The sequence below is a fragment of the Capsicum annuum genome, unplaced genomic scaffold (assembly GCF_002878395.1).
Source record: "Capsicum annuum cultivar UCD-10X-F1 unplaced genomic scaffold, UCD10Xv1.1 ctg996, whole genome shotgun sequence".
Taxonomy (NCBI): domain Eukaryota; kingdom Viridiplantae; phylum Streptophyta; class Magnoliopsida; order Solanales; family Solanaceae; genus Capsicum; species Capsicum annuum.
Window position 1 is genome coordinate 3,196,456 of NW_025896054.1, and position 72,089 is coordinate 3,268,544.

General features: G+C 34.4%; 1 long non-coding RNA gene across 1 annotated transcript; it reads left to right on the forward strand.

Annotated features, from left to right (window-relative positions):
* The first annotated feature begins 28,544 nt into the window (after positions 1-28,544).
* LOC124895782 lies at positions 28,545-50,540 on the forward strand. Its single transcript, XR_007051875.1, has 4 exons — positions 28,545-28,894; positions 29,458-29,553; positions 43,888-43,975; positions 44,070-50,540. It is a non-coding gene; the product is annotated as an uncharacterized LOC124895782 (long non-coding RNA).
* Positions 50,541-72,089: the final 21,549 nt, after the last annotated feature.

The window sequence follows — 72,089 nt, forward strand, 5'->3', positions numbered from 1 at the left end:
CCTATTCTAGTAATCAAATCAGTAACTCAGTTCAGTTCCAGGTTTACTTGACAATAGCGTACAGTTATCAGTTATTCAGATATCAGTATTTTAGCACCCCAGTTTGTAGGACATTTTAGAACCATGTTATACACTTGGTCTTGTACTTTCAAATAATACATTCCTCCATAAATTTATATGCTCAGTTGTGTGATATTATTCAGTCAGTCTTTACCTCATATGCTTAATACTCTATGGTTTTAGTCTAGTTATTATTTTTAGACTAAGAGCAGTTCGATCTTGTATGACCAGCATTTAGCTATTATCCGTTAGTTAATCAGATAAGACAATATGTTCATGAATTTGTGCTTATACCCCATGTGAATATTTTCAGTAGTCTCAGGTGAAGTGCCGTGCTAAGGTGGAAAGTATAGTTGAGAGGGTATCCAAGAGATATGTGTAAGTTTAAAAATCTTAGTTGCAGTGTATGAGGCTTAGTCACTCTATCTTAGATGAGGTTTCATAGGCCTCACCACATATTACATAAATTTATCTAGAATGTGACTTCTTATTCAGACGCTTCATTCAGTCTAGGCAAAGATTCTTTGCTCCCTAAAGTCACTAGAAACTCTATAGAAAGAGTGTCAAGGACTAGAAACTCTATAGAAAGAGTGTCAAGGAAGTGCTCCAGTTGAGCACGGGTTTTCATCATAAGTCAGTTTGTAAAGCCAGAAATTTAGTTTAGCAGTTGGGTGGACAAATTTGTATGGATTGGTTTCCCAACTTTCCCCACTAGTTGCACTATCCGAAGTCTTATGAATGTAACTGTTCCAAGATGGGGCAACTAGGTAGTTGCATGATCAGCTCAATTCATGTATCATCTCTCAGTTTTGGATCCCAGATACTCAATCACGACTCAGTTCATAGGTGCCCGGTGCACATCTTAGCTTTTCCTCAGTATCTCAATCAAGTCAGTATTCTTCGAGGGACATAATGTCCTAAGGGTGAGATGCACTATAACCCCCAAGTTTTCATACCCTAAACCTCCTAGCTTTTCCATACGTAATGAATTCAATTAGTATAGTGGGTACTCATTGGTTGACCCTTAAGGTCCAATATCAACCGTAAGCCATATATTCAGGGGCTTAGTTTAGCCTAAGATACTCAGTCCATGTATACATTTTAGGCTCAGTATGTTCTCATGTTCCCATTTATACGTGTACAGTAAATGATCTCGAGTTAGAGAACAGTGATTTTGTGTATCTAAAATTTCTCCCATAAAAGGAGTGAAGAGGTTTGCCAAGAAGGGGAAACTCAGTCCCCAATATATCAGCCCTTACCGAATTCTCAGCCATTTCAGAATGGTAGCTTACGAGCTTGAGTTGCCTTCAGATCTATCTTCAGTTCATCCAGTGTTCCAAGTCTCTTTGCTAAAGAATTGCATATGTGACCCAGTAGTCATAGTACCTATAGAGGGCATAGATTATTAGAATAGTCTCTCTTATGAAGAGATTCCAGTTGAAATCCTTAACTATCATATTCGTAGCTATAGGAACAAAGAAACCCCTCTAGTCACAGTTCTTGGGTGGAATCAGTCCATTGAAGGGTCTACTTGGAAAGCAAAAGCAAATGTGCGGACCAAGTATCCTCATCTCTTCTCCACTAATTCAGACCCAGCTCAAGGTAATAATTTTCCTTAAGCTTATTCAATTTCATGCTCAGATTTTTAGTACAAACTTGGTATCAGTTACCATTACATGTTCAGTCATATATTCACAAGTCAGTTTAGTTATGTATTCATGCATCAGATGTGCATGTTTAGTATGAGAAACTCAGCTTATCAGTAATCTCAGTCATGCATTCATGAATCCACTCAGTCATGTACTCATGCATCAGACATGCATATTTAGTATGATAATTCAGTATATCAGGAACATTAGTCATGAAATCATGCTTCAATTTTGTGTGTTCGGTGTCTAAATCCAGTCTCTTAGTATTCTCAGTTTAACCAGTCTAATTCGAGGAAAAATATTTCCAAGGGGGAGATATTGTAAGACCCTACAAAATTCTAGCCTAATTTAGTCCTTTAAGCTTGTTAAGGGGTCCCACACTTAGAATATATTAGCTAAGTATCAAGACTTAGAATCATTTTAGCCTTCCAAATTTGGAGGGGTTTATTTTCGACCTTTCCAGACTTAGTTTGTCAATTTTTAAATTGATTCATGATTATGGTCACTTGTAGGTCATCACAGGCGAGTTTTGGATTTTTTGGACTGGCGTAAGGGAGAGTTTAGATGCCTAAAATAGTGAAGGGCCACGACATCCCCACGTCGCGAGGGCCAGTCAACCCAAGTAAGGGTCGCACTACGATGGTTACTTGACCCAAGTAGGGGTCGCATCATGATGGCTATATGACCCAAGTAGAGGTCGCGTCGCGATGGCTATTTGACCCAAGCAGGGCTCGTGACACGAGGACAGCCCTATTCAGCACTATTTTAATATGGGTTGTGGGGGAAAATGGGTCATTTTTTGCACCCTTATTCAGCCTTAACGCGAAATTAATCAGCCTATAAGGTAAAATATCATTCTTGACTCATATAACTCTCTCAAGAGCAAGCCCTAGCCTCATCAAGTTCAAGAATTCAAGTCTCAAGAACTCACTTCGATCTTCTTGAAAGTAGTTATCAAGGTATGTGAAGTGTTCATCCAAAGGTCCCTTCCACCCTTGGAGTTCAAGAAACTATTTTTAAATATCAAGTATATGAATTTCATGAATTCCATGTTGGTTTTGATAATATTCTTGTTGATAATGATTAATTGAGTTTCAAATCTATGTTTCATGATAAATATTATATGGGTTTAGATGATTTAAATGTGTTATCATCTGAGATCATGCTAAAGCCTTCAAATTGTGAATTTGATAACTGGAATTATGTGCTCATATGTTGATTAGTATTGTGTGCCTATTTTATGCTTTTCAAGTGATTGATGAATTATGCATGTGAGTTGAATAGTGGACTTATATCATATTAGCATGTATTGAAGTTCATGCTATACAAGTGTTTGTTAAAATGCCCCAATGAATGAATGATGATCAAGTACTTAGTTTACATGTTTCAAGTTTGTGCCATGTTTCATAATTTATGCTATTGAGTCCTGGGGGTACTTGTACCCAATAATTTAGCTATTTACCTAGAGCCATGGTCAGTCATAGAACAATATCAGTCACGTCTTGATCAGTAGTACTCTTAGTCAGTTACAGATATAAGGAAAACTTAGTAGGTTTAGTATTAGTCCAGTCTAACTCAGTATTCAGTTCTTAACTCAGTAAACTTAGTTAGCTAACAGAATTCAGTAGTTTTCTGCCAGTCAATGAAACTTAGTGAATCCAGTTTAGTTCAGTTAAAATGTAATATTAGTAGCAGTTTATTCTAGCCTAGTACAAACTAGAAATCAATTCTGTGTCTATTCAGTTGGGAGTAGGATTCAGCACCGAGCGAACCCAGGGATGGAACATTCCTGCTAGTAGAGGGTTTGACCCTTAGTAGCAATCCCTGCGTTACAAAACTATGTAACCAGAGTAGGTTAAGATATCTTCCTGCCAGATATTATGAGGGTTGATATATCTCATTCAAGTTATATTGCCAACGAGGGTTGATGAAAGAGCTTTCTATCAGAGAGGGTTAACTCACAACTTGTTCTTACTCGTGGAACGATATTGACACCGTTCCAACTGGGGTGACAGTTTGGACCCCAATTAGATTAGAGAGGGCCATGTCATTTATATGATTACCTCCCAATGTCTCAGTTCCAGTCTCAGTCTCAGAATAGAACTAAGTTCAACTTTATAAATTTAGGACTATCAACTATAGTCACTAAGCTCGGTACGAAACTCAGTATAGTTTCACAGAATTCAGGAATATCAGATACAATCATTCAAATAATCAGTAATACAATATCAGTAAACTCTGATATCAGTTATCTGTATTCATACTCAGTACTCAGTATTACCATGATCTCAGTTACAGTCTTTGTATTCATGCATGTACTCTTATTCAGTCATACTTATGTTATTCAGCTAGTATAATTCATGCATATAAACCCATGCATTTCAGCCTACCTCACTAAGCATACCATTACATTCAAAGTACTGACACATGTTTCTCTTTGATCTATGATATCTTATATCATAGGTTCAGACGCACTGGCTCCAGAGCGCCCTTAGCAGTTCAAATCTTTAGCTTTCAGAGTAGTGGTGAGTCCTCATAGTTCGAGGATATTCTTGTGATTTTTAGTATTACAGTATTATTTTTAGTATTCGGAGTTAGTTGGGGACTTATCTCATCAACTCCATAGTTCAGACAGTTTACAGGCCTTTCAGACTAGAGTATTTCTAGATAGTTGTTCAGTACTTATATTCAATTTTGGTATTTTGATACCACATTTAGATTTATTTACATATTTGAACCTTATGACATATGTTTTCATTGTTTTTTGCAACAATTACAGTATTTATTACAGAGTTATTGTAGCACGTACCAGTTATGGGTTAGCCTGTAGTCCTTCGAGATTATGAGCACTGTGTAGCATCCAGGGTACAGACTCGGAGCGTTATAATAGTAGTATTCACCATTGGAATAAATGATTGCGTGGGGTTGAAAATAAATGTCAATGCAAGCATGGATACATATCTAGAGTGGTTCCAGCGTCATGGATGATTGCTATTATACAACCACTCACAGAGATTCTGGCTATGTGTAGATGGTACCTTCTCACTTGGCAATGCCTATAGGGCTCTAAAATTTATATCATAGGGTGTTAAAGTGGATGTTGGACCCAACGCACCATGTGTATGGTATTTATATTAGCTGGTATATTGTAGGTATTTTGACCAGCCTATCGGTCCCTTGAGGGGCACATTGTTTCTGACGTTGAGCATCTCCACTAACCTATGGTCAGGGACGAGGAGGGGGAGGAGGAGGATATGGACGCAAAGATGATACACCAATACATAAGGGTAGACAATGATAGAGTCATCTTCTTGTGCCATTATTTTCACCTGTTCAGCCAGAGCCTCAGATACATCTAATTGCTGACCTAGAGCCCTACCCAACAAAAGAGTCTGAGCCAATTCTAGATGTAGATACATCTTAGATGTCATTGTTTGATCCATTTCCATCTACACTAGCTTGTTCATCCATGCCACAGTCGCATCACTTTTTCATATATGTTGCAAACTCTTGGGTTGATGAAGAGATTAAGCAACCATATGATGACATGCATTATCAAGATTTTCTACTTCTTTACATTTGTGTTTTGACTTGACAAAGTTTGGAGATATGTAGGTTATTATTAAAAATTACTTATTTATTTTTTGTGCTAGTTTTTATTTCTTATAATATATTATTATATCAGTATCAAGAGCTATTAGGCCTATCTTCGTCCTTACCAGTTGGGACCCCTGAGCAACTATCCACTTTCCACCACATGTAGAGGCTGAGAAAATGAGAGGCTAGTTAAATATTAACTACATACAGTTATATATTTTTGGAGATATTTATTAAATGTAGGTACTTATTTTACTACTCTTTAGATACCCCATTCGAGTCTTTGTTTCATCCCCGAGTACACATCTGAGTCAGTGAGGCCTTATACATCTCAGCCGATTACGGATCACTCCATTGACGTGCAGGTCAATAATTACAACATTATAAATAAAATGACTTATCGCATTTATAACTGGCTAACATTTGTTCTTTATGTATTTTCTTAGATTTTTTATTCAACACCTTCTGTTATGCTGGATATATCTTATGTTCCAACTTATGTTAAGAAGGAGACATAAGTTATTATTAAAACAGCTCATGCACTAACTAATAATAGAAATTGTTATTATAATTTACTTAACATCATGTACTTGTTTCTAATTATTTTTAAAGGATCCGACATGTAAGAATATTCATAAAAAAGCGTTGTGGTAATTCGATTGCTGCTATTACGAGGAGGCACCATGATGATGGGGATGATGCTACTCATAGGGGGATTAGGCCATATACATCAACAAAACATAGAGCTTATGGAGTATAGTAATGTTATTCGTTTAATTTTTAAATTAATATTTATTGTTAAATACTTCTTTGTAAATATATTATCTTTGTAAATATATTTTTTCTAAATGCACATAATATATACACTTCCTAATTCGTATATTTGTTGTGACTTACTGATGTCTTTGATAGAGAACTCAATACATTTTTCACCTACAAGCTACATAGTACATATAATATATGTGCTTTCTAACTGTACGTCTATTTGACTGATTAAAGTCTTTGATAGACAATCTAACTTTATACAACACATTCTGCACCTACAAGCTATATAACATACATAATATATGCACTTTCTAGTTTGTACGTCCATTTTTGACTGACAACTCAACTTTATATGACATATTCTGCACCTACAAGCTACATAGCGCACATAATATATGTTCTTTCTAGTTTGTACATCTGTTGTGACTACATTAGTGCAATTTCTTTAACTTACCTTTTCTTTACATTATAAATAATACATTGAAAATATGAAGAAAATATTTCATTACAGTATAATGAATCACAAAGCTCCAACAAAATTTGATTTGATATTAGATAAAACAAACTCAGGGTGGGGGTGGGGTTTCAAAGAATGCTAAAAAGGTATTTGGGTGCTACACTGATTTATCAGAAAAATGATATCATTTTATTCGTCCACTAAAAAAATTAATTTCTATTTATCATAATTTAAATTGTTGGACACATCATTGTTAGAGAAGCATACTCCTATAAAGCTTAAGATTTTATTATTTGGGGTGAAATACTTTAGTGATCTCAGCTATATTTTAAATATTGTGATTATGAGGTGTTATGTCGATGACATGATTTGATCGTTTCATAGGCAATTTCTACTACTTTTCAGGCATGTAAGTTTAGGGATGAAGCATAATATATTGAATACCTGAATAAGAAAATATTAAAAATGAAAATAACATTGGATCTGGTTCATGCATTAGACGATCTTGACTATTAAAGAGTAGATGAAGAGGAGCATTATAAACTACTCAAAGATCAGAGACTATATAGAGATTCTACCTATCTGGTATACCAGATAGTTGACAAATGGATAAGACCTTAAAAAAATTTATTCCAAACATTATATTTTAAAATACTTCTTTGTAAATGTATTATCTTTGTAAATATATTTTTCTAAATGCACATAATATATATATATATATTTTTCTAAATGCACATAATATATACACTTCTTAATTTGTATATTTGTTGTGACTCACTGATGTCTTTGATAGATAAATCAATACATTTTGCTCCTACAAGCTACATAGTACATATAATAAATGTGCTTTCTAACTTGTACGTCTATTTGACTGGTTGACGTCTTTGATTGGTAATCTAACTTTATACAACACATTTTACACCTACAAGCTATATAGCGTACATAATATATGCACTTTCTAGTTTGTATGTCTATTTTTGACTGACATCTTTGATTGACAACTTAACTTTATATGATACATTCTGCACCTACAAGCTACATAGCACATATAATATATGTGCTTTATAGTTTGTACGTCTGTTGTGACTACACTAGTGCAATTTCTGTTAGCTTACCTTTTCTTTACATTATAAATAACACATTGAAAATATGAAGAAAATATTTCATTACAGTATAATGAATCATAAAGCTCCAACAAAAAGTTGGTTTGATATTAGATAAAACAAACACGGGGTGGGGTGGGGTTTCAAAGAACACTGAAAAGGTATTTGGGTGCTACACTGATTTATAAAAAAAATGATATCATCGTATTCGTCGACTAAAAAAATCAATTTCTATTTATCATAATTTAAATTGCTGGACACATGTTAGAGAAGCATACTCCTATAAAGCTTAAGATTTTATTATTTGGGGTGAAATACTTTAGTGATCTCAGCTATATTTTAAATATTGTGATTATGAGGTGTCATGTCGATGACATGGTTTGATCGTTCCATAGGTAGTTTCTGCTACTTTTCAAACATGTAAGTTTAGGGATGAATCATAAGTTATTGAATAACTGAATAAGAAAATATTAAAAATGAAAATAACATTAGATCTCTTTCATGCATTAGACGATCTTAACTATCAAAGAGCAGATGAAGAGGAACATTATGAACTACTCAAAGATCAGAGACTATATAAAGATTCAACCTATCTGTTACACCCGATAGTTGACAAATGGACAGGACTTTAAAAATATTTATTCCAAACATTAGATTTTGACGTTCCCTATAATTGTATAAATCAATTGAATTTAGTTGAACCAATACAATAAACTGGTTCAAATTGGGGTCTAGATTATATTGATAAAGAGAAAGACTATGTAGTTCATGAAGCTGATAAAGAAGATATGAAATTTTTTATGTTGTGTGTTATTTGTACTCTGATGTTATAAAAATAAAAAATTTCATCTCCCAATAAAATACTTAAAATATTTATTAACATGAAACTACGTAATACAATAACATGCAAAGCAAATCACAATAAGACATATAATTGTCATCATCTCCTAGAAGTGCTAGCACCTCCAAAGCTATTTGCTGCTCCATATGCATTAGCATTATACTCTCTCGATAGACAATTGTGCTTATCATGTCCTAGTTGTTTGCAAGTACATTATTTTTGAGAAAAAATACTTTGTGAAAGATCCATTTTATAGGAAATATGTGTGTTTGACATGATCTTTATTTTGAGCAAAAAGGATTATTTGCAATCATGGAGAACAGACTTTCTGGCGAACAATCCTTGTCACTCAGTGGATTCAACTTCCTAGAGTAAGTCCGTTTGTAGCACACCACCAATAATTATAATGCAATATAATCACCCAATGCAAAATTACAAACAAACTTGAACACCCTAATTGCATGAGAACATGCGAAGTAATTTGATTACGATTTACTACAGGTACATATTTTTTGCATCTTATTAACAATTTTCTTATTAACACCTTTTTAGTGGTGGAAATTGAATGTCCTGACTTCAAATATATTATCTATCATAAGATAACTTTGGATAGTGTGCATCGATGACTTTTTCCTATAATCCTTCATTTTTTTGGAATGTTTGGCATCTATTTTTGTTTACCAACCAATAGTTCTTTTGCCTACTTTGATGTCTAAACAAAACAATCCATGATCACACTATAAGACATTTCAATTATTGCAGTCATTGGTTACCCCCTAGCGTACTTTATCATGCCATTGAATGACTCATAGTGATTTGTTGTGAGCATGTTCTATATCCTATTGTCATCCTTATGCAAGTTCTATTTTTCTATGTCAGTATTCCTCTACCACTCATATGCTGGAAAGTGTATCTCTCTTATCAACTCTATTTGTAACAAGAATTTTTTCTTTTGGATAGCAATTGCTGTAGTCCATGATATGTTATTTAGTTAAAAATTTTTGAATGCTCTCTGATAAGTCGCTTTTAAGTGACTTAAATAGTAGTAGTGATAGGAAAATGGATCTTGCCAATTATGGTCTATAGTAATACTTCCAAGTATTTCATGATATCTGTTAGATATTAAGGTAATATCTTGACGATCATACAAAACATGCTGATGCAAATCTCTCAAGAACTTGGTCCATGTATCAAGCTCTTAGTTGTTGCTATTGCAAAAGTTAAGGAAAATCTGAATCCATTACCATTCGTGCCTACCACAATCAATAATTTGATATCATACTTGCCATATACATGTGTTTCGTCTATTAATATTACTAGTTGAAAGTAACAAAAATCATTGACATATAGCTTAAAAGTCTAAAAACATAGTTGAAAATATGTTCATCAACTTCTCCACATCGTTCGAATCGTCATTCATCAATGAGGCCTGGATTGAAATGTTTCATAGAAGTCATGAACCTTGTCAATTCATGAAAGGAGACATTTCAATTTCCACCAATATAAGCCTTCGATGACTTATTATTTTGCGGTACTTATTGAGAATAGACGTTTGAAAATGTTTGATAGGTTACCTATGAACAATCAGGCTTAAAAATTATAAACCAAAAAAAAAACTATTGATTTGTATAGTTAGATAAACCCCAAAAAATTGGACCTCAATGTATTTTCAATACACGACACAAGAATAATTGCAATCATATTTATATCCAAATTTAAGTGTCATCTATGACAGTCCATATTACAGTTGTGCTCGTCGATGTATTTTTGATTTTTCATATGTTATTACTGTTATTCTTAGTAGCACAAAGGTTGAATAAACAACCTTGATCTTCACGCTTGCAACAAATTTAAAGACTTCTTTTCTCCAAATTAATAACAAAGAAATCCCTTCTTTCTTTAATATGATAAAGCCTAGCTGCTCTTTGTAGGTCTTTTTTAATTTCAATAAAATCTTGCTAGCAAGATAAAAATTATCATTTCAAAAATCTACTGCTTCACAACACACACCTATAGAAATAAAATTATTTTCATACTTATCCGCAAACAAATCTGGCCCTTCATAAAAATGAAATTTCATTAGAAAAAAATGAGGCCTGCTGAATGACTGGTAGTGGCATTGGCGCCAACTGTGGAATTGATTCTCGTTTAGGAAAAGGTTCATGGACATGGATCTTTGTTCAAAATTGGACCTCACACCATTATCACTCGATGATGAGTCCTAGGGGCATTCATCTTCCTTAGCATTACAAGGCTCGCTATCATCACCTGTGACAATTCATCATAGTTTGGGTGATCACTATTTTCAATATCTTCTGGGAGAAGATGCTCATCTCATGTGATATTATCCCTACATTTCAAAGAATAGAATATTTATATACATTCCACATACATAAATAAAAAATAAATACATGAAATTAAACAACATAACTTAATACTATGTCTTAGACCCACCAATAATAGTTAGCAACATACAAACTCTATGAGAGAGGAACATTTGTAGATGTTCTATCATTGTCCATCCATCCAAGATGCGATGATTGACCATAATTATAATATTTTCCAAAAAATTCATCATTATTAGTCTTACCTAGAGTTAAGCCTCTAAATGAACTATAACATATGACATAAGAAATAGACACAAATAAGAGAAAATATATAATAACACAAATTAATAGACATTACCAATCACGTTCATTCAAAATTTCATTTAAATAAGGTATTGAGGATTGTGTTGACATGTTACCCAACATGATGTATTGTGTAATGCCCCGCACTTACCTAAACTAGAAAATGAATCATTGTTTGTATATGTGAAAACCCCAATTTTACAAGCCATATTTGGGCACCTAAATTACCAAGAGTAACCTAGTTATAAGAGAGATTATGATGTATTAAGTGTGGTTATATGAGTCACTTAAGGTAGTACAAGCTAAGAGTTTTGAAATCCATCAAGTTTTAGTGTTTGAATTCGCAAGGGTCATCTTTGAATGAGAATAACTTGATAAATATATGGTATTTCTGTATATTTCTACCCACAAAATTATAGAGAATCTAATTAGCTTTCCAACGATACCAATTTCACCAAAATCCAAAACCCGAGCTAGGAGTTATGGCTTTGCGAAGTAGAGTGCGTTACCTAACCAATCGCACATGGCCACTGGAAAGTATATGCGGCGCCTAAGTAAATATAGGCGATATCATATGCGGCGCCTAGGTAAATATATGCGATATCATATGCGGTGCATATATTATGATTTCAAGTGACTTAAACACTCCATTTTTGGGTTATTTTGAGGGAAATTATGTATTTTGGCACTCCTTACACACCCCTAAACTTAACATTACGAATTCAATAGATTCTAAACACATCATAACCCTATTATCAGTCTAAGTTCATCATCCAACAGAACTAAAGGAGAAAAATAACTAGGGTTACACAATCAATATTGAGGGTCCAATCTTTCAACGAATCCGTTAGCATAAAGGTATGTGGGGGTTATGAACAAGAAAACCCTTTCGTTCTTGTGCCCAAAGTTTGCATTATTTTACAAAGATACATGATTTTTACATGTTTTATCATGAATTTGAAGTGATAGATCTTATCCTATGTTGTTGTTCAAGATACTATGACTATTTTGAATGTTTAGAAAATAAAATCCATGAATTTGAGATTATTGTTATGACCAAAGGCTGAAATTTTTCAGATTTCCGTATAAATTATGCATGCTTGTGATGTAAATCATAAATGTTGAAATGTTTTGATTAAGTATGGCTATAAGGGTTATTAACCCACATTGAGATGGTTGTTTTGAGAATTTATGTGCTACATGCACTCATGTTTCGACTATTTTTGATGAAGTATAGAAAGATTTGACCTTTTGGTCACAACAGAGTTAAAATCCACTTTATGAAATGAGTTATGGATTTTATCATTTATTAACTTAAGAAATATGAGATTACCCTTAAAGTAGATTTTTCTTGAGATTTTAAGCATAGTATTGGGAGTAGTATTTAGCACCAAGTTGGGTATGTTACTACGGTTTCATACCCCAGAAGTACGTGCCACCATAGGTTGAGACATTGACTTCCACTATATGTGGAAAATTGAGATAGTGATCACTGAGTTGAGATTGTTCTACACCGATAAAAAGGGTAGGACAGCCCTAACCTTATGGGGGCAAGTCGTGGGACATCATGGGTGCTCACATGGTGTACATGTCGGTTAGAAGAACCTCCCAAAGAGTCGTCCCTCATTCTTAGATTGATTTTACTGATTTAAAAGAGATTTGAAATGCAGATTTATGATGTATTCAATATTCCAGATTTCACTAAGATTGCTTGATGATAGCATAAGAAAAGAATCTTGATATTTGGATTAAGTGTAATGGCTCATGATATCCATATTGGCATTTTTTTACCATTCATTGTGTATGATTTCATAATTTAGATTTCTTTCAAGCTTTATGAGCCATTTACAAATGTCCTGCATGATTTGGAAAGAGAACTTATGACAAGATCGTTAAATATATATATATATATATATATATATGCCTATAAATATGTTTATTTCATGTACCCCCATGTACTTAGTACATATTCCATGGTACTGACCACCTGTTTGGATGTGGGATACATTTTCCCTATAATATAGGTTCAGGTGCTCATTCCCAGGTTTGATCGTGATTATCTGAGCAAGTTGATCTACATCCTTTGTAGTGGTGAGTCCTTATGGTCTGAGGACTAGTTATTCAGATTTCCTCATTTACTTTGAGTTGTTTAGTTTATTTCCTAAGTTCGGGTTAGTTGGGGTTTGTCCCAATGGCTCATGGATATACAGTTTAGTAGAGGCTTGTCAGACTAGATGGATAGATTGATTAGATTTGTTAGAGATGTCGTATTTTGTTACTTTCCGTATTTCATTTGTATTGTAGTATGATATTATAGAGGATGCTTAGATGTTTTGATTATGATGACTTTGATTATAAGTGTTGAATGGTAGAAAAATGGCTAAAAGGTTAGGTTGGGGCTACCTGTAGCCTTAAGCACCGTGTGACGCCTCGGGACGAGTTTTTGGGGCGTTACATATTGGGAACATTCATATCAAAAAAATATTACATTAAGTTAAACGAGTATCAAGAACACTGGTTGGATTATCATATTGCGTAGAGACATTCGTCTATTTCGGAGAGTGCGCACGGCAATTTAAAGGTCCTTCATAATATATACTTGTAGAATATTCATCTTTATTTGACTAGTATAATCACAAGGAGCCCTCAAAAATCCAGTCAATAACTCATCATCACTGATAAATCATTCCCCATAATTTACTAATCCTTGTAATGAGAAGAAGTTTGGAAATTGTCCGGTTATAAATAAATCATAATGTTATATTAACAAAGTTTTGATAATTGACATATAAATAAAACATGTCACTTAAGATGGTTCAATCATATGAAGACATGAGACCTCACTAAGAGAAGCAAACAAGTTCGGTTGAAGACAGAAATGGATAAGCCCTCTTGATTGATTAAGTGTGAAAGAAAAAGTAGGGATTTGAGTAGGAAGTAGTGATTAAGAACAACACTTTGAAATAAGTTGAAGAGAAAGAGTTTCACTCAAATAAAGAGATTAACATGAAGAAGAAGTTTTACTTGAAGAAGGACTTTGGCTTAGCAACAAACTCTATTGAGTTAAAGAGTCCAAAGATAAGTAGAAGACTGATGACATTGAAGCACTCTTTGGAGAGTTGTTATATATCGAGGGAGTATATTTAATTACATGCTTATAAAGATAGAAACATATTGACAAATTATCTGCGAAGTTCCAAAGCTTGAAGCAGCCATAGAAGAACCTGTTCCTATTACTTAAAGTTAAGGAGTCTTAACTTTATATATTAGGTTGGTTCTTTAGTTGTATTATTTTCTAGTCTCAGTGAAGTATAAACTGTGTTAGGAGCATTGTATCCAAGTTGGGTAACTTAAAGACTTGGGAACACTTACCTTTGGAAGGTTTGTGTTTTGTAGAAATAGGAGTTAAAGTTTAATTCGAAGAGTACAAGAGTCTTGTCATTTGTTATTGTTGAGGCCTAGTAGTTTTAGTTGAGTTGGGGTTAAATCCTATAGAGGTAAAGGTCTTGGTTTTTTACACCTCTTTGAGCTGGGTATTTTTCACGTAAATATCACTATGCAAATTACTTAGTGTTTTAGCTAGATAGGAATAGGTTAGTCAACCTGTTCCATTTAGCCAACTGTTAGGCTAAATAAGTGATGAGTAAGGCACGTACTCTAACAAGTGGTATCAGAGAGAGGTCTCTTAAATAAGGTTAAATTCTATGAGTAAATCATTTTTATGAATTACGCACCACCTAGTAGTCACAGTAAAGGTCAATCTACCACTAGGCCACCACTCTTTGATGAATCTCATTTTATTTGGTAGAAAGCTAGGATGGAAATGTTCATTTGAGGAGAACACTATGAGTTGTGGTATAGTATCACGGATGGACCAACTATCCAAATGAAGCTAGAAGATAGAGAACATGTCAAGAAAGTAAGAAGTGAATTCACTGCTGAAGATTTGGTTGCACTAAGAAAAAATGCAAGGACAAATAATATATTAGTGTGTGGACTAGGTCCTGATAAGTAGAACAGAATATCTAGTTACACCACTTCTAAGAAAATTTGGGATGCCCTGGTTAATGCACATGAAGGCACCACTCCAGTAAGAATATTCAGAATTGCCCTTCTTTTTACTGAATATGAGGCTTTTAAGATGAAGGAGAATGAATCTCTACATTAGATGATGTCAAGACTCACTCCTTTATCAAATGAATTGTCTTCCTTGGGAAAAGTCGTTACTACTCAGGAAAAAGTTGAGAAAGTGTTGAGGGTCTTACCTAAGTCAAAATGGGACGTCAAGGTTATTACAATTAGGGAGACAAATGATCTAGCTAGTATGACTTTGGATGAATTAGTAGGTAACCTGATGACTTATGAGATGCAAATTGATGAAGCTAAGAAGAAAAAAGGAAGCTATTGAGAAAACCTTGTCCCTAAAGGCTTCAGTCAGTGATGGAAAGTGGAACTAACTGAAGAACAAGTGGCTTTTATAACAAAAAATTTCAGCAAACTCTTTAAAATGAAGAATGGAACAGGTAGCAAAAGGCATTCCAATGACAATCCCACTGGGTGTTATAAGTTTGATAAAAATGATCATCAAGTCAGAGATTGTACAAAGTATTAATGGGTTGAAACAACCAGTACTGCTGCATATATCATAAATAGATGCATGATCCAACCTATTCTACAGACACTCCCGATGAATTACTAAAAGAAAGAAAGCCTAGCATTTCTTACTTTAGGAAAGTATGTACGTAGTATTTGATGTATCTTATGCTAAGACTAATATGCAGGAAGAAATTGACTATGAAGAATAGTCAACGGAACAAGTTGCAAAATATGGTCCATCGACCGAAAAAACTAAATTTGGAGGCACCTCGACAGGGGGAAATAGATCTGGAGGAATTCAGAAAAGGGGAACTGAATCACCATATACTCCTTCTTAAACTAGTCATGGTGATCCTAGCATCTCTTAAAAAATGCATTCCAAAAGGATACAAGTATAAAGATCTCATCCTATAGAAAATATTCTTACTGATCTCACTTTAGGAATCACCACAAGATTAGGACTGAGAAGTTTGTGTGCCTTCATAACATTCTTGTCTATGATTGAATCAAAGAAGGTAATGAAGAACTCATTGATGCTGATTGGACCATATTCATACAAGAAGATCTCAATCAGTTTGAAAGAAGTAAGGTCTGATACTTATTTCCACCTCCAAAAGATAGACCTATGATTGGGACTAAGTGGGTGTTATAGAAATAAAGTTGATAAACATGTAGCAATTACAAGGAACAAGGCCATATTGGTGGTCCAAGGATACAATCAGGAAGAACGCATAGATTTTGATGAGACTTGTGCACCTGTGACAAAACTTGAGGCTATCAGGTTCTTGTGGCCTTTGCTCATTACAAGGAATTCACATTATACCAAATGGATGTCAAGAGTACATTCTTGAATCATATTATTAAGGAGGAAGTGTATGTGAAACAACCTCCTGAATTTCAAAGTAAGGAATTTCCTGACTATGTGTACAAGTTTGATAAGGCATTGTATGGACAGGAATTCCCTGACTATATGTACAAGCTTGATAAGGCATTGTATGGACTGAAACAAGCTCCAAAACCTTGGTATGAGTGTTTTTCAAAATTTCTTTGGAGCATAGACATACTAGAGGTAAAATTGATAACACTTTATTTTTAAAGACAAATGGGAAAATTTGTTAATAGTACAGGTGTATGTTGATGACATCATATTCGTCTCAACAAATATCAACATGACTCATGACTTTGCAAAACTCATGCAAATTTAACTATCACCTTCTGGAAACCTAATTCTTCAATAAAAATATATGATAGAACTTCTTAAAAAATTCTCCATGGAGGAAGCCAAGGAAATCATCACACCAATTGCCACTACTACTAAGCTGGATATGGATGAAAAAGGTCTATATGTGGATCATAAGTTGTATAGAGGAATGATTAGGTCACTACTATATGTCACAACAAGCATACCTGATATTATGTTCAATGTGAGACTATGCGTAAGGTTTCAAGCAAATCCCAAGGAGTCTCATCTAAGAGCTTTGAAGAGTATTTTTGGATATCTCAAGGGAACCACTGATCTTGGATTGTGGTACCCTAAAGGGAGTAATTTTAAGTTGGTATGTTACTCTAATACTGACTATGTAAGGTATTTAATGGACAGGAAAAACACTACATATATGGGATACTTCCTTGGATCATGTCTAATTACCCGGTCCACTAAGAAACAAAACTTAGTAGCCTTGTCTACTGCTGAGGCTGAGTATGTTGTTGCTGGTTCTTGTTGTACCCAATAATTGTGGATCAAGTAACAACTCATGAATTTTGTATGGATTTAGGCTATGTTCCTATATTTTGTAATAATACAAGTGCCATTAATATTGCTAAGAATTTCGTGTAATATAAGAGAACTAAACATATTAATATCAGACACTATTTTTTTAGAGATAACACTGAAAAAGGTCTTATATCAATCATGTTCTTCTCTACTGAGGACTAAATAGTGGATATTTTCACTAAGGCATTGAGTAGAGAGAACTTTGAAAATATCAGATTAGTTATGGATGATTAAGATTGCATAAAATCCCCTCCATGATTGACTAGAAATGTTAATTTTTTTTGTATCCTGACTAAACTATTGTGTGATTCAGTCTTGCACATTAATTTGTGTGTCGTAATTCCAGAATTTTGATGACCAGACAAAATTGTGAAGAAATATTAGTTCATACAAGTAATTTTAGTTGTGTTTTAAAATCTACAAGGTATGATCTTCATTAATCCTTTCTAGATTTAGCTTGATGAAAGCTTATTTGGTCCCAAAACATTTCAAGTCTATACCATCTAAGTCCCAAGAGTCCATTTTTTTTAAAAACAATAAAAACTCACTCATGTTATACATCTGCTCCCACTATAATTTCTTCATTATCACACCTTATATGCCACACATTCTCTCAACTCTCACACTGATCTCTCTTTTTTCATCAAAAACCTATTTCACCCTCCTTCTCCATGCCTCTCTCTTCATCCTCTTTTGATGCACCCAAATACAAACCACCAACCGATTCTCACCTCACAAAATTAATGCCCCTTGCTTTTCCAAACATCATCAGCCGCATTCCTCAAAATCTTCTTCACATCAGCAAAAAGAGGTGTGTTGCAATCTTTGTTACTACCCATACTCCTTTTTCTCCAGATGTGTTGCATTGTTCTATGACAGTGGGAAAATCATTTGATCATTCTACTTTTAAATCTTCTTCACAATCCATTCAGTCAAAATCTTTTTTCCTGTTAAGAAACGGGCTGTACAACTTATTCTTTATGACTCCTCCCACTCTGAAGATACTCAAAATGCCATCATTAATCAAGATACAAACTTTATGATTCAAGACATTCCTGGGACACTAATCCAATGCTAAAGTTAAGACATATACTTATTGAATTAGAACTGGAAGAGAAATTAGAACGCCAAATATATAAGAATACTTAGCCTACGTCCTGGGAAGTTACTAAAACCGAAATACTCTTGGCTCAAATTGTTCATAATACTAAAAAATTAGAATTGATGCTCTCTAAATTTTTCTGGATAAGAAGAGTGATACAGTGGATAATCTTGAGGCTGAGAGAATAATTCTTCTTCCCAAAATCAACTCCGTGCAGTATGATCTTTCTTTGGAACATGCTACCAAAGACCACCGTCCAACCTAGTTGGTTCTTTTTGTTTCTTCTATATTCACCAACTCTTAAAACCCTAGGATTTTTTTTGTTTCATCTGGTTGTTTTTAGAATGATTATATGTTATCATGTGTTGGTAATTTTAATAATATGGCTTCTTTTGCCTATTAAACTTATTTCTTGTTCATTTTTATGCATGATTTGTCTTTTCTTTCTGGTTCTTCTTGTTTTAGTGATAGCCCCAGCATCCATGAGTTATTAAACATCTATTTTTTGGTCTAGGCATATCTTGAACTATCTTTTCGATGATGCCAAAAGGGGGAAATGAGTTGTGTAATGTTGATAACCTAATGACTAATCTGTTTCATTTTTAGTGCTTTTTCTTGAATAAGTGTTTTAGGAAATATAGTGGCTACATCAAGGAAGTAAGTTTGTCATCATTAAAAAGGGGGAATTGGTTAGATCAACTAAGTTTTGATGATTGACATATAAATGAAATATGTCACTTAAGCTAGTTTAATCATATGGAGACATAAGTCAGACCTTACTTAGGGAAGCAGACAAGTTCGGTTGAAGACAGAAATGGATAAGCCCTCTTGATTGATCAAGTGTGAAAGAAGAAGTAGGGATTTGAGTAGGAAGTAGTGATTAAGCAACATATTTTGAGATAAGATGAAGAGAAAGAGTTCCACTCAAATAAGGAGATTAAATTGAAGAAGGAGATTTACTTGAAGAATGAATTTGACTTAACAACAAACTCTGTTGAGTTAACGAGTCTAAAGAAAAGTAGAAGACTGATGAATTTGAAAGACTCTTTGGAGATTTGTTATATATTGAGGGAGTAGCTCATTTATTTACTTACGCGCTTATAAAGATAGCATCATATTGACAAATTTTCTGAGAAGTTCCAAAGCTTGAAGCAGTTATAGTAGAACTTGTTCCTATTACTTAGAGTTAAGGAGTCTTTGACTTTATGTATTAGGTTGGTTCTTGAGTTATATTTTTTTCTAGTCTCAGTGAAGAATAAACTAAGTTAGGAGCATTGTCTTCAAGTTGGAAACTCCAAGTATTAGGAACACTCACCTTTGGAAGGTTTGTGTTTTGTAGAAATAGATGTTAGAGTTTTATTTCTAGATTACAAGAGTTTTGTAATTTGTTGATTGTTGAGGCTCAATTGTTTTAGTGGAGTTAGTGTTAAATCCTGAAGAGGTATAGGTTGTGGTTTATTAAACCTCTTTGAGTCGGGTGTTTTCCATGTAAATATCACTGTGCAAATTACTTATTATTTTAGCTAGATAGGAACATGTTAGTCAATGTATTCCATTTAGGCAACTGTTAGGCTAAAATAAGTAATCAATGGGACATGTACTCTAGCACAAAATCTTCACTTTTCATTTCCATTCTTCTAAGAATTGTATCTATAAATTCTTTGTAATCAATTGAAATGAGATACTTGGCATTAGGCTTGGAGGAGGTTTTATAGTACATTGTATTACCATCTTAAGAGCAATTTTAACACATTCAGTATCAATTTTCTAAGATTTTATCATGTTTTGAAAAGATGAATTGAATTTGAACAAGGTTGGAGAAGAAGAATTGAGTTTAACCAAGTTTGAAAAGAAGAATTGAATAGAGGAAAGACTGATGATATAATGAATGTATACATCTCTTTAAAAAGGACCTTTTTAAGATCTGGTGGAAAAAAAATTTAAACATACCTCATACATTTTTGGCACTATATTTGTATTTCACATCACTACTAAGACTACGAGAACATGATGTGGCATGGCTAAAATAGATAACTCTCTTAAATTGTGAGTTATTCATCTTACATTTGAATAACTCACATACTTTGTGAGCTTTATAGAATAAAAATGGATAACTCACATAATTTCTGAGCTTTATAAAATAAAGATAGATAACTCTCATATTATGTGAGCTTTATAAAATAAAATAGATAAATCGAATGTTATGTGAGCTTTATAAAATAAAAAATGAATAATTCACATTTTTTGAGAGTTTTATACTTGCAACCATTCTGTTAAAAAGAAAAGCTAAAACTAACCAAGGTTTCTGGTATCCTTATCGAAGCCCAATTAAATTTAACAAGTTGTTGCAAAATTTGAGTGTAGTGGGCAATATTAGTTTGATTTTCACTTAACCTTGAGCTTGAAAGAAGTGGAATTGGTTGAGTTCTATCTGACATTCGATGCACTATCAAGAATTTGTAGATCACTACCCAACCTTCAAGACCCGAGTTTAAAAAATAGAAGCATCTTTAAATCTTTAAAATTGATTGGTGTGTCTTTTTATGAATTCAAGATTATTGCATATGAATTCTTTCCCGTGTTAGAGGAATTAAAATTAGAATTGTATTATAAGTATATGGAAAGCTCAGAGAATTTTGAAGAGATAGCTTCAGTAGAGTTTTGATGTGTGAGTAGATGCTAACACATTTGAGGCTTTTAACTGAGAACAATTGTAAAGTATTTAGATACTATTGTTGTTTTTGATTGTTTTATCTTTGATATTGCAGTAACAGTCAAGATGCAAGAGAACCAGCAACAACAGAGGCAAAAGAGTTGATTTTTGAGTAAGTAGAGATGGAAGTATGGATGACGACTTCTCTGTAAAGTCATCATCTTTGTGATAAGTTATCAGAAGTACCGTTATCCTTAGACAGAGAATTGACTTCAACTGGAATACATGACGACATCTGTGATAGGCCGTCAGAGTTGCGATAAGCCATCAGGTTTGTTGTCAGGCTTGGGCAGTGCATGAGAAGTTAAAGTGAAGAAATGACGACATCCATGATAAGTAATCAAAGGTATGACAAGCCATCATTCCTTATCGTCAACCTAAGAAAGAGATTGTCAAAAGTGAAGAGGATCTGACGAAATTCCATATAAGTCATCAGACTCCTGATAAGCCATCACCCACGACGTCATCTGTCCGAGAAAAAAACTGTGATCTGTGATTTTATTTCAATAATTAGGATGAAGTATTTAAGGACAAGTTCTAGGGTTTTCATTAATCATCTTGATTATCTTGAAACGGCTGGAACTTATTCCAAAAGAGATCACCTCTCTTTGAAAACTCTTAACTTAGAATTCAATTTTCATCTCTTTGATTTGGTTGTAGGAATTTTCTATTGAACTTAAAAGAGAATAAACTTCAGACTTCATCTTTTGTAAGTTGTATTACTTTGAATGATGATTGTAATTGTTGCTATCTCTTTCTTTCTCACGTGGAACTAAAACCCAAAACTAGTGTTGTGGGATCTATGATTATTCCCTTATGGATTTAATAGTTTGTTAGGGTTTGAGTGATTGTGGGGACATCTTGATAATTCCTTTGTTATGATTGTTATTTATTAGTTGCAAACAATAAATCCCGCCTTATGTTGATTTGCTCGAACTAAGAAATAAACTAAAGGTAGCGAATTATCAATAAGGATTTGGGAAGGTTAATCTCCCATCTAATGATTAATGTTTTCATAATATTGATCAAATTGAGATAAAATCAGTATGAATAGAATGATTTCCTAAGTTGGAGAGAATTAGGAAGTTCAACATCTAGGCAAGTTGAGAAACACTTAGATGGACTGTCGAAACTGATAATTTGGTGTTTCCCATAATTCATGAGAACCCAATACTATAGTTATTATAAAATGGAGATTAATAATGTTAGTGATCACAACCCTAGTTTCTCTCTATCACTGATTTGAACCATTGAAATTTTAGTTTTGAGCTCTAAAGCAAGTCGAAACTTTAATTATTGTTTGATTGATAAAACCCCTCATTTTATCTTTTCGCAACATTGTTTAAATTCAACTTGTAGCTATAATTTCAAATTAGGTAAATATATTGACGACGACCGCCTTGCACTAAATTGACTTGTAAGTTGAGTGTTATAAAAAATAGTGCCGTTGTCGGGGAATAATTTGGCGTATAGAGTTGGTTTGGAATTTTAGCCTATTTTCTTGAATTCAAACTTGTAAATATTTGTTTTTAGTTTTCTTTTATTTCTTGTATTAGGTAGATTTTTATTTTAGTTTACTTATTACTATGGCATCGTGGAATGAACATGAGCTTGGTGGTTGGAAATCTTATCTTGATGATCCATGTCCATATTGTGATGGACTTTACTTTTGGTAAGATTGTAGATATGCTCCCTGAAGAGAGATGTGTGCACCATATCCATCCTACCGGGAGTATAATTGTTCTTTATGTGGTGGTCAATATGGACATTGGAGTGATTGCCCAAATGACCCTTCCCCCTATTGCGCTAACCCAAATTCTAGTTCTTTTTATAAGTTTGATAGGTCTTATGGTCAAGAAAAGAAATAACAAAGCACTGGTAAGAGTGGCATTGAAGCTATGTTTCAACGAATGTTGGATATGCAGAAAGAAACGTATGATATCATATGTCATATACGTCAAGACATGAGACCAATCATTCATGAGGAGATAGATATAGAGGTCAATCATTTAAAGAATTGTTCTATATTATGTTTAGATGATATCTTGTCTGTGGAATCATTTAAAATAAGTGAAGAGTGTGAAGATGAGGAGCAAGAACCCTATATTGATGTTGAGCTTGATAATGAGGAACCCTCGGTGATTTCCCAACCAACCGAACAAACCATGAGAGATGATGCCAAGATTAAGGACATGGTGCTAGAGGCAAAAAAAGAAACAAAGAAAATCTCTAATAAAAACTCTAGCCAATTCGAAGTGAAAAGGTCGAGAAGGTGAATAAAAGTGAGTGTGTAGTAGATAGTGTAAATTTTGAAGTAGGATTGATTGGGACTCATTCAAAGCACTTTTCTACATTATGTTTAGATTATATCTTGTCTGTGGAATCATTTAAAATAGTATAAGAGTGTGAAGATGAGGAACAAGTTGGAGGTCTAGTGGTTTACCATGCCAAATCTATTACTCGACTTCTTAATTTTTGTACCACCCCCTACGAACGAGGAAAGAAGATAGACTCTAAGTTGGAGGTGAAATTCATATCCTCAAGGTGGTGGGAAAACCTGAGTTGGGTTGTGCCACGACATTAAATCATGCATTGCTTGGGAGGCAACCCAAGGTATTTTGTTGTTTGTATTTATATTATGTGATTGACATCAGATCTTCACACCCATGGTGCCATAGGTATGTTTCTAACTCTCTTATTTTTGTTTGACACATTGGGGATATTGCATGATTTTAAGTTGAGGGTGGGGCTACTTGTGGGTGTTGATGTCCTCTTGGAGTTTTTGTTGTTGTACCTCTTTTTCCTGGAGTCTTGTTCCTAGTAGAGCTGGCATATATAGGCATATTGTGATTTTTTGTAAAATTTTGCAGTTGACTAGGAGAAATACAAGTACCTTAGGTAGTTAACATGTTTTTGTTGATTTTTGAACACCTCTCCAATGGTTTGTTTTACAACTGTGTGATATGCATTTATGTGTGACCAATATGCATCTTGTAATGGCATTAGTACTAGTGACATAATAACCATTGCTAAAAAATTGCATGAACCAAATGGGTAGTAGCTTGTGATGTACCTTTGTGCCATATGTGGGTGAGATACTACCTAGTTCCAGTTATTTGTTAAATCCAAAACTTGCTCGGTTGGTCTTGCCTTGGTTGTAGGATATCGGTTAGGAAAAGATCATAGGTCATTATTGATATTAGTCCACTTTTAACCTAAATGACCTTCCATGTGTAAATAATATCCCTTGATCCAGATTTTGAGCCTGAATGCCTATTTTTTTTATTATAGCTATCACCTTCCCATTTGTATCACAATGAACCTATTTTGGCCCTGGTCCTCCTTGGACATTATGCACTTTGACTTAAGAAAATAGCCTAAGTTGAGAGTGGGAACCATAGGGGTGCGTGATGTAAAATGAGTATGAAGAAAGGTAGAATAAAAGAAAAGAATAAGAAGCTGGGTACGTTGGAAAAACAATAAGAAAAACAAAAGTTGTGAAAAAAAAGAAATGATTGTCAAAAAGACTGCACCCATCCGGAGTATGTGTAATCAAAAAAGGAGAGAATTAGGTAAAGGTAAATAAGTGAGACCCCAAAATTTAGTGTAGCGCAAAGGAGTCTTAGTCACCTTAAATATCATCGAGTATCATACCGTCCCTTAGCCTACATTACAAGCCAAAGAAAAAGACCTATAGTGATCCTAGCTTATTTGTTTGAAAACCTTAGTAATGAAAATAAGGGAAAACTTATGGTATTTGGTAGACATTGACTGGAACTTCTTTCTGAGAGTGAGTGTATCTTGAACGTCCCCGCATTGACATGCTTGAGTTCACATATGAGTGAGGAGGTACCTCTTTGTTGTAAGGGCACACTGGTTATGTTGCTAGTTGCTAACTTATTTGGATAGTGTAATATTGGTACATGCATGGTTGTTATTGCTGAATTGATGTCATGTCTTGGTTCCTGTGTGTCGGATTGTTTTTCTTCAATAATATACATACTTTTTTTTTTAAAATTAATTGACCTTGGAGATGGTAAAGATGTTTTGAGATAATATGAATGGTTGACTGCCAAATGTACTTTGTATCCTCTTGGTTGTGTTTTAGTTGGTTGAGGACAAATAATTATTTTAAGTTGAGGGTATCGATGTTTGAGCAGATGCTAACATATTTGAGGCTTTTAACTGAGAATAATTGTAATGTCTTAAGCAACTTTTGTCGTTTTTGATTGTTTTCTCTTTGATATTGCAGTAACAGTCAAGATGCAAGAGAACCAGCAACAACGGAGATAAAAGAGTTGATTTCTGAGTAAGTAGAGATGGAAGTATGGCGGACGACTTGTCTAATAAGTCGCCAGCCTTATGATAAGATATCAGAAGTACAGAGAATGGACTTTAACTGGAATACGTGATGATATCTGTGATAGGCCATCAGAGTTGTGATAAGCCATCAGGTTTGTTGTCAGGCTTGGGTAGTGCTTGAGAAATTGAAGTGAAGATGTTATAACATCTGTGATAAGTCATCAAAGGTCTGATAAGCCATCATGCCTCATCGTCAACCTAAGGTAGAGATTTTCAAAAGTGAGGAGGAGATGGCGACATTCCTGATAAGTCGTCGGACTCCTGATAAGCCGTCACCCACGACGCCAGTCTGAGAAAAAAGCTGTGATTTGTGATTTTGGTTTTCATTCATCATCTTGATCATCTTGAAACAGATGGAACTTATTCCAAAGGAGTTCACTTCTCATTGGGGGCTCTTAACTTACAATTTAATTTTAAACTCTTTGATTTGGTTGTGGAAATTTTCTCTTGAACTTAGAAGAGAATCAACTTCAGACTTCACCTTTTGTAAGTTTAATTACTTTTAATGATGATTATAATTATTGCTCTCTCTTTTTCTCATGTGGAACTAAAACCCACGACTAGGGTTGTGGGATCTATGATTATTTCCCCATGGATTTAATAGTTGGTTAGAGTTTGAGTGATTGTGGGGACATCTTGATAATTCCTTTGTTATGATTGTTATTTATTGGTTGCAAAAAATAAATCCCGCCTTATGTTAATTTGCTCGAATTGAGAAATAAACAAAAGGTAGCAAATTATCAACAAGGATTTGGGAAGGTTAAGCTCCCATCTAATGATTAATGCTGTAACAAGTTTGATCAACTTGAGATAACATTAGTATGAATAGAATGATTTGCTAAGTTGGAGAGAATTAGGAAGTTCAACATCTAGGCAAGTTGAGAAACATTTAGATAGACTGTCGAAACTGATAATTTGGTGTTTCCCATAAGTCATGAGAACCCAATACTATAATTATTATAAAATGGAGATTAATAATTATAGTGATCACAACCCTTGTTCCTCTCTATCACTGATTTGAACCAATGGAATTTTAGTTTTCAGCTCTAAAGCAAGTCGAAAATTTAATTATTGTTTGATTGATAAAACCCCCCATTTTATTTTTTTGCAACATTTTTTTAAATTCAACTTGTAGCTAATAGTTTCAAATTAGTTTAATCGCCACTCACATTGTTCCTCGTGGATTCGACCCCAACTCCAAAGTTGGGTAAATATATTGACGACGATCGCCTTGCACTAAATTGACGTGTAATTTTAGCGTTATCAAGTTTATATAATTGAGTGAAAACACTCTTCTTGAAGAGCCGGCATTAAAGATTAAGAAATACATTAAAGAAATTACGGAAGAAGACAATAGCTTGATGTAAGGTGCAAATATCAAGTTCTACGGGAACTTCATCCTGTATAATATTAGTATTTTCTTGATATCATACGTATGCCCGTTTTCATTACCATGAGATCTGATGTATTATTAGATTTTTCTAAAGTGTTGCAGCTATAATCTTCTGTTACAGCAAAGCATGAAACTAGCAAGTTCCAATGCCTAACTTGGAATTGGCAGGCATAGACAGTCACCTTAACTTGGTCTGAACTGCCAAATAAGAGTTCTACCTTACAATATGATCATCTAAAATCTTCCAAAATTTATGTGCTGCGTCAATGTCGAGTGTCTATAAGAAATGTTGTGGTTGAGTAGAGGTGACTAGATGTACATACAAAAGTTGTAGTATTTAGTTGTCAGTTAAGGATCAAGTGAAGTTGTCTATCTACGTATTATGCTTATAATAATGATAGTCAGTAAAAGCAAGTAGAAGGGGCATTTTGAAAATAACAACATAGGGATGAAGGAAGAGGGATCATATATAACTGAACATGGATTTCAATTATCACAAAGTTTCAATTACAACTTCATGCTTGAGGATCAGCATGTGTTGTTTATATATGTTGTAAACGGTCATACATTTTGCTCGGAACCCTTAGGAACACTGGTTCAGATATCCGTTCATGCGCCTCCGCGACCTCCAAATCTTGAATAAGCTTTTTCACTCTACTATATCTACCCTCACCACACTTCACCCACTTAGTCCCCATCCTTATACCCTTCTCTAGATTCCAAAGTTTTTTAAATCAATTTTAAGGGTTGTTTTGTATGCTAAATGGAGTAAGGATATCTCCTGACATTATTTTATCTCACCTTGTAGATGGGATAGTGTCATTTTAGTATACATAGTGAAATAAGATAATCTGGGAATTAGCTAATACCTCGAACCAAATATGACTAAAATTTAATCTCAATTTTTATTTCCAAAATTCTTATTCTTATTTGACGTATCAAACGAGCCCATGTGACCAAATAAGAATTCCACTTAATCATGCTTTAATTTTCACTTTTTGTGCAGTCTCATTAGGTAAGGTTCCTATTTGGTCTGATCTGCAACGGTGTCCACAAAAGTAGAAAAATACAAAGGGGTAAATGACTTTTACGTGCAATTACATAGGGGTAACTTATGTCTTTTTCCTTTAATCAATGGACATAATTAGTGAAATTTGATTTATAAATAATTAATAACGTACTCACACTACTTTTTCTAATGTGATTTATCATTTTAAACATCAAATCGTATGGAGATTAAAGTAGTCCCCAGTCCTGCACTATGTGGGACATTACATTCTCTTTAATCCAACTATGTATTATAAAAGTTGGTGTCTGAGTCAATTTTTTTTTCATAACCTTTTTGAGTAAGAAAAATAATTTCATCCTTCACCTTTTTAATGGCTTTATGGCAGAGGAAGTCCAGATTAATGAAACTCGAAAGCGGAACTAAACACCGGACAAATATCCCAAAAAAAGAAAGAAATCAAGAGGTATCATTCGAGTTACGGTAAGATAGATATGATGCCTTCACCTTTAACCATAGATATAAGGTTTTAGTCTTGAAAATGGAAAATAAGATGCTTCCGGTTTATTGTGCATGAACAAGTCTGAATTAGTCGAGCCTGAAACCCAGCGGAAAAAAAAGGAAACAAAACAGGTCGGTACGCTTGAGTTAGTTTAATAATCAAAAAGAAACCTAAAGTAATAAATCCCTTAGTGGAATAATCTCAACAACTTTATTATGATGGAGTGTTTGATTTTTTTTTTACTGTTGAAATTCCTGTTTAGCCATTTACTTTAGCTTCTCTCTGAATCACCTCGTGTACTATTTCACACAGCTTCGTCTTGGCAGGTTTGTTGAAATTTAAAGGTATGATTATATATTCTTGAACCACTCTTATTTTAAAATTAACTCTTGCACGATGTTGAACATATGATTCAATTTTTCTCTCTTAAATTTTAATTATTAGTCTCTAAATAGATCCCTAAATAAAATAGTACCATCAAATCTGTTTATAACGACATTATTTGTCTGAATATTTTTGCTGCTATAGAAAAATTGTGTTATAGAGAACATGCAAAAAATTGATTCCAACACGAAAAACAATACTTTTGTTATTTATTTATTATGAGTCGTCTGGATACGTTCCTTTTCTTTGTATGCTTCAGAATGCTTCCCCTATCTTTTGCGGTGTCTTCATTTCTTTTGTTTTGTCCTTTTAAATCTGGTCTGAACTACTTTCGTAAATAGTCTGTCGAATACCACACATAGGGATAAGGTTCGTGTACGTTCTACCTTCTTCAGACCCCACCTATTGGATTACACTAGGTATGTTGTTGTCGTAGATGTCTGACCATATCTGCAGTAAATTGTTTCCTTCTATGATTTATTAAGTTTTTGTGTTCTTTATTTTACTTTCAATACATTATCAGATCTTAAGAACTAGTCCGGCTTGACTAGTAAAAGCTACAGACATGGAAAGAGGAAATGGAGGAGAAAAAGGGGAAGTGGAAGCAAACATATCATCGGTATGTTATGCAACATTTGTTTATACTTCTTTTTTTTTTTTTTTTTCATTTCACATAATTAAGTTAGTCTTGTAAGTATGTTCATTTTTATGTAGTTTCTATATAAGAAGCTGAATTTTACACCGGGCTAAGTTGGTTTAAGGGCATTGATTCAGATTGGGTAACGTGTCATTTTATGGTTGGATTTAATGTGCAAAATAGTGCTTATAACGATTTGGAGCTTGGGCCTATAATTCAAACCCAAAATAGTGCTCAAGAAAACCACCAGACCATTCTGTAGACAGTAAGGGACTCAAAACAGTGTTGAAAATCAAATGACTATCTCCAGTATATATTCATCTTTCTTTGATTTTGTACAAAGGCATCTGTTCTAATTAATATACTTCTTCTCATTGTATTCTCCATCCATTATAGTGAAATTCCTCTGCCTCTGCCCGTGGTTTTTTCCGTCAAGAATTTTCACGTAAATCTGTGTGTTCCTCTTTTTTTTTCTTTTTCTTGTGGTATTGCTTATTTTATTTGATCATATCAAACTGGTATTAGAGTAATCAATTATTTTCTTTGGGATGGAAACCATGAAGTATGATATTCCGTTGTTGGACCGCAATACCAAATTTTTGTTATGGCAAGTTAAGATGCGTACTGTGCTCATGCAGAGGTATTTGGATGATGCTCTAATAGGGTTTGATAAGATGCCCTCATCATGCACATAGGAGGATAAATGGCACAAGCATCGAAACGCTTTATCTCAGACCTATCTTCATTTATCCAATCAAATTCTACAGGATGTTTTGAAGGAGACCACAACCACTATGTTGTGGTTGAAACTAGAATCGTTATGTATAACAAAGAGCCAAACTAGTAAGTTGCATCTCAAATAATGACTTTATTCCCATTTTCTATCTGAGGGTATGTCTTTAGAGGATCACCTATCTGTATTTAAGGAAATCATTTCTGGAGGTTAAGTACAATAAGGAAGATCTAGGGTTGATTTTGTTGTGTTCTCTGCCTACATCATACTCAAACTTTAGGGATACGATTTTATAAAGTCGTAATACCCTGAACCTAGATGAAGTCTATGATGCATTTTTTTCTAAGGAGAAGATGAAACATCTTGTGAATTGGTCAGTGACTCAACGAGATGGTCTTATTGTTCGAGGAAGGACTCATGAGAGGAGCTCCAGAGGTGATGATAGAAATAGGTCAAAATCCAAAAACAAAAAAAACTATAATTACGTTTAGAAGAAAGGCCATATCAAATCTGAGTGTTATAAGTTACAGAATAGAAATAAACAGGAAGTTGAAAACCAGAAAGTAAGACAACTAGAGAAGTCCGGTGAAGCCAATTTTGTTAAAGATGGCGGTAGTGATGGAGAACTCTTGGTAGTTTCTGATAGTAACTCCAAGCCCTGTGAGGATTGGATTTTTGATTCAGCTTGCACATTTAATATGTGTCGCAATAAGGATTGGTTTACAACATATGAAATGGTCTCTAAAGGTGTTGTGTTGATGGGAAATAACACACCCTTCAAGATAGCTGGTATTGGAACAATCTGGATTAAGATATTTGATGGGGTTGTGAGGACACTTGGTGATGTACGATATATCCCTGACTTGAAGAGAAGTCTTATTTCCTTGAGTACCCTCGATTCAAACAGATATAAGTACACTAGAAGGTTAGTAAAGGTGCCCTTATTATGATGGAGGGATAGAGAAAGACTGCAAATTTGTATGTCTTGCAAGGCTCTACGGTTGCAGGTGATGCAACTTTTTCTACCTCCTCTCTAACATATAGTGATGTTGCTAAACTTTGACATATACGCTTGGGACATATAAGTGAATACGGGATGACTGAACTAAGTAGGGGAGGACTTCTTGATGGCCAGAGTATTACAAAATTGGAGTTCTTTGAGCACTGTGTTTTTGGGAAGCAGAAGAGAGTCAAATTCACTTAAGGCATCCACTCAACTAAAGGCACACTTGATTATATTCATTATGATCTCTGGGGTCCTTCTAGAGTACCTTCCATAGGAGGTGCGAATTACATGTTGACTATTCCAGAAAAGTTTGGGTGTTCTTCCTAAAGCAAGAGAATTATATGTTGCCTACTTTCAAGGAGTGGAAGACTATGATTGAAAAGTAAATAGGAAAGCAGGTAAATTGCCTATAGACTGATAATGGTTTAGAGTCATATTCTAATAAATTTAATGTTCCATGCATGTCAGAAGGAATTATGATGTCATGACCCGAGCCGAGGCCTTGGCTGCGACGAGTATCCCAAACCATGAAGGCTCGAGTGCCCTTCACTATTTGGAAATATGCACACATTCATATACAAAACAAAAAAAATATGGAAGTACACAACAACACAAAATCATGGTCAATATTATAATTCAGTTGAACAAATTTGGAATAAAATCCATACATCTCTAATAGAATTAACCTCAGTCTACAAAATCTCTAATACAACAAAGCCAACATCTTATCTAGAACTGGGATAAGGCCCCCAGTTAGATCATAAAACATAAAGAGATAATGAAATCTAATAACTAGGCCTTCCGAAATAGAGAAGGCTCACCAACTGAAAGTTCTGACACATAAGTCTACTGCTAAATGGGACCTAGGACTGTGCCTCATATCTTGAAATATAAGGGGTCAATACATTTGTACTGGTAGACAGAGCAATCCAAAATAATGACTATTATACAACATAAGCAAGAGCATTTTATAAACTCTTTACATAAGTTATGTGGAAAACACATGGGCATATTTACAAGACTTAGAACATTTATTTGAAATCCACGACTCATTATTTTATTTTACTTCTGAGCTAGGTGGTAAACCCTACAACTCTATAATCCCATGGGCTATATGGAATCCGCCCTTAACTCAGCGGCCAAGCCCCCAACCCATGTTTGCCACAAGGGCTAGAATCTTTATCTTCAATACACCAAAGGGAACTAGGCCAGTGTATGGTCCCTCTTGGGGACATAATAAACCCGTATCGTTAAAACACGATTTTGGGCTACGAGTTATCTAAATTCAAGTCTTCTTCGAGTAACCACCTAACTCTCTTTAAGCCCGTTTTAACTTTTAAGGCATACATTCTTTGAAATCAAAAATCTAAAAATCTTACTTTGTTATGACATTCATCTGCTTTGATATCGTCATACCAAGACTTGCAATTCATATCTTCTAAGCCATAAAATATCATGTACATCTCTTTTATTCAAAACAATGCTCAGACCACCAATTCAAATGATAAAAGAGGATTCATATTTCAAAACATGTGTCAAACCATGCAAAGATTCTCTCTTTTCAATATTTCGGCAAGAGGTGGTCAATTTCTCAAAACAACCATGCAATTCCTTGATTTTCACATTTAACATTTAAAAATAAGAAGTTATCCCTCTCTTCAATTCTCAATCAATACAAAGTTCAAATAAGATAGTAAAGCTCTTGACTTATACTTAAACAGGCACTTTTAGTAACCCATAATTTGTAATTCAAGGAGTAAATCAATAAGAGAGGAAAAATTCATTATTCTTGCTCTCAACTCATATTTCAAAACTAAAAATTACATATATACATATACACAAGAAAAATTAAGATTTAAGGGAAGGCCTTAAGACCAAAACGTTATCATCGAAGGATTCACAATACGTCATTGTCAATGCAAATTCAAGAACCTTTGTAAATACAAAATTTCTTAACATTCAAACATTATTAAAATGATTTCACCATTCCCATGTAGTTTAGGAAAACTCCATGTGCCTTAGATGACCTAATTCAAAGGATAGAACTAAATTCTTAATTTGTTTCTTGGAAATCTTGACCTAAGAGCTTGATTCTTAATCTTTGGGTCTCTAGGGTTTTCTTGAAATTAATAAAAGAGAATAAAGATGTACAATGATCTTTAGGGATTCAAATCATATGTTTTGGACGGTTTTGAGTGAGGTAAATGACCTTATTGCGCTTAATTATGCATAATTATAAGCTAGAAATTTTTAGAGTGCACGATGGAGGGCTTGGAATGGGCTTCATAGCACAGGAATGAGTGCACGATGTGGGATCTATAGCACTATTTTGGAGTGCACGATGTGGGCATATTGAGGGATGCTACTATTTTGGTTATCCAAACTTCCCCTTACGCTTATCAAAAAATTTTGAAACTCACCCGAGATATACTTCTTACCACTCCAATCATGATTCAACGTTAAAATCAACAATACACTTTTGAAAAAGTTGAAAATAAAATCATCAAAGTTTGAGAGGTCAAAATGAGGCTAATTATCCAACACTTAGTTTTATTTTTAAGGTTCTAAGTGTCTTAAGTTAGCACTAGGGGTGGTATCAAGTTGAGAAGGCTACGGGGTGCTATATGTAAGGCACTTAATAGTTCGTCGTACTCGGCAACAGAATGGTATGGCTGAACAAATGAATAGGACTATAATGGAGAAGGTGCATTTTATGCTCTCTAATATTGGTTTACCCAATTTTTTTTGGGCCGAAGCTGCTTTCACAATTTGTTTTCTTATTAACTACCCTCTTTTAATTGCGATTGACAAAAAGACCCCATAAGAGGTATAGTCCGGTACTCCTCCCAGTTACTCTGTTATGAGGATATTTGGATGTGTTGCTTATGTTCATGTTGATAATGGAAAGTTGGAACCTAGATCTGTCAAATGTTTATTTATGGCTTATAAGTCTGTTGTTAAAGGATATAAGTTTTGGTGTCCAAAAAGCAAAAAGGTTATAATTAGCAGGGATGTTGTGTTTGATGAAACTTCCATGTTTCGTGCTTCCTCCAAATCTAGTGCTTCGCCCCCAAATGAGTTTAGTGTCATGAATCAAAAAAATTCAAGCACCCACGTTGAATTGTAGATTAGAGAAGAGTCCACACCAGTGTCTACTTCTCAGTTTACCCTGGAGATATAGAGTGATACTATTTCTTCTACACTACCAGTGATGCCATAATATTCTATTGCTAAAGACAGGACTAACAGAGATATTAGACCTCCTCAAAAGTATGTTGAAGCTAATTTGGTTGCTTATGCATTAAATTTAGCAAAAGGTATTAATTTCGGTGAAGAACCTTCTTTTTACTCAGAGATAGTTAGTTGTGATAATTCTTGATGATGGATGATTACTATGCAGGAGGAGATAGAATCACTTCATAAGAATAGAACATGAGATTTGGTGAGATTGCCTAAAGATAAGAAAGATGACCGTTGCAAGTAGGTATTTAAAAAGAAAAAAGGAACATCAGGAGTTGAAGATGCTAGGTACAAAGCAAGACTAGTTGCTAAAGGTTATAGTCAGGTTCTAGGTGTTAACTTCACAGATGCGTTTTCTCCAGTTGTAAAGCATAGTTTGATTCGATCCTTACTTATTATTGTGGCCATGAATGATCTTAAACTTGAGAAGTTAGATGTCAAGACTGCATTCTTATATGGAGAACTTGAGTAGGACATCTATATACAACAACCAAAGGCTTTTGTAGTCTCAGGAAAGGAGGACTATGTATGCTTACTGAAAAAGTCCCTTTACGGCTTAAAACAGTTGCCCAGATAGTGGTATAAGAGGTTTGACTCCTTTGTGACTTCTCATAAGTTTAAAAGGAGTTGTTATGATAGTTGCGTCTATTTCAAGAAGGTAAGTGATGGTTCGTTCGTGTATCTTCCCTTGTATATTAATGACATATTGATTGCAGTAAAGTATATAAGAGAGATAGGAAGAGTAAAATCCCAGCTGAGTGAGGATTTTAAGATAAAGGATTTAGGGGTAGCAAAGAAGATCCTTGGCATGGAAATTCTGAGGCATAAAGAGAAGTGTAAGTTATACTTGAGTCCGAAAAGGTATATTGAGAAAGTGCTTCATAGGTTCGATATGAAAAACACCAAAAATTTTAGTACTCCATTGGCAGCTCATTTTAAACTCTTAGCCATGTTATCTCCAAATGCAGATGATGATCGTGATGATATGTCTCGAGTTCCATACTCTAGTGTTGTTGGGTCTCTTATGTATGCGATGGTGTGTTCCCAACCAGATTTATCATATGCAGTCAGTGCAGTTAGCAGATACATGACAAATCCTAGTAAATAACATTGGTAAGCAGTTTAGTGGATTTTCAGATACTTGCATGGATCTGTTGATGTTTGTTTGTAGTTTGAGAAAAATAGAAATAGAGTGATCGGTTATGTTGATTCTGGTTTTGTAGGAGACCTTGATAAAAAGAGGACTATGTTTTAACCATTAGTAGTTGTGCTATCAGTTGGAAAACTATTTTACAGACTGCAGTTGTTTTGTCAACTACTGAGGCAGAGTACATGGCTATTATAGAGGCTTGCAAGGAAGCTATTTGGATGAAGGGTTTGTTTGGTGAACTTAGCAAAGACATGTAGATTACGACAATATTTTGAGATAGTCAGAGTGCTATCTTCCTTACAAAAGATCATATGTTTCGCGAAAGGATAAAGCACATCGATGTTTGGTATCATTTTATGCGTGAAATTATTGCTCCTGGTGATATTATGGTATGCAAGATTAGTAACCATGATAAACCTATTGATATGATGACCAAGACACTACCAAGTGCCAAGTTTGTGCATTGCTTGGACTTGATTGGTGTCAACAGTTAAGATGCGCCCTTAGGGGCTTTTGTAGAAAACGTGGAGAGTTTTCTTGAGATGGATTTGAGTTCTGAATTTGAATTTGTGTCAAGGTGGATATTATTAGAGTTTGTGACCTGAATTCTGTTGATCCGGCCCTAAATATTTTGCAGTGCAACCCATCTTTGTGATTTTTTGTGATGTCAGTTGTGGTAGCATAGGGATCGGGTCGATATGGACCAGTTTGTTTTTGGGCTTAGGATTTATTTGTACACACACATTATATAAGTGCAATTAGTGGGACAGTTTTGGAAGTTTAGAAAATACGTCATTCTCCTCATTGTATTCTCCATCCGTTATAGTGAAATTCCTCTGCCTCTACCTGTGGCTTTTCCTGTCAAGGACTTTCACGTAAATCTGTGTGTTCATCTTGTTTTTCTTTTTTTTTTTGGGGTATATGCTTTTCAATCATAACATCTTCTGCATTTCTATTAGCTACATGTTGTAATTCAGTTCATGGACAATTTGAGACAATATTTGGTCTCTTTAGTAGGTGTCATCCATTGTATTTCGTGAGGGCATTATCAATATTCTTGATTTCATAGAAAAATTAAATAACGGTCGTATGAAAATTTCAATTCTTAAAATGGATTGAATTGAAGAGATGACATTTGTTTCCGCATTTTCATCAATATTGCTATTTCCTTTCAGAAGGTTGTATTGACAAAATCTTGTCTTGCATATCAAATGAGATTCATGATCTGGTTCAGTCACTTTTTCATTAGTGTGGAGAAGGCGTGCTGGTTAAATTTATGGATCATGATGTTCCTTACCTCCAGGAAAATATCAAAAATTATGTTAGCTCACATAACTATGTTGAATCATGTCATGTGCCCATGATCGAGGATCATTTGGTTGAGCTTTTTGATGCTATCCTCATGTATCTGCAATATCTACTCAAGTGTTAGTCTGAGTTGATTCAATATTAGTTTTTCAAAAATTATTTAACATTTTAAGAGATTTCATCGGTTGAAAGTAAAAGGTCGTATTAGTATGAGACAATTGAATATGTGTTACCTCATCTTCAATTTATGGCTCAGAGAGTAGTAAGCTTCTGCTTTACTCTTTTGGATTATCATCTTGATGAATTCAATGGATCAGAGGAAACAGATGAATCATATGTATCCCAATTTAATTTCAAGCTGGCCAATCTGCTTGTGGATATTATACCCATTGAACTAGAGGTTATGCACATCTATTAAACAAATTTGAAAGCTTCAAAATCGGCAGAAGTTGGTTGCTTCATTAGGAACACTCGAGAAGCCTCTCTGGAAATTGTTAGAGACTCTCTAATTTATCTGTACAAACATATGGTTAATGATATTACTCCTAGTACCTCAGTGGGAAACATTCATATCATGATAGAGTTACTTTCGATTATTCTTTCAGATGTGCCCGAGGACATCATTCATCATTACAAGTAGTTTTTTTTCTTGGCATGTGTTGAAGCACTTACCAAGGAGGTATTTGTTCTTGTTCGCAACTTAGGAGTGAACTCAAGAAATGAAGAGAATATGAATGAAATAGGTGGTGCAAGTTTAAACTTACCAGAAAAAATTGAACTCCTGAAGGAAGATCTCAAGAATGTTTTCATGAAAGCCCGCACAGACTCATACCAGCTCAGCCTCCCGCTGAGTGATGGACCACTCTTCATGACTCTTCTTCTCAGAAACTTAACTAACTTGCTCAATTCCAATGCTTATTTAGTTGCTCTAATAAAATAACGAATTAGGTAGGTGAAAGAAGACATGGAAATCATTAAATTGTTCTTTGGTAAAGTTAAGCAAGAATTGTATAGAGATCTTTGGACTCATATTCTCGATGTGGCATATGAGTCGAAAACTCGGATTAACTCAATTCTTGCCAGAGATCCTTCTCTATTACAACTTATCTTCTTACTTCCTGATATTGTGGAAAAAATCAAGATTATCAAAAAGAGGTACAAAAGCAGATCTCCAAGAATACAAGTATCATTTCTACAAACACTCACAACAAGCCAATTGAAATCAAGTCCTCAATAGTTGGTAAAACAATTACTGGTTTTGTGGAGGAGAAAAAGTGGATAATTAGGAAGCTCAATAGTGGGCCAGCTGAGATAGATGTAATTTCCATAGTCGGCATGCTAGGTCTTGGAAAAACTACTTTGTTTTACAAAGTTTATAAAGATAAGTCTGTTGTTTGTCATTTTGACATTCGTGCACAGTGCTCAGTCGATCAGGAACTTAATGGGGAAAACTTATTGCAGAAAATTTTCATTGAAGTTATTGATTTGAAAGAAAGAGACAATAAGGATGTTATAAAACTAATAAGGATGTATATATCATCAGCATCATCATTTAGAAATTCTACATTCTTTGTCTTTTCATTATCTTGCCAGCTCCAGGTGTTATTCTCCACAAATCTGACATCCTTTTTAACAATCAGTTTGACATTTTAAGGCCGATAGATGCTGTAAGCTTTTGATAGACTACTATATCCTACAAAGATTCTGGGTTCAGCTTTTTTATCCAGTTTATCTCTTTCCATCTGAGGTACATAAGAAAAACAAACATAAATAAATATTTTTCAGATTTTTTATTAAGGTTTTGTAACTAAGCCAAGCCTTAAATGGTGTCTTCTTTTGTAAAGCCTAGATTGGCAATCTGTTTAGCATAAATACTGCGGTGTGGGCAACTTCAGCCCAAAATTTCTCTGGCATCCCTTTCTCATGGAGCAAACACCTTGTCATCTCTATTAGTATCCTATTTTTCCTTTCCACTACTCTATTTTGTTGGGAAGTATAACGTGCTGTTAGTTGATGCTCGATTCTTTCTTCATTCCAAAATTTGTTGAAATTTTCTAAAGATACTCGATTCCATTATCTATTCTTATCACCTGAATTTTGCAGTCACTCTGATTTTCCACAAAAGCTTTAGTTTTCAAGAATACATCAGCGACCTCAGATTTAAAAATCAAAATATAAATCCAACAATATCTGGAATAATCATCTATAAAGGCAATATAGTACTTACTATCCTTTAAAGATGGTGTTTTCTAAGGTCCACCTAAATTCGAGTGAATAAGTTGCATTTTATTGTTTGCCCTCCATGATGAATTCTGAAAAGGAAGCCTTGTTTTCTTCCTGAAAAGCTTCACAACCAGAAAGATTTTTCTCAAAGCTCGGGAGACCTTTTGCAAGTTGATTTTCTTTCACGAAGAGTATTGAATCATGAGGATGATGTTTGAGTCTTTTGTGCCATAACTATGAATCATTTTCCAATCAGACAACGGTTGCGTGCTCCTCGTCCAATAGATTCAAGGAAAAACTCCTTCCTCTCATCTTGACCTTGAACATCTCCTTATCATCAGAATCCTTGATGACATTTGCTTTTTCTTTAAGCAACACTTTAAAACCATTTTCAAGTAGCTTGCCAACCCTTAAGAGTATTTGTTCAAGATCAGAAACAAAGAAAACATCAGTTATAAGTTTCAAACCTGTAGGGCTTTGAATTGCAACTGTTCCTTTGCCTTTTCCATCAAAATATTCTTCGTTTCCAATTTTGACTTCAGAGATAACAGATCAATCTAGCTCTTTAAAGAGCTCTTGATCAATGGTTATATGATATGTACATTCGCTATCAATCAATCAATTTTCAGAAGTGCTTTTGTTAGCAAAACAAGTTGCAACAAATAATTGCTCTTCTTGATATTGATTTATAGAAGCTTTGGCGTTTTCTTGTTGCATTTTTGACTTGCATACCCTCTCCACATAGCCTAGTTGACCACATTTTTTGCACTGGACATTTGGCCTCCACAAATATTTTTGTTGAGAGTGATTTTTCTTTTTGCAATGAGAGCAGGGTGAATTAATTACTCCCCGATTGTTATTATTATTGCCTTGCCTTTGCTTGTGGTTCTTTTTTGTTCCATTTTCTAACTCGTTCTATGATTTAGATTGAAAATCACCTTCAATAAAACCTTTTTTCCTCATCATTCTCTTTTGCTCCAATGCCTGCAAAGCTTTAATAAGTTCTGCAAAGGTAATGCTTGATAAATCGTTAGAATTCTCTAAAGAAGAGATTCTGGCTTCATATTTCTCAGAAAGTGTGATAAGAATGTTTTGAAAAATTTGTTCATCAGTAAAATCCTTACTAAACAATCTCACCTTATTGGCTAAGTTGAGTAGTTGATCTGCATAATCTTTTATAGTTTCTGATTCTTTCATTCTCTTTATTTCAAGTTCCCGAATCAGATTTATCACTTGCATATTTTAAAATCAGATTCATCACTTGCATATTTTGCACTCTTTCACTTCTTTGGTATTCCTCTTCGTGATACTCTCAAATTTCTATAGCAGATTTCATTTGCATAATTCTAGTAAGAGTTGAAGGAGATACTACGGAGAAAAAACATGCTTTGTCTTTGACTTTCCTTGTCTTTCTCTCCTTGTGATGTTTTATCTGATTCATTGTTGGATTATATCCAAGAGGAGTTACTTCCTAGTACTCTTCTACTACTTCCCAGAGGTCTAGTGCTTCAAGGTGAACCGTCATTCTAATTTCCCAAGTGGGATAATTTTTAGGTTGTGGAGCCTGATTAATATATGACGTAATGTTATATATTAATGTTCATGTTGTTCAACCTTTGAGAAATTATATTCTAATTTTCTAAATTTTAGGCTGTACCTTTTATTCTCATTTCTCTATGTAATTGAACATACTCTAATTCATTAATATCAATAGCCCATCCGCTGGGGAGGTTACCCACGAGTATTACCACAAAATTAATTCTCTCTCTCTTTCTTAAAGAAATCTCCCTCTAGTTTTCTTCATCCTCTCCATAGATTTAGTGTGTGTGAACTGCTAATCGAACCTAAAAGATAATTCTTACCGTTGAAGACAAGTGAAGTTACAAAGCTTGTTTCAGAATTCATTTCCTATAAACTATTTAAGACAACATTTTAAAGAATGGTTATATAGAAAGAAGTTATATTGATTCACTGTCTTCTCATAGTTCCCTCAAGATGACAATGCTCTTGATACAAATCTGTTGACTAAGAAAAGAAAGAGAAAAAGGCTAGGTTAAGTTTCATTGCTTATTGATGTTAAGTTTTACAGAATAATTAAAAGACCAAAAGAAGATAGGAATTTTGAAATTGAAACTGTTCCACTAATTAAGCCTAATCATATTTATAGATTTGACATTATCTTAACCAGTTGAGATTTTTGAATTTAAAATAGATTTTAACTTCTATTTTTGGTTTTGAATTAATCCAATCGTCCTTTCTATAAAAATTAACCATATAATTACTTCTAACCATTTATATGTTCTTAAATTTTGATCAAAAGTGATTATCAATTATCTTTGAATAAGACCTCATTGTTGCATTCGATTCTGATGAAGTTACACGGCAATTCATTCACTGGCTTTACCTCTTCTAGGTAACAATTTTTTTTTGCAATAGATTTTTGAATCTTACTCGTATCTTCATTTCAATACCAAGGAAGAAAATCCTCAATATACACGTATTAGAATATACACATACATGTGTTTACATGTTTTTGCTCAGTTTACATGTAAATATTTCATTATTCAAACCAATATTTACATGTCTTTGTTCAGTTTCATTTTTGTAAGCATTAATTTGATAAATGATATTCATAGGCTTTATCAGGTAAAATTAATTAAAATGGAGTAGTGATATATGAAAGGAAAAGGATGAATTTGTGGTGATATCATTAAAAGATTATAATGTTTTTGAAATTTTAGTCATTATTTTAAGAATTATGAAGAGAAGGTTTTGAAAGGGAAGAGGACAAATATAGCACTATATTTTGACGATTTGTTGCGTCTTATTTATTTTTCAATCTACTTGATTTTCTTATGTGTATGATATCTTAATTTTATATATTTTATAGACGATAGAAGTAACAAAGAATGAGTTAAGTCACAACACAATGAAATAATACTAAATAGTTGCAAATGTATAAATCAAATATAAGCAACAATAAAGAAAAAATAGAAACAAAGAGAAGCATGAAAAAATAGAAGAACAAACATATTTAAAATTAAGCTACGAAAGGTAAACACCATAGTATTGATAAGTGTAATTTAAACTCAAAGTTGATTGACTATTATTATTTTAAGCCTATACTGGATTAAACAAAAAGGATCTTCATACATGGAGGGGATCCTAATGCAACATCAGATTGAAGTTAGGACAATGTGGCTTATTTTTAAAAATGTCGTATGGATTATGAATATAAGTAAAAGTCTATAGAATCTAATTCAACACTTTATTATCATACTCTGTTTATTTCATTTTATTTGGCATCGTTTGACATGATAGGTTTAAAATAATTCTTAGATATTTGTTGGGTTATTCATCATTTCAATTAGGGATAAAATGGATATTTTAAAATAAAATTATTTTAAATATAATAATATGATATTTTTTTTAGATGGATTAAAAAGAAAATGGTACAACATAAAAAATGGAATGAAAGAGTAAAAAGTAAGGACACATGGCTTTTGAAATTCCTATACCAAACACACCTTTAGTTCTTTAAAGAACACATAAAATTTTCTCACATATAGGAACATTTTTGTTGATCAACTTTTTGAATGAGTTGACAACATTATTGGTGAACTGGGATATGTATCCGCGCGATGCATGGGCTTGTTATCTCTAACAATTATAGCAGATCAACAATTGTAATAAAACCAGATTCTGCAAGATTGCAGCCTTATTTAGCTTAACTTAATCCAACTCTGAAGTTTTATTTTGAATTACAACAACAAGTATGACTAATATCCTACTTTTGAGGCACTAGTCTTAACAAATATGAACATTTCTTTGAACCTCTTCCTTACCATTGTCATTTAAGACACTTGAGGCTTCATAAAAAGTTGGACCTGAAGAAAGCATATTTGACGGATTCTTTGCTAAATGAAATAGGCATGCTAGTTCATTTGAGGTGCTTAATCATTTAGATGGAGGAAGAAGCACTCCCTCCCTCACTTTCAAACCTCTAGAATTTAGAAAATCTAGATCGAGGTGTATAACCTGGGACCAATCTCAGTACTATCACGTAGTATCTCAAATCTTGAAAAGCTACGAAATGTGTTCAGCGGTAATTGTACTGTCTTTTTTTTTTTGGATATTGACAAACCAACAAAGTTAGAGAATCTGAGAACATTAAAGTTACTTAAGATTTCCTATTCGGTAGACATATAGATTATTTTCAGAAGGTTTTTCAATCTTTGAACCCTTGATTTCCTCATGGATTATTCAGCAGTGGAGCAGCAAATTATTTTCCAAGATTGGATGTCCTTAATAAACTTGAACAAGTTACCGTAATTTTTGTCCGCTTTGGGCATAGACATGCACATCGGTTCGATTTTCACTTCCCTTTGAGCTTGAAAGAACTGAAATTGGGTGGGTTCGATCTGAAATTCGATGCAGTACCAAGAATTGGGACATCACCACCCAGCCTTCAAAGGCTATGACTATCAAGCGCAGACATCTAGGAGGGGGAGAATGGAACATGGAACAAGTCACCTTCTAGAATATCAAATCTCTAAGTTTGATTGGTGTGTCTTTTTCTGCATGGTAGTTTATTGCAATTGAATCCTTTACCAAGCTTGAGGAATTACTTACATTGTATTGTGCATGTATTAAAAGAGCTCCCAGGTTAAAAAGTCAGCCCTCAACATTAAGGAATATGTTACATAATTGATGGGAGAAGACAAGTATGAGGTAGACTACACAGGTATATAAATTCATTGACTTGTTTCGTACATTAAATTACCTCTTCAAATATGATATTCTAATATTACTTTTAACTTATATAATCTTCCTTTCAGTGGGCGAGAGCATAATAAGTTCTGGTCGCGGTTTCAATCGCTAGAGACTTTATGTTAGTGGGAACTCATCATGATCATCTTAATTAACTGCCTGTTAATTTAGAGCATACTTAGGTCTTAGATCTATATCTCCAAACAAGTTTGAGGTACACTGCGGAGAAATGGATTCATCTTAGGTCCATACCTCCAGGCAAATCTCTATTAGTATATTACATTAACTTCTTTCCTACCCGTTGGGGCTTCAAGTGTTGGATCTATCATCACACACTTATGCCTTCTTCAAGATATTTCAGTTCATTTCCCATTAAGCACTGTTTTTCCCATCTGATTCTTCTTTTAGCAGATGCTTATTTTTACATAGAAATTGATGAATGATCAAAATGGAATTTTGACTGACAAATTGTTTCTTATCCTTTGGTTGACATATTATTTTGTTGTTGTTACAGATCCTTTTTCTTGAATGCGTTATAATTCTTCCTCTAGTTTTGTTTTCTCTTCCTATCTTATATATGTGTTACATGAGTTGGGAGTCTTTTGCAAACAAGCTTTCTACCTCCATGAAATAGAGTTGAGGTCTGTGTACACTCTATCCTTCCTATACCCCACTTGTGTGATTATAGAGTATCTTGTTGTTGTTGCACTATCCTTTCAGGATGAATCTTCTCTTCCTTTTGCCTCACAAAAGTGTCAACAAGAGTGGACTATTTGTAATTCTTTACATTGCCAGTGCCCAAAACATTAACTCTTTATATATGGTCGTTGAACGTTACTTATGATAGTAGTAAAGTCACAACTATTGTTTGCCACATTAAAGTAACTAAACTTGTTAAAATATCTCTCAAGCACTCTCACACACACATATAACTGCCATTCCAGCAGTTACTGAGCTCGATAAGAAGAAGGAAAAGAAGAGAGAGGATGATCTAAGATTGAAACTTGTATGTTAGTTATGTACAATGTGAGTTCATGCCACCTATTTATAGACTCACATGACTAAAATGTGATTATCTAGAAGATTCGTAACAAATTCCTAACAACTTAATCAAGTGGCCAGCTCACTAACCAACTTGACACACCTAACAGACTCGACTAACAAGCAATGCAATAGAGTTAACTAACAGTGTTAATCAACTGTTAACTAATTAATATAACAGAAAGTATGAATACTGAATATTGATACTATAAGTTTTGACACTCCTCCTCAAGCTACAGGGTGCAAAATGTTGAGCACACCAAGCTTTCTTAGGAGATGTAAGTGTTGATCATGACTCAAGCCCTTTGTGAGGATATCTGCAACCTGTTGATTTATCTGCACATACATGGGTTGAACCAACCCTTCCTTGATCTTATCTCTAATAAAGTGGCAGTCCACCTAAATATGTTTGGTCCTCTCATGGAATATGGGGCTAGCAGCTAGCTGAATAGCTGAATTGCTATCAGTAAAGATGATAATAATTTTAGTTATAGGGATCCCTAATTCTACAAACAGTCCATCCAACCATGTTACTTCTACCAAAGCTTAGGCCATGCTCCTATATTCTACCTAAACTGAGCTTCTGGAGATAGTGTTCTATTTTTTGGACTTCTAGGATATCAATAAACCACCAAACTGCACCATATAGCCTATAACAGACCTCTTAGTATTTGGACATGCAGCGCAATTTGAGTCACACCAACAAACAAACTCTGTAGTAGGTTGTTCCTGGAGCCATATACCTTGTCCTACAATTTCGTTTAGATATCTTATCACCCTGTTTGCTGCCTCCAAATTTTATTTTTTAGGTTGTTACATGAACTGACTTACTATTTGTACTTCATAACTGATATCAAGTTTTGTTATTCTTGCATACAACAATTTTCCAACAAGTCTTTGATACGATGTTATATCCCTTAGAATAATATCTCCTTTAACACCTGCTGCTTCATTCACTTTAACAAAGGTTAGCTTGATATTAATATCTAATGGAGTAAGATATGGCTTAGCACCAACAAGCCCTATGTCAGATGTAAGCTCCAATATATATTTTCTTTGGTTCAATATTACTCTACTTGCAGACCTCAACACTTTAATGCCTAAGAAGTCCTTAAGCTCACCTAGATCCTTAAGTATAAATTGCTGATGGAGAGTAACTTTTGTTGCATTAATCATGTTTGTATTATCCCCTATTATTAGAAGATCATCTACATAAACTAAAACCACCACCATACCTTTTGACTTCTTTAAGGTAAAGCGTGAATAATCATATCTGCTCAGAGAGAATGCTGTATTGAGCAATGCTGCAGTAGGCTTTATATTCCACTGCCTTGATACTTGGTTAAGTCCATACAATGACTTGATTAATCTTCAAACTTTGAGTTACTTCCCTCCAAGAAACCATCTGGCATTTCCATATACACTTTCTCATCTAAATCACCTTGTAGAAAAGCATTATAGACATCCATTTGGTACATACACCACCCTTTTGATACAGCTAAAGTAATAAAATTTCTCACTATAACCATTTTTGCTATGGGAGAGAATGTGTCATGGTAATCTAGTCCCTCCTGTTGGCTGTAACCCTTGGCGACCAACCTTTCCTTAAACCTTTCTACTTCTCCATTAGCATTGTACTTGATCTTGTAGACCCATTTTGATCCAATTATATTCTTGTCCAGAGGAATATCAACTACCTCCTAAGTATGATTTTCTTCAAGATCTTTAACCTTCTATTTCATAGCTTTAATCCACCTCTTATCTCCGCCAGCTTCATTATAAGATTGTGGTTCTACTTTTGTTGATAGACTGGACATAAAACTTTGGTATCTTGAACTAGTATTAGCATAAGATAGATAGTTTTCCATAGGATATCTGGTTTCTCTTTTTCCCTAGTAATGCATAGTCCAACAACCAAACAAGTTGTTTGATGACTCTAGATGATTTTCTTGGAGCAACTTCTGCAGGTGATAAGGATGGCTCATCTTTGCTGGTGAAGTTATGAGTGTCTTCATCTTGGATACTGTTAAGATTATGTGGTGATGTACTTTTCTCTTGTGGATCATATGATTGATTATCAGGATCTGTGTAAGTATCTACTTCTATTACTGCATTAGTATGATAAGATAAACTCAGCTTAAGGAAATCAACAGTTGATTCTGAGCTTGGGTACTCTACAAAAAGGAATGAATCATGTTTGAACACTGCATCTCTTATGACAAACAATTTGTTAGTACACCAATCCGACAATATATAACCCTTCTGAGTGGTAGAATAACCCTTCAATACTGCAACTTTAGCTCTTTTAGAGAGCTTATCACCCTTTGGTAGTACTGAAGCATAGCATTTGCATCCAATAACTCTTAGGTGTGTTAGTGATGGGACTTTACAGAATAATATTTCATAAGGACTTTCACCCTCAATAGCTGAGGATGGTAACCTTTTAATAAGATACACAATAGCCTTAACATTTAATCCCTAAAGCTTCATAGGCACCTGTGATTGAAACCTAATGGCTCTTGTGACATTCAATATCTGTCTGTGTTGTCTCTCAACCACACTATTTTATTGTGGTGTGTATGGGAAGATACTTTGATGTATTATTCCCAAGGTCTGAAACAACTCTGTACATTTAGAATTAAGGAACTCTTTCCCATTATCTAACCTTAATATTTTCACTTGAGCACTAAATTGATTCTGAATTAGAGTAAAGAAGTTTTTTATGGCTACAATACACTCAGACTTTAATTGTAGTAGATGAAACCATGTATATCTTCTATGATCATCAACAATAGTTAAAAACTAGTACTTCTTTTCAAAAGTAGGTGTCTTATAAGGCCCCCAAGGATCCATCTGTACAATATCAAAACATTTTGAAGATCTAGATATACAGAGAGGAAAGATTTGTCTAGTTTATTTAGCTAATGGATAAATATAACACTTATTTAGAATATGTACATCACTACTGTGTCTTAATAGATTGAAAGTTCTTAATGCCTGGGAAGAGGGATGTCCCAGCCTCATATACCACAGACTGCACTCATGCATCTCTACTCCTGTATCCTGCCCTTGATGAGCCACATTATTGATAATTCTATTCTCTCCACATACATTTTTGAGGATGTATAATCTTTCTTTTTCCTTACCAATCCCCTTCACCTTGCCACTATAAAGGTTCTAAAGTACACAAAAGTCAAGATAGAATGAACCAAAACAAGAGAGTTTCCTAGTCATTTTAGACACTCATAACAAGTTCAGTTTAAAATCTAGAACATACAACACATCCCTTACAACCTCTTCTTTCAGAACTTGTGCTTCTCCTACATGTGATATATCCACCTTGGCTCCAGTAGGTAGGTTTACTTAATCACACATTGTGTTGTCAATTTTGTGATAGTGTGAGAATATATCCTTGTGTGCTACCACATAATGTATGGCTCTAGAGCCTATGATCCATTCATATGGAACAACATGACTAAAAAAACAAGTAATAGTACTTGTCATATTAGCTTTTTCTGAGTCATTTGTCTCTTTGTTGATCAATGCTATGATCTGTCTATATTCATCTTCTGAGAAACCTTATCCCTTTAACAGACCAGCATTGTTGTTCCCTTTACTTTCCTGGTTACCAGTTTGATCAGCCAAGTATGATTTCTCTACTTGAGGTCTAATAAAGTTATGAGCTAATGACTGGCTGGTATTTTGACTAATAGCTAATTGTCCATCTCTACCACCTCCACCACCTCCACCTTGACCATTGTAGAGTTCTTGATTTTATACCCCCTTGGATTGTTGTAGTTACTTATTTTATTGTTTCTCCAATCACTTGGATATCCATGCAATTTGTAATAGTTTTCTCTTGTGTGGCCAGTGAAGTTACAACAATCATATCTTTTACCTTTTAATCTTGGCTTCCATAATTGGTTGATGCCTGATTCCTATTCCAAATCTAGAATTTGCATATTTTCTATGTACTTGCATAGGAATAGGCTTAGTTTTATGAATAATATTTACAACACAAGCAAGTTGCTGGATCTCATCTTTAATAATCATTGCATATTCTTGGTTAAGTGTAGGTGTTGTTCCCTTTATCAATATATGTCTATTTACTTGGTCATATGTATCATTTAGTCCACTTAGGAATTGTATTAGCCTCAACTAATCTAAGTGCTCTACATACTCCTTAGACTTAGAACAATTACATGATGGAGCTAGAATAACCGCATTATGTTCACTCCACAAATTCTTTAACTTAGTGAAGTAGGTTGAGACCGAGTCAGTGCCTTGGTGTAGGTTGTTGATTTCCCTGTTCAATTGGTACAATCTCATATGATTCACTTTGTCAAACCTCTTCTAAAGATTTTCCCATACCTCATAGGCATTTTTTCCATACACAATACCACTGAGTAACTGTTCACTTACTGAACTCATCAGCCATGAAAGAAATACTGCATTGAATATCTCCCATTAATCATGTAATTCCTCTCTGTATGTGTTCTTTTTACAAGTACCAGTCACACAAACATACTTCTTCTTTCCCAATAGTCCAATCTTCATAGATTTACACCAAATTCCATAATTCTATGAACCAGTCAACTTAATGGGAATCAATGCAGCTCCTACTACATCTGATGCTCCTAGGCCACTAGGATCAATCTTAGGTGCCATGTATATTTTGTAGGATACAACTATATTGGAATAAAAATGTCATAGAAATCTCAAAATACACCACTTGTATATAGAGATCTAAACTCCTCTAAGCTCACTAGCTCACAAATAGAAATCACAGATAGAAGGAACTCACTGTATTAAAGATGTATTGACATTCAATTGTTATTTCTCCAGTTCCATGATCGCGTGGATTTGATACCATGGTAAAATATATCTCAATCACTCTCTCTCACAAACACTAATACCATTGCAGCAGTTACTGAGCTCGATGAGAAGAAGGAGAAGAAGAGAGAAAATGAGCTAAGATTGAAACTTGTATGTTAGTTACGTACAATATGAGTTCATGCCACCTATTTATAGATTCATATGACTAAAATGTGATTATATAGAAGCTTCCTAACAACTTAATCAAGTGACCAGCTCACTATCCTACTTGACACACTTAACAGACTCGACTAACAAACAATGCAACAGTGTTAAGTAACAATGTTAACCAACTGTTAACTAACTCATATAACAGAAAGTATGAATACTAATTATTGATCCTATAAGTTTTAACAGAAATTTATCCACTATAATGGTTACTAAACGTTAATACTATTGTATACACGTCTTAGATACAAGCAACTGAGAGTTCTTGAATTCAACTTATCTAGCAAAAACTAGACGGTTGTGCAAACTAATTTTCCCTGCATATACTCTGGTATTGCTTAGCATACAGTTATAGAAAAAGCCTATAATTCAGCAAAATAGGAGTGCCCAAACTTAACTTTCAATATTACAATTCATAGTCTCCCTTTCGTTTTGTTTCTTTTTACTCTCTTTTCTATATCTAACCTCTATTTCTCTTTTTTCATATTTTTTCTTTTTTGTTTCTCTTTCTGTCTCTTCTATCTCTAGTCGATACTTCTCTTTTTTATGTTTTATTTTTTTCTTTTTCATTATTTTTTTGATTGTATTTTATATTTTATATCTTTTTTGTATTTTTGAAAAAATATGGCAACGTCTAGTATAAGCCGTGGATAATGATGGAAACATCATGACTGCTCATTGTCTTTATATTAACCATCATTTTTTTCTTTTCATTTTCTCTTTTTTCATTTTTTTACTTTTTGTTTTTTACTATTTTCATTTTCTTTTTTTTTCTTTTCATTTTGTTTTCTCTCTTTTATCTTTAGCTTTCGGTTCTCTGTCTTCTTTTTCGTCTTTTCTATTTTTTTTCATTTTTATGTATTTTTTTATTTTTTGTGCCTTTTCCTTTTTCTTTTTTTTTTATTTCCATTTTCTTCTTCTTTTTTTCTTTATTTTTTTATTTTTGTTTTCTCTCTCTTCTATTTCTAGTTACTATTTCTCTTTCTTCTTTTTTTCCCTTTTTCCTTTTTTTTCGTTTTTTTTTCTTTCTCATTTTTCTGTTATACTTTATATTTGTTGTATTTTTGAAAAATGTGGCTACGCCAAGTACAAGCCGTAGATGATAAGAAAAATACCATAGTCAGTTATTATATTTGTATTCACACCATCATTTATATTTTTTCATTCGTTGATAGAATAGTATTTGTATTTTATATATTATAGTTCACGCTTGTATTTGTATTGTATTTTATAATTTGCATCTATATTTGTATTATATAGTTCCCACCATCATTTATATTTCATATAATTTGCACTTATATCTTAAAATATTGTTTTGTATTTGTATTTAATTGTTGACTTCATATTGTATTTTCATTTTTGCATAATTTCTTTCATTTTATTTGTATATGTATCCTATTTTTGTTGATATACTTGTATTTGTAAAGAACTATTGTAACTCTCCACATTTTCAGGCTAGAATTCAAATCGTTGTTCCAATGTGTATAGGCCAGAACCCAATGATACTAAGTCAATCCAAGAGTGATGATCAATTCTATAGTTTGGGAACATCTTTTATGATCAACCGAGATCATAAAAATCTCTTAACTAAAAGATGAGTTGAGAACTTTTTGTCATGACCCGAGTCGGGGCTCTGGCCGTAACAAGCTATAACGCTCCGAATCTGATACCCGCAATGCTACACAATATTCATGACCCCGAAGGACCACAAGCTAACCCATGACTGATATCTTTACCTGTATACTATATAATATATTGTATAATGCAGAAACATGAACTGAAAGGCGACAAGGTTCAAAACTGTAACATAAGATTTGATAAATCATAACATATGGATGGGGTATAATAAACCTAAAGCAACTGAAATAACTAACTGAACATGGTAGTCTAAAAAGCCTCTAACTGACTGAACTGTCTGGATAAAGAGTTGATGGGACATGTCCCCAACTAACTCCAACTAATAAATTAATTAATGAGATAATAAAAGAATGATCATGTCATCGAAAGATGGGGAATCACTGCTCACTCTGACTACTGAGACTGGAATACTACTGATACTCTGGAGCTCATGCTTCTGAACCTATGGTATAAGACACCATACCGCAAATGCTTCAGTACTTTGAATGTACTGGTATGCATATGAGGTAGGCTGAATGCATGAGGTTCATATACATGAACAATACTAGGTAACTGACTATATGAACGTGAGAATACATGCATGAATTCATAGTAACTTTATCTGAGATCGTGATAACATGAATTTACTGATAACTAACATGACTAATGACTGAGTTCTGATAACTAATATAACTGATAACATGATAGACAATATCTTACATTCTTGAATCTGATGGAACTAGATAAGCTCCCTACTGTTCTGAGTTGACTGTATCTGATAGTCCTGAGCCTGAAGAACTATCTGAGTTCTATTACTGATACTGATACTAAAACTGTGGAAAATAGTTATATAACCGACAAGACCCAAATAACACATTATAGTTGAATGGGTCCAATCTATGCCCTGATTGGAAGGGTTTCAATACCACGCCACTGGTAAGGACAATTTATGAGTGACCCTCATATAACAAGTAATTCCAATGAAAATGGTGGGAACCCTCATATGACAGGTTAAGCCACCTCATCTACCCTCATATAGTAGGCTATGATGTCTTAACTTATGCTGGCTACATAGTTCTGGAATGCAAGGATTGCTTCTAAGAATCACATCCTTATATAACAGGTGAGTTCCCATCCTTGGGTTCACTCGGTGCTAATTTCTACTCCCATTTGTATAGATACTGAACATGATTAACTGAACTGACTGGACTGAGTTAACTGAGTTCCATTGACTGATGGAATATTACTGAGGTCTGATAACTGACTAAGATTTACTGAATTTACTGAGGTTTCCTAAGTCATGAGACTGACTGAATTCTACTGAACAAGGCTTGACTGAGAGTATCTTGAGAACATGACATAGGCTCTAGGCATAAAGCTAAATTGTCGGATACAAGTACCCCTAGGACTCAATGGAAAGAAACTGACAAAGCAAGACTTTCTTGAATACATAACCCACATCACAATCCCTAATTAATTTATTAAGGCTTTTCATCAAACAATTGGTGTGCCAAACAAGGTTTTGGGCTACGAGTTACTTGAACTCAACCCTTCTTCGGGAAACCACCTAACCCTCTTTAAGCCCATTTTTAACTCTTTAAAATATGTATTCTGTGAAATCAAACTCTGAAAACTCTAGCTCTATTATGACATACATTTATATGGTATCGTCATACCATTGTCTAGAAAGTCACATCTTTGAGCCATTATTAGCACATTAAAATCTTTGTTTTCAAAAAATAAGTTTGGGACCACCATATCAATAAATTAGTTCAAAGAACTCTTTCTTTAAATTCATGTAAACACATGCAAGGGACTTTCTTTTTGTCAACATTTCAATAATATAAGGTGGTCATGTCACTTTACTCAATAACATGCAATTCTCTCTTTTAACCAAGCATATAGGTATAACAAGAAACTCCATCTCATTATCTCTAAATTATGTCAAATACTTGGATATTGAAAAGACCACTTTCAAATCATAAAACATGTACTTCAAATCATTCCCAATAAGTTCATAAACTCTAATTCATCAAAAGAGAGGGATTTCAATATTAATGCTCTCAATCAAATCTTCAATTTCATGCATATACATATAGGTATAAATCAATTTAAGGGAAAAGACCACAAGGCCAAAATAATTCTACCATTAAAAGGTTCAAATTCACAACTTAAAACATAGGATCCAAAACCCCTTTATAAATTCATGCTTGATAACTTTAAATCATATTCAAGATATTCAACAAGCCCATGTAAGATTTGAAAGATGGAACCCAGATCTTGATCCGTCTCTTGGAATTCTTGATCTTAGGGATGAGTTCTTGATCTTTAGGGATGAGTTAGGGTTTTGATTTGAGAGGAAAATTGAATTATAGAGTGTATTGTCGTTTTTGGGGCGCAAATCTTATGTTATGAATGGATTTTGGGTGAGGGAAAGTGACCGAAATTCGCCTAGACCCATTAGAAAACTGATTTAACGAGTTAAATATTCTCGTAACGTGCTGGCCAATGTGTCGCATCGACAACGTGTCGGCTTACTGCCTCATATGGAAAATGTCATAACTTTTTGTTCGATTGTCGGATTTTTGCAAAATTGGTATCGTTAGAAAAATAATTCAATTATCTACAATTTGATGGGTCTTGAGCTTAAAAATTCTATGTGTATCAAAAGTTATACACATTTAAAGTAGACCCTTGTAGAATCGAATATCCAATTTTTTATGAATGAAAGGTTCTTAGCTCAACTTTGCTTTAGGCCATTTCAATGAATATTTTTCACCTCATAATCACTTCATAGGCGAAAGATCATGACACATGAATCTAAACTTAAACCATGGAATTAGAGATTACGCATGTAGGAATGACGATTCAATTTCTAGCTTGAAAATGCAGGACATTACATTATCTCCCCATTGGGATCATTCGTCCCCAAATAATAGGTAGGGACTTTTGAGGACGTAAAAGTGTAGAATAAAGAATATAATCTTGCATTGAATAATTTTCCTCAACAAAACATACAAAGGCATCAAACGAATTTCATGGTATCCCCGACCGAAACGTGTAAGCACGAAACATGAGGCAATGACACTTTACATAGGGATGATCATGCACATGAGCTCTATGAACCATAATCATCACAACATAAGTCATGAGTGAATTTGGTGATCATAGATCTGATTTATATTGGTACTAATAATGAAATAAGATTTCGCGAAAGATAGGACAAGAAGCATTTTCTACCTTACAAAGTATGACGAATAGACTTAAACTTAGGGGAACTAATAGTCTACACTCCAAACAATCAATAGCATACTTCACACTTTTCAGCTTACATTTATCCCATCATATGTCTAGACACAAGAGTTTGAGTCGCACTACTTAAACTATAGGACCCTATACTTTACATCCCTTTATGAATATTGCCTCACCTTATCACTATCGTCAAACACTCTCGGGTTTTAATTCAAGGAATACTAACCACATAGTACATGGTATGAGTTTTCATCAATCACAATATTCAAGCCTGTCATTACTACACCCACTTCATAGATTTCCCCCACAAAGACAAGAAAACTCATCACATTCACAAAGATTTTCACCATATATCTCATTCCCAGCTATTTCTCATAATAAAAATCCATTCCCTTCTTAGCTATTTCACACAACAAAAGTTCATCTCCTTTCTTTCGCTTTCACCTATAACCTTAGCCCAAGAAATCACATCAAAAAAATTTTCACCTTCAAGACCATCTACACTCCTACCTACCACATCACTACACTTCTACATCCACCATCCACTATCATAAGGAGGGTCATTAACGGACCCGAGCACAAATGTCATAAATGGGAGTAACACTATCAGACCATAACTTATAATTGTTGCACTACTCAAGGAGGGACATGAAGTGAAGATACGATAAAATAGACATAAGGTGCTCCATATATTAAGTATTTGGATCATAAGCAGAGAGTTATTTCAAAAAAACACAATAATGTATGAATTCTTAGGATAGAGCACTGTCAGACAACATTAGTGCACATTTCAAGATAAGATTAGGGAAAGAGATTGAATTACCCTCCTAAACCTAGAAATTCATAAGAAATGGGTACCTAACGCATTAAGCGATGCACCATGTCAGTCCTTATCGATGCGGCGTGATGCATCAACATTGCATTGGCCTACTATTTTGATCATCCAAACATACCTCAAATATCATCTGAAAAATCTAAAAATTTCTTGACACACCCCCTCTACATCCCTGATCATTAATCAACTCAAGAATCTACGTCTTGATGTTGGGAAGATCAATTTGAAAATCATGGAAGTTAATAGCTCAAAAATATGACTAAGTCTTTTAACAATTAGACAAATTTTTAGGTTGTCATCTCTCCATACATGCAACCAAGAGTGGTATTGAGTCACGGAGTGTTACATTACAACTAAGACAAAGATTTCCATTTGAAGCGATTGCTCCTTCGCAAAGAACTAAAATTTTCCATGAGTTTACAAAAACTCTATCACTTTGGATAAAATGAATAGGTGACATATAGAAACATATTTCCTTTGGACCAAGCATGCTGAGAGACATAGATTTTCATGGATCACGAACAACATAACATATGGCTTGAATACATGAAAGACTGGATTACTGAGAGACATAATTGCTTCTAGTTTGGAGGTCAAATCATAAACATAAGTCTATAGAGAACTCAAACCATAGGCATAGGCATGACTTGAACATATGACGTAGGACATTAGCAGAATAATATCTGAAATGGAACTAGGAGGAGTATGCTTGAGTAAGAATAGATTTGTTATAAATCCTCCGCACAACTTGCCGAATTGAGAAAAATTTGGGAACTAACTTAATTCACCATCTCCCCCTAGATAAAAATAACAACTCTAGACTTACAAACATATCCCCACATCAAAATCTATAGCCACAACTCTCAACATAAAAGAGACATTACCACATACTTAAACTCTAAACTCTCTATGAACAACTATACTTTCAAGGCCTTGCTTTTCTGTAAGTGTAACTCTTAATTGCCTCTATATCCATCACTCTACAACTACCAGTCTCATGAGCACACATATCCCACTCCTTATCAAAAAATGGGGTATCAGTATATACATGAACACAAACTCTTCTCATTAATCTCTAATACAAAAGAACTAAAATTTTTTCTAATACATCCCCTTTCAGGGACACGAATCGTAATATCTTCTAACTCCCAAAGTCAATAACTTACGAATAATATTTTCATGGGCATAGACACCCACGCTTCTAAAGACTTAACACTCCATCTTCAATTCCTTAGAATACTATCATTACAGCTCAAATCACAAACCTACAACTTAACAAATCTGTGGAACTATACCAAAGGTGCACATTGTCTACCTATATTTCCTCAAGTTCAACTTTAATGAACACTATACAACAACTCCCCAGACTTCTTCGTACTGCAAAATTCAAAACATAAGTTTGGTATACATGACACTTATACCATACAACCTTATCTAACAACATGCTATCTCGGGTTCAACTTATTCTTATATGACTGTCACTCTTATCATCTTAATGACTCAATCATAATTCATCATTTTTAACCCTAGTTCTCATGTACACATATAACTCACAACAACCACATCAACTTTTCAAAAATCATCAACCTACACCATTTCACACATCACATCAAACTTGCTAATTACTCCACAAAACATGCATCATTAATCTTAAGCTATTATTCTCACCACTACACTCCATATCTAAACTCCACATCTAAAGTTTAAGCCTATTGTCTATCCTCAATTATATACCACCGGTAAAGCATGCCACATATTATAATAGTCCATCAAATTGAGAAATCATTCCAAATACTTTACTTCACTTAGCTACTATCTACAATCACAACCCCACCATAACCTTATTATTACAACTCAAAATCCGCTACTTACCTTTTCACATGAAATACTAGTTTACTACTACTAAAGGAAATACCATCAAAGGGGGTAAAGTCACACAATAGTATTAGTCGATCTTAACCTTATAGTATAACCCATTTCAATCTTATCAACATATTCTAATTCCTCATATCATACTTATGTAACCAATCATACATCACAATGATTCTATACTTATTACTTATTAACTAATCTACCCCTTTATACTTACCACTTATAAATGATTTGTACAACAACCATAACTATCTCTTTGAGCTCCTTCTCTATTTTGAATAAATAATAATCATATCCAGTCACTTTCTTCACAAACTACCATACAATATAAAATTATTGCTACCATATTATCTATTACTATAAAATGGAAAACCATACTTAATTAACAGTTCTACAACTAAAACTCTCTATTTACACAAAAGTTACCCCCACTCTGACTTCAAACCTTGTGACTCTGTATCATGAACTTCCTGACAAACTCAGTACCAATAAGTCATGACACTTTAACATACACTACTACTCGGGTGGAAATACAGTTCCAATATTCTGCTACACATCACTACCCTTATGGAAGACATTTGTAATTAGAATTTTAGAAAGGGACTAAATAGAATTTGTACCTTAGGCTAAAAGGCACGATTTTATTAGAATAAAGGTATACACTCAAATCAATACACCTTATGTACTAATGGACTCCTCTCAAGTCCTTATGCTATTTCATAACTTTATGGATAACTCAATGAAAGAGAACCACATTATTAGGAGAGCTAGGCTCTTAGACTTTTATCACCTCAACAGTGAGGCATGGCCCATGAAATTAGAATGAGGAAGGAACTTGGATAATTTTCTTATGGATGACCCTATAGCACGAACTAGAGTATGAAAGAATAAGAAACAACTCCTAAATGTCTGGTAGCATCCTGATTATAGGTGTGGTGCACAACACACCCAAAAGAAAGACTCTACTAGACATAATTTTGCAGACACCCTGGGTTATGAACCGTGCTCTAATACTAAGTTTGTCATAACCCAAGTCGAGGCCCTAGCCGTGGTGAGCATCCCAAATCATAAAGGACCGAACACCCTTTCCTATCTTGTAATGATGGACAATATTCATGCAATAAAGAAAAGATGCAGAAAATAATTCATAATGGAATCATGGTCATACTCTGAGTTTAATTTGATAATAAAGAAGGAAATCTAACAACATCTAGACAACAGATAAATTAGTTTGCAAAATCTCTACTACATGCAAAAATAACAACTATTTGAAACTGGGACAAGGCCCCCAGCAGACCTAAACCCAAAATAAATAACAAAGTCTGAAAGACATGGGCCACCCAGAATAAAGAAGGCTTACCCACTGTACACTTCACTTCTATCTGAAAACTCTATGACTTAGCAGGACCTCTAGATTGAGTCTCAGACCTTGAAAGGTAGGGGGTCAATACAATTGTACTGGTACATAGAGCAAATCCAAAAATAATAATTTTTATTCAACATAGATAAGAGAAGTTCAAAAATAGTTCATAAATATAACATATGATATGAAAACACATGGGCATTTTTAGAAGACAATGAACAATTATCCGAACTTTGTGACATACTATTTATTTTACTTCTGGACTACGTAGTATACCCTACAACTCTGAAATTCCATAGGCTATATGGAATCTGCCCTTAGCTAGGTAGCTAAGGCCCCAACCCGAGTTTGCCGCTAGGGTTGGAGTCTTTCTTTTTGATATTCCTTAATGCACTAGGCCAGTGTATAATCACTCTTGGAGAAATAATGAACCCATATCGGCAAAACACAATTTTGGGCTATGAGTTATTTGAAATCAAGCCTTCTTTGGGCAACCACCTAACCCTCTTTAATCCTATTTTTAACTCTTTAAAACATGTATTCTCTGAAGTCAAAATATGAAAACTCTAGCTCTATTATAGCATACATTTATATGGTATCGTACTACCATTGACTTGCAAGTCACATCTCTGAGCCATTATTAGCATATTAAAATCCCTATTTTCAAAACATAAGTTTGGGATCACCATATCAATAAATCAGTTCAAAGAACTCTTTCTTTAAATTCATGTAAACACATGCAAGGGATTTCTCTTTGTCAACATTTCAATAACATAAGGTGGTCATGTCAGTTTACTCAATAAAATACAATTCTCTCTTTAAACAAGCATATAGGTATACCAAAAAACTCCCTCTGATCATCTCTAAATTATGTCAAATACTTAGATATTGAAAATATCACTTCAAATCATAAAACATGAACTACAAATCATTCCCAATAAGTTCATAAACTTTAATTCATCAAAACAGAGGGATTTCAATATTAATGCTCTCAATCAAATCTTCAATTTCATACATATACATATAGGTATAAATCAATTTAAGGGAAAAGACCACAAGGCCAAAACAATTCTACCATTAAAAGGTTCAAATGCATAACTTAAAATATAGGATCGAAAACCCCTTTATAAATTCATGGTTGATATCTTTAAATCATATTCAAGAGATTTATCAAGCCCATGTAGTTTTAGGATAAACCTCACGTACCTTAGATTATAAGATTATAAAGATGGAACATGGATCTTGATCCATTTCTAGGAATTCTTGATCTTAGGGATGAGTTCTTGATCTTTGGGGATGAGTTAGGTTTTTGATTTGAGAGGAAAATTGAATTATAGAGTGTATTATGGTTTTTCGGGGGCAAATCTTATGTTATGGACAGATTTTGGGTGAGGGGAAGCGACCAAAATGCCACTAAACCCATTAGAAAACTTATTTAATTATTGAAATAGTCCCATAATGCGCTGGCCAATGCGTCACATCGACATCACGTCGGCTTACTGCCTCACATGGAAAATGTCATAACTTCTTGCTCGGTTGTCGAATTTTGGAAAAATTGGTATCATTGGAAAGCTAATTCAATTATCTAAGATTTGGTGGATCTTTATCTGAAAAATTCTATGTGTATAAAAAGTTATACATGTTCAAATTAGACCCTTATAGAGTAAAATATCAAATTTTGGATGAATGAAAGGTTCTTAGCTCAACTTTGCTTTAGTCCATTTCTATGAACATTTTTCACCTCATAATCACTTCATATACTAGGAAAAAGATCATGAAACATGAACTAAAAATAAACCACAGAATTAGAGCTTACGTACATAGGAATGACGATTTAATTTCTAGTTCAAAAATGTGAGGCGTTAAGCTTTTCAACTGATAGAGTTTTAGCAGATGCTCCTACTTGGATCAACTTCCAATAACCATTACTCCTATAATATAGTTAATAAGGTGGCCTAATTTTGAACAAATGAAATATCTTCGAGCCTTCTTTCCAACACATTAAATTTAACCTTAATCTGATATCGAAGTAGAAAGTTATGCTCATTTTACCTAGAGGTAGGTGTCTGTCTAAGAGAAGGTAACGACTTGAGTTGACAAGATGTCAACTAAGTGAAGAGCTATAAAATTAGTGATCTGCCTTAACCAAAAAACATCGTAAATTATTTAGAGAAGGTTATGACTAAGTTGACAAACCATTAACAAGTTGACAAGCTATCAACTAAGTCGTCAACCTTAACCAGAAAGTGTCCAAATCAAGTTAGGATTGATGAATAATTTGTCAACAATCTGACAAGATGTCAAGTAAGAAATTTCTATAATTATTTTTAGTTATTTTTTGGGGTATTTTGGTTTTTTCTGGACTCAAACCCTACCCCACGATTTAAATTATTCAATAAGCATTGTATATCTATTATTAATCAATTTTCAATGCTCTTTATCCTCTCCACTCTCAAGAGAGAAAAGTTTGAGTTTCTTGCCAAGGCTCATACTTAAAAGTGTTAGATTCACGATGTCTTGAATTTTGTTCATCAAAAAGGATGTTTAGCTGTATTAACACTCATGGGTGTAAGTAAGATGTTTTAATAAACTTAAAATAGTATATGTATATATGTTATGGATTTTTAAATTGTTTGAAGAGCATGCATCAAGAACCCGTTTTCATGATAAAATTTTGTATTAACTATAGGGTTATCTATAAAACTTTATAATTGTATTTATGTGTATGTATTATGTATTTTTTAAGTAGATTTGAGAGCATGAACTATAAATCTCCTTTTTCAATCCTTAGATTTATTTATTGACTTGTGTCGGGGGTCGTTTAATGAGTGGTAATAAACTTGAGTTGTAAATGTCTCTTTATCAATTACGCATTGTCATTTTACGTGTGTTCAAATAGGTTTCTCTTATTTATAAATGATCTTTGTGTTAAATGGAAGAATTGTATTTGATTTATAAAAGAGATGGCCACCCTATGTTAAAGTCTTAAAATGAGAGTACTTTTGCATAAGTTTTATGTGCTTTTGAATTAAGAACTCTCATGTGATATGTAAATCTTTTAATGGTCATTAACATATTTTGTAATGAGAAGGGCTATGGATATGACATGATATGATATGATACAACTTTCAAGTGTAGGTATGATGCTACCTATTATGGAATGCCCTTTACATGGAAAAATGAATGCTTATAATCATGAAACATGGTTTTAAGAGGCTAAAATTTGGACTAAAAAGAGTTAGATGGTTACTCGAAGAAGGCATGAGTTTAGATAACTCATTTCTCAAAACCATGTTTTACCAACACAGAATTATGATATCCTTCTTTTTGATCTTTTGTACTATCATTTCATGTTGTTTCATATAGTGATTATGGTACCCTTCTTTGTTATCATATGTACCATCATCTCATATTGACCTAATTATGGATTATGGTACCCTTCTTTGTGATCTTGTATACCATCATGCCGAGACTCAAATCTTTGCAGAAAACTCGAGTTATGGTAAAACACCTTGGTTTCAGGACCTTAGAAAATTTCCTAGAATTCTGTTCTCCAAACCCAATATGCCTTAAGGGTATGAGTTATATTTTGGGGTACATATGGTATGGACCTATCATATGTTGACCAGTGTTAGTTGGTGGGATTGATTTGGTCACTATAATAGGTACAACTTAGGTGGTATGAGTCATATGTTGGAATATGGATCGTATGGGTTGGATTTTTCTTCACTTAACCTTAGACTTGGTAACTTAAGTTGCGTCTAAGTACGAGTGGCTCACCTGGAGCCGTAAGATAGGATACAAGTCGTAACTTGCACTCATATAATGGACAGTGTTTAATACTCTTAGTATTTTCTATGTTGCCAGGGGTAAGGGTTAAAGGTATGAATCATATTTTGTGGATATAACTTGGATTGTATAAGCCATATTTTGGATAGTTTTAGGTCCAAGGACTGAGGCTTAGGATGTGAGTGATGGGTACCACTCATAATAGAGGGTACGACTCGTGTGGGTCATTCGTATCCTTGCATCAGGATTTTTGTACAACTTAAGTAAGGGTATTCTGGATATTTTCCCACTTAACCTTATAGGACCCCATGACTTCTATCCTATTTGGGAGAGTATTTTCCCTATTATTTTATTCATTAACAGTTAGCAACTCTTCCTAAACACTTTATAATCCTCTCAAGAGATTTTACGAAAGGGAAGCTAGAGTTTCATCTTAAGGACCAATTTGGGGATTTTGTTGGTGATTTCTCTCCATATACTTTGTCAATTAAGGCATATTCTCTTCCCTCATTGCTAGTTCCAACTAAAGGCATAGTTTTTACTATTGGTTTTCATGATTTCATTATTGTTTGCTTTTGGTTTTCAAATATAATTTGGGGGTTTTGTTTATAAATGGTTGGTCATGGTTTCTCATTGTTTTAATTATGATTTATATGCATTAATGGTGGTTTTGTATGCATTGATTTCATGGAAATGGTTAAATGGTACTTGGAAATGGTTTTGGTTATATCATGCCCCTAAAGTGTTTGAAAAATGCTTATAAGGATGTTTTTATTGCATTAAGGTATTTTAATGGAACTCTTGCTTATTTTAAACTTGGTAAAGAAACTCAAATAGCTTAAATGCTTTAAAAAGGTAATATTCCAAATGGTAATATTTGTGGGGTACATGGTGATCCCCAAGTTGTTTGATATGGTAAATGGAAAGTCACTTAAAATTCCCCTTAATCCATAAATGGTAGGCTATGGACAATACGTGCAAGTTATTGGTTGGTAAAACTATTGATGGCCTTTGTTAATAAATGCATAATGATTTGGTTGGTTTGAAATGGTTTTAATTGGGCATCAAAGAGGGAGGTGTAGCAAAACCGTAGAAGGTGGAGGTTCGAGGGGACCAAAATTGTAAACTCATATTTACTGATATGAGATTGGTCTTGGTGATCGTGTACATATTGTCACACTTTACATTGGGGGATGTACTAGTCATCCTAGCTTATTTCTCTGATCATGCGGCTTCATGCACTGGGGCCTTTTTAGTAGGTTGAGCTAAACCCATATAGCCTATGGATGATTTAGAAATGCAATTGCTACACAACCCAGGTAAAGGTTTTACGTGTATGATAAACACGGTTCCCTTTCCTGGCATGAATATATATCTATATATATATGGGGGGCGTATGCATTATGGATGGTTTTACTTGGTTTTATAAATGGTATTATTTTCTTATCCTGAATTGATGGTAGCAATAACTTGCTAACCTATCTACTGGTGGTTGCAAACCTATGCTATGCAGGAACCCACTGTTCTACTCTTCCTACATAGTGTTTGACTAGGTATTAGCATTTGGATTAAAGTGGTGAGCTTCCATCTTTTCGGAAGGCTCCATCTCATGATATGGATATTACTACATACTTTGATTTTACTTTGTTTATTAGCTTTGGCCATGGATAGGTGCATGTCCCAACTGGTTATTTTGACTTTTTTGGTTAGAGGCTTTGTGTAATGCCTGCGTTAGCTCATTGTAATATCCTCTTAGAGTTAAACGACTAGAATGGTGTCAAAGAGACTTAGTCTCATTTTTGAATTCTAAAGTGAGTTAAGTTTAAACCATATATAATTTCCCAAATTTCAAATTTTTATCATGTGGGAAATTAAATGAGCTTTTTGTTGATATAAGATTCACCCAAATCCAATACCCGGGCAAGAAGTTATGGCTAATTTAGGTACTAGTCGTAAAACACTGTCATTTTGGTGCTTGGTGCGTCGTGGAGGGGGTTTATTTAAGAATTGTCAAATTCTAGTAGCCTAGCACGATTGTGGTATGTTTCACTGAAGCTTCAGGTCCCAACCAATGGGAAAACGCGATGGCTCCACGTTGCGGTGATCCTAAGAATCCTATTCATCAATTTCCAGTTAGTCACCACGATTGTGGCGCGTCATGCTGGCCCATAAATTCGGGATCCCAGTTATATTTTTATTCCATCTCATTAAGGGTATATTAGGTATTTTCCACCCCCTTATCAGCTTAAACATGAGATTTAATCCTAAAGACACTGGAATACATTCACAATTATCCAAATTACTCAAGAACACTATCTAGGGTTTCAAACTAAAAACCCAAATAACTCAAGATTCAACCGTGGGTTTTCGAAACAAATTGAAGATTTGGAATCCCCAAACCGTAGGCTTCAAGAATCATTCATCAAACTCCTAAATTGATGTATGTGGGGTTTTCCTAAAAATCTCATAGGCATAGAAATCATGATTTTAAGAAAAATGGTTTTAGATTTATGATTTATAATCATGTTTTAGATGTTTCAATGACATTGTTTTTATCTTTAGGACTTTCCCCAAATTGATTTGAAATTCTATATATATGTATGCATGTGTTTTAGGATGAATATTCAATTGAGGGCATGAATTATAATGAATTCCTCTCCTGTTATGATTTTCCATTCTTTCATATGATATGAATTGTTATGAAATACACTTGAAAAGCATAGTATGAAATGTCTTCATTATTACTACGACTTGAATATGATTTGTGAATTCAAAAGAGAGGGTTGTTTGTATTGATAAATATTGAATATGAATATCTAAGGGAAAGAGTTGCATGGTTTGACAAAGATTTCAGAACCACCACATTGTTAATGAAAGAATGATAATCTTCCTATAGTTTTTACTTGTTCTTTCGGAACATAAAATCTCTTATACTATTTACATTTTTGGGTGGTCTGAATTGAGTTTTGATGAAAGAATCATGCATGATGCATTATGACTCAAAAATAGGACTTACAAGTCTTGGTGTGATGACACCAACTCAGATAATTCCATGTTAATTCAGAACAGAATAGAATGCATGTTTGAAATCAGATTTTTCAGATTTTGAAACTAGAATGGTGGATGTTTCATCACAAACTAAAATTGGGCATAAAGAGAGCTTAGGTGGTTCCCCGAAGAAGGCACGAGTTCAGACAACTCATTGCCTAAAACCGTGATTTGTCGATCCCGGTATATTATATACGCTGGCCTAGTGCCCTGTGGTGTATCAGACTCAGACACTCCAACCCTTGCGAAACACTTGGGTTGGGGGATTCCTTGCCTAGTCAATGGCGGATTCCATATAGCCCATGGAATATCAGACTTGTAGGGGAATGTCACCTAACTCAGAAGTAATACAAAGATCAAAGGCTACATTGACAGAAAAGTTTTATGATTATCAAAGATGCCCCTGTTTTTGGAATTTATATCGTATGTGATGTTTTATTACTAGCTCTCAACTATTTTATTTATATTAAAAGCTTTATTTTGGATTTCTCTACGTACCAGTACATCTGTATTGACCCCCTTACCTTCTAGGTTCTGAGGCCAGTCTAGGGGTTCTGATAAGCAGTAAATTTTTTCAGATAGAAGTGCAGGGTCTGGTCGGTGAGCCTTCTATATTTTAGAAGGCCTTGTAATTTTCATACATTTATTATCAGTTATGTTTTTGGTTTACTGGGGCCTTGTCCCAGATTTTTAGACAATTATCTTTATATCATATAGTAGAGATTTCGCAAACTGTTCTAGAAGTTGTTTAGTTGTTTTTAGATTTCATTCCATATTATTAAACTGGAATCCAGAGTAAGACCATGTTTCCGTATTAGATCATAATTCTACATTTTTTTTACTATATGAATGTTGTACATGATTACCAGATCAGAGAGAATAGAACGTTCGGGCCTTTAGGTTTTGGGATGTCCGTTACGGCCCGGCCTTAGTTCAGGTCATGACAAAATTAGTATCAGAGCATGGTTTATGGTCCCAAGGTATCTGTGAAATCACGTCGGGCAGAATCTTATTTGTGGGCTTGTACCGCACCATACTTATGAACAGGAGGCTACAAGGCGTTTAGGAATATTTCTTTTCTTTGTGGTTTAGTTCGTACTTTAGAGTCTAAATTATCCCCTAATCAATGATCTCTTACATTTTAGAAAAACAATCATGCCTCCCTATCGTACTATCGATCAGAATGCACAGACAGATGAGGTCCATCCCCTAATGGGATAAAGACTCGAAATAAAGCCCCGACACCAAAGATTGATGCTACTATGGGAATACCAATTACTTAGACCATCCCAACTAGGGCCCCCAGAGCTCCCCAAATGGGGACTAGCCGCACTCAGCCTCGCGCGAGAGAGGTATCTAATGCAGAATTCAGACAGTTAATTCACATGTTTTCACAGTTGGTAGCCACACAGACTCAATGGTTGGAAGATTTTGGGTCTACATCGGTCATATTTGTGGCTACTAGGGTGGGTCAGTTCATGATAATGAGCCTGCCCAAGTATTCAGGCACAAGGTAGGAAAGGATCCACAGGAGTTTGTGGATGAGATGGAGAAGATCTTCAAGGTGATGCATATAGATGAGGTGGAGGGGGTGTAATTTGTAGATTACCATCTTAAAGAAAATGTGAACTAGTGGTATAATGAGTAGGAGGATTCTAATGATGAGAATGCTGAGCCCACGGTGTGGGGCGAGTTCGTGGAAGCCTTCCTTGATCGATTCTTTCCCCTTGAGTTGAGAGAGGCCAAAGCTGAGGAGTTTATGATCCTTAAGCAAGGAAAGATGAGTGTCAAGGAGTAAAATCTAACGTTCAAATAAATGGCTCATTATTCTCTAGAGATAGGTGCTAATATGAGAGCCCGAATGAGAAAATTTACGTTGGACCTTTCAAATGACTTAGTTCTTAATGTAAGGGGACTATGCTGAATAGGGACATGGACTTCTCTAGGCTGTCAATGTATATGTAGTGGGTGGAGGAGCAGAAGAAGAGAATTGTTGAATATAGGGAGAATGACAGAAAAGCAAAGAGAGCCAGAATAATGAATTAGAACCACAGACAGCCACAAAGTGGTAATTGGGAAAATAAATGGCAGAAGAAGAAGAATTGGGGTAACGCTCAGTATGCAGCCAGCGCCCCAGGGCCCAGACCTCTATTAGACCAATGAACTCAGAGTTTCCAAACTAATCATGGATCCAGAGCTCAGGATACCTAGTCACAAGGAAGAATAGCTCAGCAACATCATATGTTTCTATGGTGTGAGACCTGCGGTAGGCATCATCCAGGATGGTGTCAGCTGGGTTAGCTGGTATGCTATTCATGTGGTTAGTCAGGTCATTTTCAGAGAAATGGTCCTTCATCTAGAAGGATTATTGGTGGGGCTAAATCTCAAGCAAATTCTTCCGCACCACCACCGCCTCAAAAGGGCACTACCTCAGTTGCTGGGAGTGGTTGTAATCGGATGTATATGTTATCCAACCACCAGGAGGTGGAAGCCTTGCAAGACGTAGTCACCAGTATGTTACAAACCCTTTACCATGATATAATTGATTTTGATGCTATCCTAGGGATGGGATGGCTTCATTTGTGCTATGCCACATTAAATTGTAGAACCCGTAGGGTCACCTTTTCTTTTTCAAATAAACCAGTGATAGAATGGGAGGGGAAGTTTTTAGCGCCTAGAGGGAACTTTATATCTTATCTCACAGCCTGTAAACTTATGTCCAATAGTTGTTTGTTTAATCTTATTTGGGTTAAAGATTCTAATACCAAAAGTCTTCCTCTCTAGTCATTCCCTGTGGTAAATGAGTTTCCAGAAGTCTTTCCAGATGATCTCCTTGGAATACCACCCGGTATAGAGATAGATTTTGGTATTGGTTTGTTGCCAGACACCCATCCTATTTCTATTCCGCTATATAGAATGGCTTCTGTAGAACTGAAAGAGTTGAAAGAACAGCTAGCAGACCTTCTATACAATGTTTTTATAAGTCCCAGTGTTTATCCCTGGGGTGCACCTATACTTTTCATGCGAAAAAAAGAAGGTTCCCTGCATATGTGCGTAGATTACCACCAGCTAAATAAGGTCATTATTAAAAATAAATATCTTCTTCCTAGGATTGATATCTCTTTGACCAACTTTAGGGTGTTAAATATTTTTCAAAGATAGACCTTCATTCGGGATACCATCAGTTAAAAGTTAGAGAGTTAGACATTCCAAAAATAGCTTTCCGAACCAGATACAACCATTACAAATTCCTAATCATGTCTTTTAGGTTGACTAATGCCCCTGCAGCTTTCATGGATATTATGAACAGGGTGTTCCATCCGTTTCTAGATCTGTTTGTTATAGTTTTCATTGATGATATTCTGATTTATTATAAGAGTGAGGAGGACCATGCCAATCACCTCCAAATCATCCTATATATTATCAAAGATCATAAGTTGTATGCAATATTTTCCAAGTGCGACTTCTGTCTTAATGCTATTGATTTTTTGGGGAATATCGTGTCTACTGACAGGATTAAGGTTGATTCCCAAAAGATTGAGGCAATGAAAAATGGCCCAGACCCACGACTCCAACCGATATTCGAAGCTTCTTGGGTTTGGTAGGGTATTATAGAAGATTTGTAGAGATTTTTTCTTCCATAGTTGCACCACTTACTAAGTTGACTTAGATAAAGGTGAAGTTCGTGTGGTCTGATTCCTGTGAGAATAGCTTTGAGAAGTTAAAAGATAAGTTGACGACTGATTCTATTTTGAATTTTCCTAAAAGTACGGAGGGGTTTGTTGTGTAATGTGATACGTCCCGTGTGGGACTCGAGTGTGTAATTATGAAGAATGGTAAGGTGGTGGACTATGAATCTAAGCAATAAAAGGTGCATGAGAGAAATTACCCCACCCATGACTTGGAGTTAGCAGGTGTGGTGTTTGCGCTTAAAATGTGGCGGTATTATCTCTATGGGGTACATATTGATATATGTACTAACCACAAGAGTTTACAATATGTTTTCTCATAGTAAGATTTTAAGCTTAGGAAAAGGCATTGGTTGGAGCTTTTAAAGGATTATGACATAATCCTGCACTACCATTTGGGCAAGGAAAATTTGGTAGCCGATGCCCTCAATAAGTTGTCTATGGGTAGTCTTTCTTATATTGAAAAAGGAAAGAGGGAGATGATGAAGGATATTCACTGACTTGAAAATCTAGGAGTATGACTCTTGGATTCCAAAGATGGGGGAGTTGTTGTTAATGAGGTAGCTAAATCTTTCCTTTATGCAGAAGTTAAAGAGAAGTAGGTTGAAGATCCTATCTTAATGTAGATCAAGAAAGATATGGGTCAGTAGAAGGTGATGTCTTTTAAAATAGGTGGTGATGGTATTTTAAGATATCAGGGTCGACTATGTGTGCCAGATGTAGATGGGTAACGAAAAAGAATCCTTGACAAAGCTCACATATCGAGGTATGTTGTTCACCCGAGCTCTACTAAGATGTACCTGATCTAAAGACCTTATATTGGTGGAAAAATATGAAGCGCGATGTGGCTAATTATGTTTCCAAGTGTTTGAACTACCAATAAGTTAAAGTAGAACATATGAGGCCAGATGGTACGTCCTAAGAGATAGCTTTTCCATTGTGCAAGTGGGAGATGATCAATATGGCCTTTATTACGGGACTTCGGAGGTCCCGAAACTAGTATGATTCTATTTAGGTGATTGTTGACAGGCTGACCAAGTCAGTACATTTTCTGCCTGTGAGGACCAACTACTCGGGAGATGATTATACTATGCTTTACATTGAAGAAATATTCCACTTGCATGGAGAGCCTATATCCATCATATCTGACCGAGGTACGCAATTCTCTTCTCAGTTTTGGAGATCAAGGTGACAGACTCATTAGCATATAAAGAGGATCCTATTGCAATCTTAGATCGCCAAGTTCGGCAGTTGAGGAGCAAAGAGATAGTGTTGGTTAAGGTATTGTGGAAAAAATAGAAAGTTGAAGAAGCAAGTTGGGAATCATAAAATGATATGAGAGCAAGATACCCAAACCTGTTTAATCTGGTGAATGACGAAATGGAAGGTACAATCCTTTCCTTATTCTTTTACGGTCTTAGTATACCTTAAATCATGTTTATGTGTGTTCCACATCATCATTCCGGGACAAATGATCCAAAGGAGGGATAATGTAATGCCCCACATCATGAATGCCTTAGCTCGTGGTAATATGCTCTTAGAGTTAAATGACTAGAATGGTATCAAAGAGACTTAGTCTTATTTTTTACTTCTAAAGTGAGTAAAGTTTAAACCATATATAATTTCCCAAATTTCATATTTTTATCAAGTGGGAAATTGAATGAGCTTTCCATCGATTGATAACGCTCAAATTACACTCTTGAATGGGTATAAGCGATCGTTGTCAATATAAAACCCAACTTGGTTAGGGTCAAATCCCATAAGGAACAATGTGAGTGGCAATGAAACTAGTTTGAAACTAAAGTTATAAGTTAAATTCAAACAATCAATATAAAAAGATAAAATGGGGGTTTTAGGTTCACAGATAGTCAATTATCACTTTCAATATTTTAGTGTTGTAATCAATATCAAGAGGAAACCAGAGTTATGTTCACCATGGCTTTTGGGAGTTGATAGGTACTAGGTAATAATTGGGATTCTTAAAGTACATAGAACATCCGACTATCCTTGACTATGATACTTTCTGACTTATCTCTCGACCTCACCAGACAATTTATTATCTAATTCTCTCAAACTTAGATAACTTATCTATTTCCAATAGGATTTATCTCAGGTAAATTAATCCAGTTACAGCATCAATTATTAAACAGAAGGTTGGTAGCTTCCGAGTCCCTGTTGATAATTCACGACCTCTAGTCTATTCCTCGATTAGAAGAAAATAAAACCTAAGGCATAATCTAATGTTTGCAACCACTAGATTTCAGTTAAAACAACAGAATTTCAAGATGTTCTACTTCTCTAATTCATTAAACACCTAGCATCTTATCAAACCCTAATCCATGGATCCCATAAATCCAGCTAATGAAATCAGCCTCTCATGATTTGATGAACAAAATAACAATTTGAATTCATGATGATATGGATCAACTTACGAATGGATGAAAAACAGCAAGTAGTTCCTTCAATTTAATCACAAGGTGGAAGACCAAAAATAGTTGATAAGAAACAAGAAGAATAATTAATGAAAGAGAGCCATGTA